General features: G+C 46.0%; 1 protein-coding gene and 1 pseudogene across 1 annotated transcript; one reads left to right on the top strand and one right to left on the bottom strand.

Moving 5' to 3' along the window:
* The first annotated feature begins 9,436 nt into the window (after positions 1-9,436).
* Positions 9,437-53,636, top strand: LOC149360292 (uncharacterized). The gene is made up of 9 exons (XM_089572256.1): positions 9,437-9,559; positions 16,539-16,740; positions 18,485-18,585; positions 20,850-21,052; positions 33,503-33,671; positions 39,109-39,384; positions 42,681-42,825; positions 52,538-52,810; positions 53,509-53,636. Exons 1-9 carry the CDS (start codon positions 9,437-9,439, stop codon positions 53,634-53,636), a joined length of 1,620 nt encoding a protein of 539 aa, XP_089428382.1.
* Positions 48,562-50,372, bottom strand: LOC149360293 (uncharacterized; annotated as a pseudogene).
* Positions 53,637-64,876: the final 11,240 nt, after the last annotated feature.

Below are 64,876 nucleotides of genomic sequence, written 5' to 3'. Positions count from 1 at the left end.
AGGTGTGGCTTTCGACGAATAAATCCAGTTGACAGTTAGCGCTTGTGCGTGTGTGTTTCGTCTCTGTTGTCCGTGTGTTTGTTTGCGCTATAACATTTCTGCTTCAAGGCTGTAGTTTGAACGCAAAAAGTCTCACTGAGATGCTAGTTTTAGAGAAAATGGTAATGTGAGAACCTCAGCCATTAATCTGGTAGAGCAGTAACTTGTTTGTCCTTCACTGAGAGAAGTAATTAAAGGAATTTAAATGGTGCTCACGTGTCATCGGTCGGGTTTCAGAGGCTTTTCTGTGCGATGCGTTCAATCATTGAGAAGATTTATTCATGGTTTGAGCCAGTTGCCTCCTCTCGGTTTGCCGCGCACGGTTTAGAGGAGATTTCGGAAGATGTCCATGAGCTGTAGCTGGCGATGAACTGAGCGTTAGGTTGCGACAGCGCCCCTTTCTGTTTGTACACGAAGCCCGAGTCTCCTGCTTCCCGCTTCTCTACCTTTCGAAATCTGGCGATTCTGTAAGCTTTCCCGTCGTGAAAACCTGGCACCGCTTAGCCCGGTGCTGCTTTTTACCAGTTCCCGTTCTCGGCGAGCTTTTTATTGCCGTTCTCCATAGCCGTCTGAGGGCTTCCGCAGTGAAATGGTTGTAGATGCTCATTGAAATTCTATTCGTTGTGCATGTTACAGCGACACAAAATTGATTTGCAACCTTGGCTGAACGCGAGGATGATAAGCTACGGAAACGACCCAGAACACTCAGTGATAACCGCTGCAGCGATCTAAAGGAAGGGCTTGTTTTCCCAACCGTAGCTAAGCCGTTGCGTAGGCCAGCACCACAACACCTTTGTGATGTACTAGCGCCTAAAGGGGCCTAAAAGGCGACTAAAAAGCGTAGAAAGCTGTGTCTGTATACTCTCTGCTTTTGAAACAGTCGGATGCGATCGAAAGCAAAAAAGACGGCCTTAGGTCTGTTCCAAAGTGTGAGGCTACTGATTTTTCCGAACAGCATTGCGTCCTCTAAAGAGATGGTGCCGATCGTTTCTGCCGGGAAAAAAACACAGGCAGGGTCCGGACTTGAGAGACATACTTTAGCAGTGAAAATTTTCTTCTTACTCCTTCGAATAGGTGCTTATCGCTGCCTGTTAATGGTTTCCGACCTGCAACATGCTTATTTGAGGGAGGCTGTCAATGAGGCCGCGTGAGTACGCCGACTTTCTCCTTCTCATCCTCCCAACAGACTCCCTCAAGTAACTCAAATTCTTAAAGTTGAGAAAAATCTTGGATAAACGAATAAGACGAAAGATCTATAAGCAATCCAAAACTCAACCGAGAGAAAATACTAGAGGGGCGCTGATGCAGCGAAGAAACAGATCGCCGGGCAAACTTTGTACTTACCTTCACAATTAAGTAACCCTTAACGTGAGCAAAATCCTCAAAAAACATTTAAACATACTTTAACAAAGCGGGTGCCTCAAAAAAATTTGGACTACTCTCCTTCACGTAGTCTACAGACGACCGAAAAACTTTCGAAACATTTTAGTACACTCAAAAACATATGACCAGCTGGGGTTGGGGTGCCAACCCTGAGGAAACATTAGATGCCAGGTCTGCAAACATAAACAACCAACAAGCTTTGCAATAAGCACAGCCTCAGGCTTTAAATGGAATACCAATGACAACTTTAACTGTGATTCCTTCAACGTTATCTGCCGCCTAGAATGTAATGTGTGCAATATGCAGTACATTGGGAAGACGGTTAACCCTCTACAAAATCGCTATAATAACCACCGCGCTCATGCCCTATCTCTGCCCAACCTCCCTTTGTTAAACACATTAATGAGAAAAAACACCCATTTGACGCATTTAAATGAACAGTGTTACAGGATGGGTTCAACAGCACTCGGCAACGGGAGCAACGCGAGTCATAGGTTATTTATAAGTTTGGAACAATTGCCCATGGCATGAACGAAAGCCTGGGCGTTTAGCCTTCCATCCGCCACTTGCAAAGTCGGTGCTGACCTCCTGAGTCTCCGCTTGACATGCCTCGGCTGTTCCTCCCCAGCCGAACCCTTTTGAAGCTTCCCCCCACGCGCACACAGATGTCTTCATCCCACACCGCACTCTTCCCTGCCCCAGTTCGACCAACTTGATCAGCGCGGCGCAAACAAAGAACCCTCGCTTAAACACTCCCGCCATTCATAAATGGCCCCACTAGACTGTTCTTCCCCAAACCCGCGTATGTTTCCACCTTTTTTTATTTTTGTGGGTGTGTGCATACGTGCGCATTTGCAGCCGACGTGTGTCTAGTAACATTCTACTGTGACCGCCTTGACTCATCTTGCCGAAGGAGTTCCACATGGTGGATTTCCTCACCCTTTCCACATTTCTTCCTTTCTATTTTGTTGACTCGTTTACGTCCGCAACACGCGACTGCATTTCAAATCTATTCTCTGTTTCGGCCACTGTATGTGTCCATACACTTTATTGCTGGCGCTTTGTTGCGACTCAAGCCGCGTCTATTCTTCCCTCCGGCTTTTTTTCCCGTTTTTTTTTCTGTCTTTCTTTTCTCCCCGCGACCATAGACATGGGCTTCGGGCGACGACGCTTATTCTCCCCGCCCTCCTTTTTCTCGTTTTTTTTTTATTTATCTTTTTTTTTCTTTTGAGCCGTTCTTCTTTCCCGCATCGTTTGCTTGTTGTTGTGGTTCATGCGTCGGACATCAATACAGATGCAAACCCCTTAAGAAAAGAAGCAAGAACCGTGTGACTTCAGTCTTGAGAGAGGACAGGCTCTTACAGACCTCTAACGACCAAACACGTTTATCTTTTGGTATATAAGAAGATCGGTCTTCCGATCGAAACGTCGAGTCGAATAAATATGTTTCCTTTAACGAAGCGTATACTTCGCTATATATATATATATATATATATATATATATATATATATATATATATATACGAGAGACACCAACAACAGCCACAGAAACCAAGGGACACAGAGGATTTTTAATTAATTTATTTATTTTGGGGTGTTGATCTATTTAGAATATTACTGAATATGTTATCGCTTAAAGCTAATTGATTAGAAAAGCTGAATAAAAAACAACCACATGCCGCCGGTGGGAATCGGAGCACCGGACGCGTAATTCGGAGGTCGGGGGTTCGGTTCCCACCGGCAGCATATATATATATATATATATATATATTGCGTTTAACCAGAGCAAAGATGAAGCTTTATTCTTGAGGAGCTTGAGGTTTAGCCAAGCTCTGTTCGTTTAGCTTCATGCGCGGTTTGTTGCCTCCGACTGGTACGAAGCTGAATCGGTATCATGGACTGTACTTAGGAAAAACTGAGTTTCGAGCTTCTGTTCACTTTTTTCTTCAATTCGTGGTGAATTAACAGAAAGCCAGCATAAACTGAGCGGAAGCTGAGTCAAACTGAATGGTATGGTACAGAATATCTGCTTTTCCTGCTCTGCACATAGAGGCTCTGGGCTTCGCTGTATGTCCCCATCAGGCAAAAAGTACTTTCTAAAAAAAAACACTAAACTATATTATGAGCAGGTCAAATTTTGCAGCGTACGCAGCGTGACAGATGCGATGAGGTTTGGTGAGAAAAGTATCATGTCAGTGCAAAGCGGCAATGCCGGCGCCAGAAACAGGTGTGGCTGGCTTCAGCAGCTGCTTGTGCAGATCGCGCATGCGCGGTGAAGCGAAGCGTCACTCCCAAAAGCAAATGTCGGAGGACAGATATATTGCGTGTAGTCTACACCATCCAGGGACCGCCACGCTGGCATCACGGTAGCATCGAAAGTCTCCATCAGCGACTGCGCACGAGGAGCAGCCATGTCGCCGCCGTATCCACTTCTTACAGTCAATGATTTGAATGATACTTCTGTGGCCAAAAACAGGGCACTTGTACTGAGAATAATGCAGAGTTGAAAAAGTGCCTGAAACAACAAATAGACGAAGAAATAACAGAAAGAACACGATGCGCTTGTCTTTGTGTACTTTCTTCGTTCGTTTGTATTTCTGTGCACTTTTCCAAATATGCATTATAACCATCTTGCCCAACTTTAGCCTTCATAGGGGCGAGTCTAGTACCGAGCACATTTGATGCGATGTTATTTTTGATGCTAACGTTATGTAATGTACGAAGTTCTGCACTCGGCATAGCACCATCAAATGAGGCCAATATGCCTCCTCTGTTTGCGATTTGTGTAGATGCTCGCGCTATGTTCTGTGGGCTGAGGATGCGCAGTTTCGTCTCTGCCAGCGCGGTCTTTTCGACTTCAAGAAGACAGCGGCCTTCGACACTTGGTATGCTCCAAAAAAGCAATTCCAGACATTGTGTCCGACCTTTCCAAGATGGCCGCGAGGTTTGAGACAACAGTAAAGCGCCCTCCTTCTTGCGTCCAGAAGTGACGCAGTCTCGACTTCCGATAAGAACGAAAACTTTGTGCACCTATTTTGATTTACTCTATCAAGAATGCTACAGACTAGAGAAAGATATCTAAGAAGTAATGCATTAGTGGGCTAAGGATCTCTGGCTCCAGACAGGCCGCCATTGAAAACTGAACCTGGCAATTGACGTTTAACGCTAGAACTTTATCGAGTGAGGCTAGCCTAGCAGCGCTGTTCCAGGAACAAGGGGGTATTAAATGGGACGTCATATGGCTTAATGAGGTTAGAAAGACAGGTGAGGCGTATACATTACTGAGAGGCGCACATACCCTGCGCTATCGTGGATTAACGGAGAGACGAGAACTAGGTGTGGGATTTCTCGACAATCAGGATTTAGCTGGCAACATAGAGCAGTTCCATAGAATCAACTAGAGGAAGGCAGCTATCGTAATTAGGCTTAATAAGAGGTATGAGCTGAAGGTGGTTTAGGCCTACGCGTCCTCATCAAGCCATGATGACCAGATCGTTGGAAGCTTCTATGAAGACGTGGAATCAGCAATGAACAAAGTAAAATCACAGTACATGCGGATATGGGAGACTTCAGTGCGAAAGTGGGTTAGAAGTAGGCCGGAAAGCAGGCGGTAGGTGACTATGGGATAGATTATAGGAATAGCAGAGCAGACTTACTAGTAGAGTTCGCAGATCGAAATAATTTACGCATCATGAATGCCTTATTCCGCAAACGAGAGAACAGGAAGTGAACACGGAAAAGCCGCAATGGCGAGACTAAAAATTAAATAGTCTTCATACTATGCGCTCACCCTGGCATCGTGAATGATACCGGCAAACGATCTCAGGAGACGAAAAATATGATTAACCAACGCCAAAGCATCAAAGCGTCTAACCCTACGGACAGAATAGAACTGTCACAGCTAGCAACGTTAACAAATTAGCGCAAGGTAGCCGACATAAGGAAGTTTAAAAAGAGAAAATCGAGCATGCTCTAAAACGGATGTAGCCTAAAAGCAGTGAAGAGAAAACTAGGCACAGGTAAAAACCAGATGTATGCGCTAAGAGAAAAAGAATGCAATGTCATTAGCAATATGGATAAGGCAGTTGAAACAGTCGAAGTGTTCTACATAAATCTACACAGTAGACAATCTAATAAGAGCGCACGGCAATGGAACCCCATGCCAGTAACGAAAGAGGAAGTAAAGAAAGCTTTTGGAGTAGTGCAAAGGGGGAAAGCAGCTGATGAGGATCAGGTAACAGGAGATCTCTTTATTTTTTATTATTTTATTTAGTACGTACTGCTAGCCTCATGCCGAGGCTGTTGCAGGATTGGGGCATATTATACAAAGGGAGAAAATAACAGTAAGAAAAGTACACTTAAATTAGTGCTATACAGTTCTAGTTGGCACAGTGGAACAAAGGAAAAAAAAGCTACAGTCAGAGATCATAAGTCACAGAAAAAATTTGCAGGAGGGCAAAAGTAACGAATGGACAACATTCTGCAGTCAGGGCACAGTTGACAGCTTTGAAATAAAACTTTCCAGGGACGGGCATTTGACCACGTCATCAGGTAAGGCATTCCATTCACGGACTGCATGGGGGAAAAATCAATACTTAAAAGTGTTGCTGTGTGCCCGGAATTCGATTAAATGCTTGGAGTGTTGTGTTCTAGTGCTGCGGTGAGCTGAGCGGGAGATGTAACTCTCACTGTTGATCTTAAAGGCTCCAGACAAGAGAAGATAGATATATTTGAGGCGTGTATGCTTGGCGCGACTACTAATAGTGCTGAGAACAGCCTGGGTGAGAAGTTCGGATGATGACTCGTAGCGGCGATATTTGTTATAGATGAACCTAACTGCCTTGCGTTGTATGTTTTCTAATTTGGTAATTAAATTATTTGTGTGTGGGAACCAGCATATTATGCTGTATTCTAAAATTGGTCGCACGAGGCATGTATAAGCGAGCAATTTTGTGTCGGGTGAGGCGAAATGAAGGCTTGAAGAATGAAGGGCGCATATTGCTATAAAAAGTAGCCACCCTCTGTACGCAAAGCTTTATGACCTCGAGTGTACCAGAAGCTTGCAGGAAGGGTTACATTATCTTAATTGACAAGAAGTGGGATGTCAAGGTCCTGAAAAATTGCAGACCGATGTGCTTACGTCTGTTGCCAATAAGGTATTTGCTAAGGTAATCGCAGATAGAATCAGGACAACATTAGACTTCAGTCAACTGATTGTTCAGGCAGGGTTTCGTGAAGGATACTCGCCAATAGATCGTATTCAGAATATCAGTCAGGTGTTAAAAAAGAAAAGAGTACAAACAACTTCTATATATAGCATTTATTTATCACGAGAATGCATTTGACTCAGTGGAAACCTCAGAAGTCATGCAGACATTGCGGAATTACGGTGTAGAAGAGTCCTGTAAGAAAATACTGAAAGACATCTGTGACGACTGCACTGGTACCATAGTCCTTCATAAAGTCTGCAAAAAAATTCCAGTAAAAAAGGGTGTAAAGCAACGAGACACGATCTCGCCAATGCTTTTCACCGCCTCTTTACTGGAGGTGTTCCGAGACCTTCATTGGGAACAGTTGGGGATAAGAGTTAACAGAGAATACCTAAGTAATTTGCGATTCGCTGATGACACTGCCTCTCTAAGTCACTCAGAAGATGAGCTGCACAGCATGATGAATGAGATAGAAAATCAGAGAAGAATGGTAGGTCTGAAAATTAACATGAAGAAAACCATAATAATGTTCAACAGTCTCGCAGGCGGAAAGGAGCTCACAATTGTTAGTGAGATAGGGAAGTGGTAAGGAAATACGTCTACTTAGGGCAGATACTGGCCGCTGATCGGGATCATAAGAGAAATAACTATAGAATAAAAAGGGGTGGAACGCATGTGGCATGTTCTCTGAGATCATGAATGGCAGTTTGCCAATATCCCTCAAGAGAAAAGTATAAGATGACCACAGCGGTGGCCCAGTGGTTGAGCATCCGCCTCGAATGCGGGACGTGCGGGGTTCGAACCCCAGTGCCGCCGGGTACCCACCGGTGATACAATGGAGACAAGCTTCCGCTGGCCCGGTGCTCGGCGTAATCAGGGTGGAACGCTTGGGAAATTGGACTTTGACCCCGCCTTCTGCAAACGAAAACACCTTGTCCTATGGCATTTTTTGGCCGCAGATGCTCTTGCGCCATAAAAATTCACTATCATCATCATCAGAAAAGTATAAGACAGATGCATCTCACCGGTTGTCACCTATGGGACAGAAACTTGGAGGCTAATGAAAAATATTGAACTTAATTTAAGGACAACGCAGCTAGCTATGGAAAGAAAAATGATAGGTGTAATCTTCAGAGACACGAAACCGGCAGAGCGTGTGAGTAAAAAGACGCGGGTTAATTTCATGATAGTTGAAATTAAGAGAAAGAAACGCACTTGTGGCAGGGCATGTAATGTGAAGGCAAGATAAATGCTCGTCTTTAAGGGTAAGAATGTGGATTCCAAGAGAAGACAAGCGTATCAGGGGGCGGCAGAAAGTTAGGTGGGCAGATGAGATTAAGTTTGCGCGGATATGGTGGCCTCAGCTATCAAAGCAGATAGGTAAAGGAGAGGCATGAGTGAGGCCTTTGTCCTGCAGAGGGCATTGTCAGGCTATTGATGATGGTGATGAAAACAAATAATTTCTTGCCTAGAAGGGGACACAGCCGGCGCTGCAGCTGTGTTTGTACACTCCAAACAGAAAGGAGAAAAAGGAATTAAGCTTTCCTCTATCGCACTGTCTTTAGTAAGAGGAAGAGCGCTAGATGACAGCTTACTCATTTTTCACTCCTATATAGGCGCATTCATGTTTAATGTGTAGAGCACTCCACGGGACACGCATCGAGGGGATTTTAGTGGGCTAGCATGGCGCAGTAAATGGTAGATTTGTTTCTGCATTTCGCACCTTTCGCAACGAGGTTGACGATGCCGGAATTTCATGCCGCGGCTTTTTGGACATTTTGGCCGATGGGTGCAAGCAATACAAGAGCGCTTGTATGCTTTCATTTGCGCAGCGGGGACGCTGCGGCTTCCGCGCCATGTACGCCTGCAAGTTGCCTCGGTAAGCTGCCTCTTCAGAAGTGCACATTGGGGGGGAGATTTTAATAGTCTTTGGGGAATACTTACTCATTTTAAACAATTACATCTCTGGGGTTTTTGCTCCACATTTTTCCCTTTGGTTGGCTTAACTTATCCTTAACTTTGTTAGTTACCTTAACTAAGAAGAGAGGGCGCCGGCGTCGCAGCGGCACGAGCGCCACGGATGGCGTGATTGCTGCGCGCGCGCGCGCGGGCGAGACGGCCTTCGTGGGCTCTGGATTTGGCCGCGTATGAAAGTGTCGACGGGGTTCCGCTCTCGCCGGCGTGCGAAACCTCGTGGGGAGGAACGGTCTGCCACATCTCGTCCCGTCCGGCCGCGGAGTATCCCCCGCCTTTGTGCGGGAGAACGTTCGCTCGTAACAGTGCTGGTAAGTCGGAAGACCTCGATTCCTTAGCGTATTTTGTTGCTAGCTGTCGTTATATTTGTTGCAGCAATAAATGCCGGTTTGTGTCAGCCATAGTGTGGTTTTTTTGTTCCCTCGGATCAAGGCCCGCAGTGGTTGGCGTGCGCTCGGTAGCGTACGCGATCACGGGGTGGGGTCCGGAGGTTTTGAACTGTGTCAGCCGCGGTTAAGCAGGAAAAACGAATTTAATCTCTCCCCCCCCCCCCACAATTAAAATACCCAACACAACAAAGAGGCAGGACCATCCTTAAGTAAGTGTGTCGCACCCTTTTACAAGTCCATAGAGCAACCCTATAACATAAGTCCTTGGGGTGTTGAAAAAGGGAGGGCATCATTTGTCAGCTTTAAAATTTGTTTGTCACTTACTTTACTGTACTGTATATTTTTCAGAATTGTTCGCCATTTCTGCTAAGAAAACCCCATACAACCGGAATTCTGGCACGAAACCTGCCTCACACTGCACATAGACGCCCTTCAGCTGAAATGTGGGCCAAGATCGAAGGCCGTGTCGTGTACTCACCGTTTCCCAAGATCGAGATACCTTGCTGCTCGTTCTACCACGCCGCAAATGAGGCGCTACTCAAGGATCCGGATAAGCCGGCACTGGTGGGTGCTTTTATGGAAGCTTTTTAATATAAAAAATCTTGAATATATCAACATTGAATGGTCACTGTGAGAGAAATGATGTTCGCTTGCATCAATAGATGAACACGTTTCATTGACAAGTAGGATGTTTTCTTTGATATGTGGAGCTTTTGTAGGCAAGAAAAACTCCGGTAGTCAAATACAGACGTCACCTTCACTCACCTATTTCGCAACAAAGCCACGATTAGGTCAACACCTGTTTTGCATCGCGGATACCTGAGGCTGTAGGCTACTGCGCTTTTCATTTCGTAGCTTTAGTCACGGATTCGTTTATGCTCATGATGTCGTGAGTTCCAAAATAAAGGCCCGGAAAATTTTTTGTATCTTTGGATTCCATTTTTGCAGCAATAAATGCCTAAACAGCTTGAACTATCACAGGCCATAAAAACAAAACACTATGTGTCGTTAACTTGATGCTTGCAGCGGAGACACCAAATGAGGGCGAAGCTAAGAAATACTTTCAGACAGTGTGTTTAATTTTGTGATATCAGGTGTGCCGCAGGTAAAAGAAGCCATGATATTGAAAAAGGCGTAGTTGTCTAAGCAAGGGAAAAAATTCAATGCTGTTGAACATCATGAGCCTAGTATGCAGCGCTTATTTCGATCTGTAGAATTAGTTAATAATTTAAGACTCGCTGCATAAGTTTTGAAATAACAGCCAGGAGAAAATGTGGTGGGCATAAAAGATTGGATCGCCTTGATTGGATCGAAATAGGAAGTACTTGCGTGTTTATATCAACGTTATCCGAAACATTCGTCTGCCACTACGAACCGCTGAAACAAGCGGCATACGCAGCAATGGATCTGGTCCATATGGCCTCATCCTCTGGGTAAAGTACCACACCTTAATGGCGGACAAGTCGTTTACCCAGATTAGTGCAAATGCGCCACCAGAACCATTGCTGCGTACTCCGCTTGTTTCGGCTCTTCGTAGCGGCAGACGATGAATATTTCTGATAACTTTGATCTAAAGATGCAAGTACTCCACTCAAACATTATATTAACAAAAAGAAACTATGAAATGCCACCTCACTCTCAAATTACAACATGAATATGCCAGCAGTGTAGCCAAACGGCACCTTTTTACAAGGTGCATTTAGCGATGCAACACCTAAGCCAGTTAAAGATTTCGCTGAGTGTACGTAAGCCGATACTCAAACGGACACAAGCTATACAAAACCAGCAGGCAGAAGCAACCAGTTCACCACAGATTTGCGCCTATAACTTGAAGCACGAAGACGGAACAGCATACTCGTACATCTGCGCGCGCTCTTAGAAACAAGCGGGTTGTAGCGCTTCCATGCCGCGCTCATTATTCAGAAAACTAATACAGCACACAGAGGCTGCAGCTGCGCCGTTTCAAAAGCAGTGGCGAGGTTGAAACAGCAAATTACTGTCACGACAAAATACCGTCTGAAATACACTTAGTTTTTCCTTCAAGTGCAGCTCCAACAGCGCAGTAAAGAGGTGTTTCTTGCATGGAGGCATCCTAACCCAACGCTGTTAGAAAAATCAGCGAAAGCATTGAACGTGCTCAAAGTAGGAAGTATTTCAATGAAACAATTAACGCCTTCAACAGGCGCAGCTATAATAACACGAGAGCTTAATTTAATTTTAGGCGCAAATAAGCGGCGAGTCACATCGGCGCTTTCGTAACGTAGCTGTCTGAAATCAGAAACACATACTTGGCCTCTCGCGCAAATGGTATTCTAGAAATCTGTGCACGCGTGAGCGGGATTCATGAACGAACCACTCGGAACGAAATGTAAGCCACCTCTTGTCGAGCCGACCTTTACCCAGCTTTCAAAATGAAGTGCCCGCAAGCCAGCGGCGGCGGCCAATGGCTCTGATGACAGACACGGACGAATCCATACGTGTGCAACGAAGGGGAGATGGGATGGAGCTCGTGGGTTCTTCGCGGTGTTTGAGCACGCCGGCCATTCGCGCCGGCAACGAATTTTATTCACCCATCACACTACAAGCATTCCTTCAGCGCCCTTGAATACAACTTTGACAAACGTCTCGCGCTCCAATCTATAGCGTTACAAGACACCTTGCTTAAACGTCGGCGTCCACGACGCGCACCGAGCGAGCGTCCATACGTAGCAAGTAATGCACACCTCAAAAAGAACAACACTCCATGGTCCAGACAGGCGATAACACAAAGATAAGAAAATAAATGTAATCCACCACTGAACGAGACTGTATGTAAGTACGTTTTCGGAGGTGCAAAGTAAATTGAGCTCACACGGCGCTAACTAACACACAGTTCCATTTCGGCCGTTATTCACAGGCTAAACGACATTCTGGCCGCGCATCTACCTTGAAACACGAACAATCTAGTAGAGACCTCGCGAAGAGCGGCTTACCATCAAGGGCATCGCACAGACTGCCTTTCCGCGCGTTAGTAAAGACAGCGGGACAGAGATAAGCGGCATTAGTCGAGAACCCGCGCCTTAGAAACGAAGATAGGACGTTTGTAACTGCGCACATAATCTGTTCTGCACACACAGCTCTGCTTAGAGTGGTTTAGGAGACCAAATTAATAAAATATAAACGTGTAGACTTACCGTAAGCGGACGATGAAGCTGGATTTTGAAGAAAACGTAATCCGCGAACAACACGCCAACGCCATTGATGCAGCCACGCACAGGGTTGTTTGCAGCCCGAAAGATTTTCCGCCGTCTCGCGGTAAAATGGGTAAAACGTGAAACAGAAACCCATTTCACGGTCGTATCTTTATCGCTCGCACTCTTGCCGTGTGCAGCTTGATCTGATATACAAGACTACAGAAGGAAATTGGTTTATAAGCTTAAATTCTTCGCTTACCCTCTAAAAATCTTATTGTTTTCGTGAAAACAGAACCGAAATCTAACTTCTTGTCGGTATACGCGCCGCATCTCCCACCGAATAGTATGTGGTACAATTCTCAAATAATAATTATAAGGTAGCATAGCATAACGTCTTTTTTGCGTGTGTTCGTGTTTAGAAAACTGATATGCGCCACATCAGCGAGTCATCGGCTCCGAAGAAACAGGTCTAAGGGTAGGAACGAAAAAATACTGGCTTTGTGATTGTTGCGTCGCAGCACTTATTCACGTGAATACAAACTGCGTAGGTAGAAATGGCAGATGTTAATCGCATAGAGGACCAGGCTCTGTGAGATTAATCTAAGATGTTTCTAAGGGATGGGCGCTTCCTTGAATTCTCACACCCGTATTTCCCCCTTTATTTTCAGGACGTTTAAAAGAGAAATGTAGAACCGTTGATGAAATGTTTCTGATTTCAGCGCGTTGGACAGTAACGATCGAAAGATGGAATGGAATTGTGTAGAGCGATTCCTTTAAGGGACAGCGTATTCGTTCGATGTAGTACAGTTTGCGGGCGCCCTTACTTCAAGAACGGCTGCCTTTCCTCGGCTTACTTGTTAGCATTAAACATCTAATTGTATTGACAATATACGTCATGGTATAACGAAAAGGAGCTTGTCAATGCTCCTGAAAACAATATACAGGAGGGTGTTGTAATGGCCTTACGCAATACTTTTTAATTTCCGTAATAACGAAGGAGGTGGGGGACTCCCGACATAGTTGCGGTCACTAGATGCATCCCCTCAACATGCAGTGCAAAAATAAATTGACATTGTTCTGGACTTAGCCGAAAGTCAGTGTATCGAACATAGTTAGATAAAATTACGATTGTTATAGACTGGTCTATAGGCAGTAGGATATCTATAGTGTACAGTCTATAGACGAAAGGAAATTGAGGTAGTTGTAGACTGTAGTCTATAGAGAGTCTATAGACCGTCTATAGACGAAAGGAAATTGAAGCAGCTATAGACCTTAGTCTATAGCGAGTCTATAGACCGTCTATAGACGAAAGGAAACTGAAGCAGTTATAGACTTTAGTCTATAGATAGTCTATAGACAAAAGGAAATTGAGGCAGCTATAGACCTTAGTCTATAGCGAGTCTATAGACTGTCTATAGACGAAAGGAAATTGAAGCAATTATAGACTTTAGTCTATAGACAGTCTATAGACAAATGGAAATTGAGACGGCTATAGACCTTAGGCTATAGCGAGTCTATAGACCGTCTATAGACGAAAGGAAATGGAGGTAGTTATAGACTTCAGTCTATAGAGAGTCTATAGACCGTCTATAGACAAAAGGAAATTGAACCAGCTATAGACTTTAGTCTATAAAGTGTCTATAGACAGTCTATAGACAAAAGTAAATTGAGGCAGCTATAGACCTTAGTCTATAGAGAGTCTATAGGCAGTCTATAGACAAAAGGAAATTGAGGCAGCTATAGACCTTAGTCTATAGAGGGTCTATAGACAGTCTATAGACGAAAGGAAATTGAAGCGGCTATAGACCTTAGTCTATAGAGAGTCTATAGACCGTCTATAGACAAAAGGAAATTGAAGCAGCTATAGACTTTATTCCACAGATTTTCTATAGACGCTCTATAGACAAAATGAAAAGTCTATAGGTTGGCTATAGAGTCTATAAAAAGTCTATAGAAAGTCTATAGACCATTTTTATAAGGGTCCAGCGATTGTCACTGACGTCGGTATAACTGTCATTTTCGTTTTTCGACGATTGCGCTTGTTTGAGCGGCGGGGGCCATGACATGGGCGGAGAGCGATATTGTAAAGGAAGCAGCTGCGGTCGCTTTGCAATTAGTATACAGAAACTTTGTTACATGCCCGTTTGAATTAAGCGTGTAACGTTTGAAGCGTCTAGCGAGCTATTTGCCTCTGGGACGTGCCGGGCTCAAGTGTATTCGTTCATATTGTAGCGTGCAACGCGAAATCGAACACCGGAGTACGAAAAACTGCGGCGGTCCCTCAGTGGTCCGAGTGCGCGAGCGAGAGCCAACTAACTTCTTTCTTTTCTATAGTGCATGCACTACTTCTGTCTCTTGGAATGCATGTATCAATATCGTGGCCAATTCTGTGGTTTTGGTCACGCGCTATGTTTACACCGGTTTCCTGTAGCAGGTTTGCAATTGCTTTTCTAGCTGATGTCATGGTCAAGAAGTGCGAAAAAGGCGAAGCTCTAACTGAATTTGGAGGCCTTTTCTCACATGCGTTTATTGTGCCCATGTCCTGTGATAGTGTTATTTGTCGTAAAAAGTACGTAGTGAAATGAGGATCCGCATGTGCGCTGAATTTCATTGATGCTTGTGGTGGTTATTGTGATCAGGAAAGTAAAAACAGCGCTACATTTTACACAAACCACACAGAAAGACGGACAGCGCCCGTCCTGTCCATCTTTCTGTGTGGTTTGTGTAAAATTTATGCTGTTTTTACTTTCCTCAACATAATGTCACACCAACTAGCCCAGCAAAAGGGCCTGTGGTTATGTTGAAGAAAAATAATTTGATGCATTCATTACGTACAACAGATCGAGTTTCATTGCCTGTATGGTCGATCACACGTAAAGTGTGCTAATATGCAGTGACATTACAAGGTAGTATTTCACCAAGTAGAGAAAAGTGAAGCGTACAGCTGCAGCTCTGCACATTAAATATGAAACACAGCATTGAAATGAGGCACAACACCATGAAACTTATACTGCAGCCACTGGGGACTCCTAAACTTCTAGAAGCCTGAAAAGCCACGGTCATATATATTATGCACAATACTAGATCTGTGGATGTGAAACATATGCGATGTTGCCATGCTACAAAGGGTGGATTTACGGAGGGGCAGTCACATTTTAAACGTATATTTTCTGAAATTTTTTAATTGAGGAAAAGGTGTTCAGAATGGTTGTCCTATGTAAAATTTCAGTCTTTTGGAGAGAAGCGACGCCCCCCCCCACCCCCCATCCATAAATCCTCCCCTGCCGTCTACTATATGCACTTTGGCCCTCTCCATTTCTGTCGCCTCTATGAATGGCTTTTGGAGTTGTGAATCAAAAGTCATTGTTGGCACGGCCACCATTACAACACGTTATGATACTACATTTTGTGTTCAGGGTCAAGAACTCAAACTTATTAGTATATTTGCCCATCCTCACTGCTGTATGAGAAAGCATTCCTTGCATCGCCAGCCGCACGAAAACATGCAATGAAGATAAGTATGGTATTCGACACCAACAAAAAAATACTGCAGAATTTTTCTAATCCTCACTGCTGCAACAGAAGCCATTGTTGACACTGCCAGCTTCCAAAACATACAGAATGGAGGCAGATTGCAACATTCATCGACAAGAGCTGCAATAAAAGGCAGGTTGAACTCTAAGGTGGGGTGTGGTCATGCATGGCAGCATTGTACGACGCAGTACGAAGCAGTAACTGGAAGTAGCCGCCTGTCTGACACGGGTATTTCCGCTTTATTAACTTTTCCGCTGACGAACACCCACATAGGGCACCCTAAACCGGCAAGCAGCCAAGCGCCACTCGCGCGGGGGCCTGCGCCCATGCGGTAGCACGCTCCTTCGTTGGCTTTGAAACGCGCGCGCAATCGGCACGGCGGCGAAATGTAAACAGAAGCCCGTCGGAGTAAGATGGCGCCGAGCTTGTTTCCGGCTTCACAAAATGTCACGTGACGGCCTCTCCTCTTTTTTTCCTTCCTCCATGGCCCCAACAAATAGCGCGCGATGGCCGCACCTCCCGCTCGTTTCGGCCATGGCTCGTTTCGGCTCGTTTCCACGGCCATGGAATATCCAAGCAATGTACCAACTACAAGAAATTCCCGTGGGGATTTAGAGCGTTCAGAACCACGGGGAGCAGCGGATGCCGTGCAAACTAAAAGCATTTCTCCAGATTTCCTCAGTTAGAGGTTGGGAGTAGTCTATCAATCTGCTTTTGCATCGACACAGAACTTTAAAAATCACCTTCATAAAATGAGAAACGTCGCATCTGCATTGTCCTTGTTCGTTAAATACAGAAATATTCTCTCGAATGCAAGGAGGACAAATTCAATGCAGGCTGATGGCGCCGTCTTGGTAACGCGCAAAGAGCTCCTTGTGCGCATAAAGCGCTACGCAGCGGGATTCCAAAAGCATGGCCTCGAACCTGGTCACAGAGTCTGCGTCCACTTAGAAAACGGTGTCGAGAACTTTGCTGCCATGTGGGGCTGCGTGTTTGCAGGAGCAAGCGTCGTCCTGGCGAGAGCATCGCTCACTGAACGTAAGTGGGCAGCGTGAACAATATAAATAGCCTTTTTTTTCTTTTTCATTTATCTACAATGCTGCACTAATAATCATTTTGTGAGCTTTGATATTACGGTCACATTAACCTCTTAACCGTCTAACTAATTTTGGAATAACTCCTCACAATCGCGACATTTTTTAGTTGATTCATGCGGAAAATAACTGTTGTCAAAATTAAAACATGGCTAAAACGGCAAAACGCGTTTCGTGGACGACTACCTCCATCTAATGTTGAAATTTGCAACCAATACAATTGTTGACTGTAACTCGTGTTTGGCAGTGCGAGCAAACCAACATCAGGATGGACGAGTGTGGCTGGTCATTGGCCATATTGTTACAAAATTCCTATGACGAGTACTGCCAAGGGTTGGTGTTTGAATTTTTAAAAGTAATCATTTCTAAGCTACTTCCAGCCTTCACATTCTATCTTGGAGCTATGCGCCGATACATTTTCAGAAACAGAGAAATATTCCAAAAATGTAACCCGAATCTCGCTTCGAGCCTGTTTGTGACGAACCGGGTGCTAAGCTACCCCTGTCGATAAATAGCAAGCATACGGCAAATAGTGTGTAGAACAGAGAACATCGTTTCCGCTTAATTGGATATTCAGACCCAAGTACAAAAGAGACGTGCTAAATACCAGTGAGTGTTTTCCTCGTAGGGCTGTCGTGTGTGGCCCCAAATGTCCCTGAAAAATGAAGCTTGTAGCCTAGGATAGAATACCGTCACATCTTGGAACGAGAGTGTCATAGCCTTTTCTTATCTCCTGGGGGGTTGAGACATGCTTTAGAATTGTGGGAACCTGTTAAACAGTAGCCTGGCAATTTACAATTAAAAAAAAAACACTGGGGATGCATAAGGCCCTTCAAATTTCTCTTAAATTCGGTAATTGCTTCTTGGTGCACCGCAGAGGCGCTGGAAGTTTAAGATAGATGCTCGATTCCTCTTACTTTAAGGCGCCACAGATAACTAAAAGCAAAGCGTTTCCAATATAAGCTCACCTTACTTACTTCGGAACGCTTAACTAACAACACACGGATGAGTCAAGAGCATACAATCGGTGACTTGCGCTTTACTGACTGAAAATTTCCACTGGATCTCAAGCGACCGACGACATCGACTTCTGTTTTAAGGCGTTAAGCCTAACATTACAATTCAGAACAGCGAGTTATGCAGGAATGCCATATAGCTGAAAAAATATTTTAAAATCAGATTATCTGTGCCGTGCGTTTGTTTGGAAGAGCGGAGATCAGCATCTATGGCATTCTTCGAATCTAGCTAGTCGACGTTCACAGACGCCGTTTGAAGTCCTTTTATCAATTGCTGCATCCCCGCAATGCTACATCTTTCATAGAGCGATAGCTCTAATCAGTGCAGACACTCAGTTTTAGTTGATATGCAGATCTGACATTGAAGTGACGTTTGGACTTAGCGATTTCATAAAAGCCTTAAGCCAGACGCCGAAGCATGCTTTGACTATGGCCAATGTGATGGTGTCCCCAAATTTGGCCCTGGTCACTACTATCATTTGCCCTACCCATCTCCCAGTTTTGCCCACTCCCAACCTTGAAATTAGACCTTTTTGGATTTGAACCAAAATCGATATACAATCTAAGTTGAATGTGCCCAATAATATGGTGACTTCCAAATTTAAAACGGACGTAGTGCATGGAAGCGAGTACACTACTGATTACTGCATCTTGTTTTGTTTGTGTGCCAAGGCGAATTGTGCTATCAGCTATCCGACAGTGACAGCACACACGTTCTGACGGAGCCAGCTTTAACAAAGACTGCTCAGGCGGCGGCATCTCTAGACATTAAGGTGAGATAGCGCTGTTAATTCACACTCACTCGTTGTGTTAAAAAGTCCTTTTTATAAATTATTGCACGCCAGCCTAACATTAAATTTTGCTTTCCCTAAATAGCTCGGGTTTCTTGTTGCATGTATATAAAGCAATTAAGCAAAAACAGCAAACAAGTTTCGAAATTTAAGTATATTCCTTACTAGTGAGCTACACAGAAGTGCCAAAATTGATTGTGAGCAGTAACCCAATAAATTCTCTCTAATTATTACTGCGATATTATGCAACCAGAAATTATTGGATCTCATTTGGTTGAGGCCTGTGAGACCTCTGCTCCTCGCTCTTTGTCAGTTTTCGGTTAGATACTTGATGATTTTCACACCCTCGTCGCCAGTGTTGTGTAGGCAAGGAGGGAACGGCGCGGGTTTAAATAGACAACATGGGGATTTCACCCGCGGCTTGAAATTTCCGTTCGAGGCCGCAGGACCCAGGTGCATGAGCACAACCTTCGTCGTCGTCACTAGGTGAGAAGAATGCCACCTGGCGGGGTATAACAGGCCTCCCAGTAATGGATCGTGTCACCCTTCCAAGACAATGCGGCAGCATTGTCACTGAAGACGCAGCCAGCAATTATTGCTGTCTTGTTCGGTTTGGTGACCGGGTTTCGTAGAGGGAAGTAGGTGCGACATGTTCGCCCTCTTTAACCGTGAACATGTTAGGAGTGGTACATTCAGGAGGCTCTGCGAACAACTCTCAACGGCATTATTTGATCATCATTTTAAATACAGGTTTATATGCATTTGTTGTGATAAAATATGCCGCGCTACTTAGTCAACAACACAAGGGTTATCTTTCTGCAAAGCACCACATATATGGAAGGCGCTTCTTTGCGACCACACTTCGAATTTTCTGTTCTAGGCGCTACTGGTATTTACTTTATTTATTTATTTACAAGTACTGCGGTCTCAAGGAGACCAAGCAGGTGGGCATGTGTACAACATTTTCATTTCATTAACATCAAGTGATAAATTATTCTCTTGTGTTTGACATGAAAGGGAGCAGCAAAAAGTGACAAAAATTAACAAGTTCGCATTTCAATTTTGCACAGTAACGACCTGCGCATAATCAGAAAATAATGCACTTGCATGCGCTACTGCGCAGAAAAACACATAAAGAACAGAACTGAATGAAAAGACGGGAAAATGGCACAGAAAGAATATTACGTTACAAAATACATAAGTAGCGCGTGGCCGCCGCGGTGGCTCAGCGGCTAGGGTGCTCGGCTGCTGACCCAAAAGACGCGGGTTCGATCCCGGCCGCGGCGGCTAGAATTTCTTTGGAGGAGAAATTCTAGAGGCCCGTGTACTGTGCGAGGTCATTGCACGTTAAAGAACCCCAGGTGGTCGAAATTTCCGGAGCCCTCCACTACGGCGTCTCTCATAGCCTTAGTCGCTTTGGGACGTTAAACCCCATAAACTAAACTAACTAAGTAGCGCGTGGTCAAAATTGTCAGTGGAAAAAATTTCAGCCGGCAGATCGTTCCACTGACTAACTGTACGAGGAAAAAAGGAATTTTTAAATAAATTAGTGCGTGCGTGGAAAGGCAGCAAATTGTGAGCGTGACGGTGTCTTGATGCGCGTGGCAGGTATGGTTGAATGTACGGCCGTCCGTTGAATTTCAGTGACTTATGATACATCGTGAAAAGAAATTTAAGTCGTGCTATAGATCTTCGTGACTCTAAGGTAGGTATGTGGTTGACAGCCATGAGTTGTGAAGGGGAATCTGTGGACCTGAACTTGTTGAAGATGAACGTGACTGCTCGTCTCTGAACCATTTCAAGTTTTCGTTTGTCCTTTAAGTGAAAGGGATCCCATACTATTGCTGCGTATTCTAATTTTGGCAATATGTAAGTTCTGTAGGCTACGGTTATTCTGCACTGCACAGACCGGTATCGAAGTGGTGTAATCTGCGGTGTAATCTACCAGCCATAGAGGCCACTAAAAATGGCTGTTACGTACCTCGTTTTACGGCTGTTACGTACGTAGCCACATAAATTCACCAAGCTAAAGAAATTACGCTATCTTGTAGCATCTGAGCGTTCAACCATTGCCCCTAAATCCAAAAGGCCAAAACAAGACAAACAGTTCCGAATGATTTCTCAGCAGTTTTCTCAGGGACTAAGCGTAAGGATCATATAGAAGAGTCAGAGGTGAAGTGCGCATTGGCCCGACACAATTTTCGCTTTTTTTTAGAGCTACCGAGTTTATTTGATTCAATTCGCAGGGATTCTTCTGCATGGGTCCAGCGGAAGGGTTCGTGTCGACGGCTGAGTTCAGGGACTTGGACGATGCCTCCTTCAGAGAGGTTGCCATCCATGACCCTCAAGAGTGCGTCCTTGCTATATGCTACACGTCAGGCACCACGGGCCTCCCCAAGGGGGCTGTGACCACACACTACGGCTTCTTGGCCAACATGGCAACTGCAGCGTGAGCGTTGAACCCTTTCAGTCTTGGGGGCTGAAGAGAAAAGTCTACCGCAACAAACTCTGCAGCTGTGCAATCCAGAAGAGAAATTACTGGACGCGAAAATTGGTTGATATGCAAAATCAGTGTAATTCACCTTCCTACAAGAAAATACATGGTCAAAACAGCAAAAGATTGAATAATTAGGTAGTCAGAAAGGCAGCAGGCACCAGTTGCGAAATCCAAACTTACAGCATGCTGTAGAATATCTGCGTGCCTGTAAAAGGTCAGCTACGCAGTGAGCTACGGAAAGAAAAATGAAAGGTGTTACGTTAAGAGATCGAAAGCGGGCGGAGTGGGTAAGGGAACAAACGCGGTTTAATGACATGCTAGTCGAAATCATGACGAAGAAATGGGCTTGGCCAGGGCATGTAATGCGAAGGCAAGATAATCGCTGGTAATTAAGGGTAACAGAATTGATTCCAAGAGATGGCAAGAGCAGCAGTGGGCGACAGAAAATTAGGTGGACGGATGACATTAAGAAGTTTGCGGGGATAGGGGGCCGCAATTGGCAAAGGACAGGCTTAATTGGAGGGACATGGGAGAGGCCTTTGCTCTGCAATAGACGTAGTCAAGCTGATGATGATGATGAAAAGTTGAGCACAAAAAAGGCATCGCAGCCACACTTTTGTCTCTTTGCCTTGATTGCAAAACAAACATGGCACCTATCGGACTGCCTCGAGAAGGTACTAGCCCCATTCGCTGGCAGAACACCGACACACGTGCGAAACTTCCCTGGAAGCTGACAATTGAGAACGACGAGATCTTGGTGACTGTGGATGTAGTGATGTTACCCGCCATTCTCCCGCTGTCGCTGGTAATGTCTTTTGGGCGCAGTGCACTACAGAACGACCAACCTCTGCTCTAGCGAACATCACTGAGCATCAAGGATGTATGCCCCCTCTGTGACTTACTTGACTTTTTAATAAATACTTCACTTTTTAAGGACAATTTTTAGGCACTCAGCCGGAACTTCTATGGGGCAGTTAATTTCTATACCAATGGCTAATGAAAATACGTATTTAGGACATCGAGAGGCGGGCGCTTCGTGCATTCATTTCCCTGAAAAATTTGTTCCTTCGTTAAGGGGACAATTCAATTCAATTCAATTCAGTGTTTATTTTTCAACTCTAGGTTGGGGGGCACCTCAGCGAAAAAGCAGTTTCTCACTGCTTGAGAGTGCCGAGGGCCCTCGCATACATCAGCAGGTGACAGTTCTAGCAGGAAGCTGCTTTACATGGAACATATTAGAGGCATAAACACAGGCATAAACACGGGGATAAACACAGGTATAAACGCAATATAAACGCAGCATAAACGCAGGTATAAGCAAAGGTATAAAGAATATATATGTGGTTACCGAAATAACAGTGCAATCTCATGGTATTACCAGAGGGATGCAATCAAAGCATCAAAAGGATAGTTTCAACGTTTCACGAAATACTCGCGAACTTGTCTCCGAGTAAAAGTAGTGAAATCAGCACGCAGTTTTTCATGTTTACTCAGCACAAAGGTAACCTGGTATGTAAGTGATTGCTGTAAGTATCCAGTGCGACGATGCGGTAGAAACCACATGTCTGAAGCACACGTTCGGGGATCACTTCTTTGACTAGTCAAGCAAGAAGAAGCGGTTAAAAATGCTTTAAAATCTTCACTTAAAAAGAACAACGAGTAGACTAAGAGGAATTCAAAGACAGTCATCACATTGATAATGCCAAAATCTGTAAATAACTGGCCGGTTGCATGTAGTCGTGGCAGATTGCTAATGTAGCGCAAAGCTTTCTTTTGCAAACGATGAAGAATGCACACATTCTTAAGGCTCTTTGTAGCCCACACAAGTGTGGAGTAATTAATTCGAGAAGCAAAAAGAGCGTGGTTAGCTTGGAGTTTGGCTTTCACTGGTAGGAGCTGCCAATTTCTTCTGCATGATAAAAATTTCTCAGATGGAAAACTTTCAGTCATATACAAGTAACACTGACCCAGCCATACAGTTTGCCGTCGAACATGAACAGTATAAAAGCCTTCTATTCTCGATGTTCGACTGACAAGGAACGAAAAGGCTTGCGCTCCTAACAATACAGGAATCCGACCCACATGGGACCCCACCTTCAACTGGAGTCCAATCATCCCCAGAAGGCGTTTGTCGTAACACCTTTACTGAAGATAGCGGACACCATATGTTCCCCTCCAGAAGAAAGAAAAAACGAAATAACTCAGTCAGCCCTGTGCTTCAAAAAAATGGTTTGGATTTATGGGGCTTAATCTCGAAAAGTGATAGGCTATGGGGACGCTATAGTGGAGGAGGGCTCCGGATAATTTCGACCACCCGGGGGTCTTTGACGTGCACTGACATCGCACATTTCGAGCCTGTAGCTAGCATTTCGACTCCATCGTGGGATCGAACATGGGATTGCCGTGGGATTGAATTGAATTTGAATTTCTTTTTCCAGAACAACTGGAACCATTTCCAGGCAAAAAGCTGCTTTCGCAGCTTGACTGCGCCCGGAAAACCGTTACATACAGTGGCTTAGGCATTTATCGGGATCGCATCCACGTGGGATCGAACCCACGTCTTATAAGCTAGAAGCCCGGCAACATGATGACTGAGCCTCCACGGCTGCTGCCAAACAAATGGATAACCCAGCCCCTCCGTTCCACACGCCTCTATAAGCCAGAAAAGAAGCAACAAAAGCAATTCCACGTCTGACCCATCTACACGCCATCGGCGAAAACGCGTATGCATTCCGTAAGTAAAGCGCATCAGCTAAAGCTTTTCTCGCATTCTCGAAAAGTAGAGGTGGAAACAAAACACAAGCTCACTTCTACCATCACTCGCCTCCTCCTCCGACGAAAAGACTGTCATAATGATGAAAATGCCTAAGGCGTAGTAATAAAAAAATTACCGACGATTACGTTACTTCCTAATGCGAAATTTGAGCGCAGCAAATAAGCTGTTTCACCTTTTCGATAGATTGAGGCAAAGAAATCGAGCAACACATGTATGCGCTATCACAGAATTTTTTTTTTATTTTTCACACGTATTCCTTTAACAAAGACTCCACTAACAGTTCTTGACAGTCATGAAGGAAGCTTTGTGGTCGGAGAAATAGACTGATATATGTTCGACTTGGTACACCAATGCTTGATTCTCAAAGACGAGATCTATACAAGTGCCTCGCGAGGTTGCCACAGCCGTGGGACGCGTTACGAGCGAGAGGAACGGGATGTTCTCCCGCATAAGTGTTAGGAAATTGCTGTTTGTCTTTATGTCAACATTAAAGTCCCCCACTACTAACATCGGTGTGGATCGATGGACGGTTAATGCGAGTTGCAGGAAGTGCACGACGTCTTTCGTGAGTGCGGTAGGGGCGAAGTAGGCAGCTACTACCAGCAAGCCGTTGGACAACTTCGCGGCGCACAGTTCGCCAACTTCATGTGACGTGCCAAACATTTCGACTGGTATTGCAGAGAGACCTGTGCGCAAGTAGATAGCGACTCCCGCCGCTCTGTTGTGGTCTCTGCGAGCACCACAGCAGTATAGGAAATCTATGATTTCGAGAGGCTCTTCGGGATCCATCCAGGTTTCAGCAAAGCAAAGTACAGAGGAATGGCGCAGAATGTGATCGTGGTGTACGTCCTTGGCATGTGCGGCAAGGGAGCGTACGTTAAGAATGTGGTTGTGAATGATGAATCAAGTGCTGCCAGCGAATGACGCGTCCATTGGCTGTCTGCGTGTGTTACTGATGTGTGGTTAACATGTTAAGCTTCGCCTGTAAGAGTGGAACGCGACAGCGTCTTGCAACGCTGCCAGGGAGTCCACAGAACGCCATCGCCAATTCGGCTGTACGCCTTGCTGGACGGTAAATTTATTTTTTGAGGAAAGGAAATGTATCTCTCTCGCATATATGGGTGGACACCTGCACCTCGCCGTAAGGGAAAGGGGGAAGATGGGAGTGAACGAAGACGCCGTATTAGCTAGACGCGCCTTTGTTCATTCCAAACCATTCAGCTGGCATTACGGAGTGGCTAGCGTGCTCGTATCGCACTCGGGAGACCCTGGTTCGATTCCCCAACTCGACCAATTTCGTTCTCGGTTTTATTGATTTATGCGGTCTAACTAGAAAGGTTAATTAGGCTATTTCATATTTATATTATTGTATTTCTATCCATCGTGTTCTGTCATTAACCTGTCAATTGTTGGAACTGTCTATGATGTTCGACACAACGTATATGAAACGAGCAACGTCTTACTGAGTGAAAACTCGAGGATCTGATCTCGCTGCGGCGAGCGCGGCTAGCGCGGCTTCGGCCGCTTATCTGTTTTTTTGAGCCGCGTCCGCTCCGGCGGACGCAGTTGTTGCTGCGACGCGCGTCTTTCCTTTCCTTTCCTCTCTCGCCTTCCTCTGATCTTTTAACTCTTCTCTATCTGCACGTGGCAGCGGTGGTGGCTTGGCTCGAGCCAGTAGCAGGCCCGTGCAATTTCCTTTTCATCCTTCTTTCAGTCACAACAACAACAACAACAACTTACTGAGTGGGGAAGTGCGTGGTGGTGGAGGGAACGCGGCTTCGTACTTATCTGGTTTTTTCAGCAGCGTCTCCTTCCGCAGACGCTGTTGTCGCTGCGGCGCGCGTCTTTCTTTTCTTTTCTTCTGACCTCTTCATTCTCCTCTATATTAATTAGGCTAATTGATTAATTAAGCAATTAACTAAACTCAGTCCAACTTAGTTGCAGCATCACTATACGATCCCTTTGATTGGTTGCATGGTTACTAGCCAAAGTACAATTGGCCCCATTTGAAATTCGCGCACTGTGACGTCACGAGCATTTCGACCAATTGAAAAGCGTGACATTGGGGGCGGAGCTGGTTACGACGCCGACGCCGACGACGACGCGAAACCCAGGAACGGACGCCAAAGAGCTGCGCTCTAAAATGTCTGCCTCTCCCGTAACCGAGAGTACAGTAAGATGAAATGTTTACGGGCATAGCACGAAGCGTACGCGGACACGACAATACGCAGGCCTGACAAGAATGTATATGCAGCGCGTTCGAAACTGTCTAAAGTGCGTAGAGGCGAAAGCGTTTTCCGCACCACTTTGCCTATGTGACACTGGTGACGTCACTACTGGATTACGCCGCACATTTGATGACGAAGTAATGACCAATTACTAATTAGTGTCTAATTACTGATTAACGTCTAAATACTATTTAACTGCTAATTAATGACGCGTAAGCTTCGCCTTTAGGAGTGGAACGCGACAGAGTGTTGTAGCGCTGCCAGGCAGTCCACGGAACGCCACCACGCGTTCGGCGCGATGCCTTGCCCTTTAACGCGACGCTTTTTGAGGAAAGGAAATGGCGCAGTAACTCTGTCATCTCGGTGGACACCCGAACCGCACCCTACACGAAGTGAGGAACGCCACCACCCGTTCGGCACGAAGCCACCGGCGCTTGTATGCCGTTCCTGTAGGAGGACAGAGAGTCTCGTTAAATCTCGTTAAATTTCGCACGGTGCCCGGATGTTCTCGTTTCAGTGCCCGGATGAGTGGAATTCAGTGCCCGTATGTTGGCTTTCGGTCTCGGCGTGACGTCACCACACTGCCGACAACGGGAGCTAAAAGAATTTCATGCTTAAAAATATCCTCTGATGGAAATGTTTGGCGCCGTATGTTGGCGGTACCACGAATTTCTCCAAAGGAATGAAGTAGCGCAAAGCTGATGTCAGAAAAATGAACAGGGATTGAAGAGTGGTGGCCGAAGAGTGTAAAGCATGTGTACTCAAGATTGACTTCAGAACAACTGTGCTGAAGATGAAGCCATGCACCATCAACAAACTCATACCTGAGTCAGGGCACATTCAAGAGATTCGAATAATGTTGACCGCTCCCTCGGAACACTTCTAACTTCTATATCCGTGGTTTAGGTTCAGTGATCCGGTAGCTGACCATGCGAGGGCTTAAAATCCAAGCTACAAGTCACCCGCAGCCAACAGTGATAAAAGAACCTACTAGTTTCCAAAACATCGTGTTATGTGAATTTTGGTCGGAGTTATTTTCTCACTTAAATTAAATTTGCTTCCCTAACCAAACAGCCTTCATTTGAATACTTTGTTTTCACCCTTGGCATTATGTTATATTGTTCCGTGGTGGCAAAGGTACTATTAAGCGATGTAAGGGGCCGAAGACCTGAGACTGCGGAACTGCTCACAAAATATTGTGATGGACTAGAAGATGATGACCTGTGCAGTGGCACAGGCAGGAGGGCTTGCGCCGGGCCGTCCGTCATTAAATCATCCTCTAACCATCTGCCACCTCGTCTCATCCATCGACTTGCCGTCACGCAACATTTGGTGGAGGTGCTAGGACCGTCATCACCATGCCGGTCCCGGAGCTTAGGCATCCTGCGTCCACCGTGGTACCTGGTTCACACCAGCCGGCTGTGAACAGCCCTCCAGACCAGAACGCACCCCACCGCTCACCCAGCTCCGTCCTCTGGCCTGACGCGAAGACACGAAGAAATTACGACGCTGCCGCTACAAGACCCTATGACCTCACCGACCCGAAGAGCCGCATACAAAAACACAGTCCCCCCACCTTTGCCGTTCGTTGCATCCATGGACCTCGGCCGAGGGTTCCTGGTGGACGTGCTAGCTAGAAGCTTCGTGGGCCAGCGCTCATCAGCCGATCGTGTCCTCCACCGTGGTGGCAAACCCTTGACCTCTTTCTCTATTCAGCAATTTTTCACGCCCATCACCCTTCATCTTCACTTCCGATCTTCTTGTTTACGATCGGGACAATCACTCGGTGGCCCTGAGCAGTCTCACGGACTAGAAGACGATGAACTGTGCGGTGGCGCGGGAAGGAATGCTCGCGCCAGGCGGTGCGTCATTAAATCATGCTGTAACCGCCTGTCACCTTGTCTCATTCATCGGCTTGCCGTCACATAACAATATTACAGGAGCGTACCCCAGTGTCGTCGTCGTTCTGAAAACAATTCATCGTCCTCCAAACGTACGTAGAACTACCTCCACTCCCACCGCGGTAAACGCACAGTCCAGTGTATAGTAGATGGGCAAGGCACCGTTCGAGCAGTAAGGCTTGAGGCGGGTGATATGGACAATGTCGATGTGGGGTGGAGCGGGCGGGGACTGTGGGTGCAAAGGTGTGATCTCGTATGTCACCGATGCCTCGGCACTTACGATCCGGTAAGGGCCCGTATAGCGAGGCAGAAGTTTTTCACAGAGGCCCACATGGCGGGACGGGACCCAGAGCAAGACAAGGGAGTATAGAGGGTAGGTGACGGCGACAGTCATGACGGCGTTTCTGCGAGTCTTGGGACGCGGACAACCTTTGGTGAGCTACAGACGGGCGGCGTCGCCACGGGCGATGGTGTTCCAAGCATAAGTAGTAGTGAGCCGGTGGCGGGCAGTGCACCGTCGAAGGACAGCAGAGGATCGCGGCCAAACAGAAGATAAAAAAGGGAGCAACTGCTATACTGTGACGTGTGGAATTATATGCGAAGGTCATAAATGGGAGGTTAATATTCCAGTCACTGGGATGGTCAGAGACGTACATAGCAATCTTCTCGGTCAAGATACGGTTCATCAGTTTGGTCAGGCCGTTCGTCTGTGGGTGGTAAGCCGTGGCGAAATTGTAATGGACGGAGCCCGAGCTTAGATGCGACAACTTGAAATACAAAGAAGTGGCCGCGATCTGTTTGCAGCTGACGGGGAGCATCGGGATACAGGATGACATCGTGCAAGAGGAAGTCAGCAACAGCAGTAGCGCAGCTGGTTGGGACCGCTCGTGTGATAGCTTAGCGCGTTGAGTAGTAGTCCGTCGCGGCGTTGATCCATTTGTTCGCCATAGCAGACACCGGAAAATAGCCGAGCAGCTTAAGGCCGGCCGGGCAAAGCGAATCTATCAGGATGGCAATCAGCTGAAGGTGGCCGGGAGGCACAACTGAGGGCTTTCTGCGGCGCACGTAGAGCTCGCAAGCGGCTACATTGTGCCGGACAGAGCGGTAGACACCAGGCCAAAACAAGCGGTGGTGCACACTGTCGTACGTGCGGGATACGACAAGATGACCTGCCGTGGGGGCATCATGGAGTTGTTCAAGGACGCTGGAACGCAGGTGTTGAAGTACCACGAGCAAGAGCTCAGCAGCATCAGACCGCGTATTTTGCCGGTAGAGGATGTTCTCCTGGAGGACAAATGTGGCGAGGGAAGCATCAGAGCGGTTGGTGGAGAGACGGGCGAAGAGACAGCACAGCGAGCAATCTAAGCGCTGTTCTCGAGCAATGTCGCGTAAGTCTGATATAGACAAAACGCAGGCGTTCGTCTCACATCCACTCGAGAAAGGCGGGTCGACAGGGTAACGGGACAAGCACCCAGTGTCTTGGAACAAGGGGCCGCATTCATGGACGAAAGACGATGTATATTCTTGAAGGCGAAGAAGAGCCTAGCGCCAAAGCCGGTACGAAGAGCAGTTGAACGAAGATGGCCAGCACAATTCGTGATGATCCGTTATCACAGAGAAGAGGTGGCCGAACAAGTACAGGCGGAATTGGCTAATTGCGCAAACGAGGGCGAGGCTTTTCTTCTCATTTATAGAATAGTTGCGCTCAGGCTGGGAAAGGAGACGGCTAGCACACGCAATCACGCGGATCTGACCGCGTTGGCGGTGAGCAAGTAATGCACTAATGTGATGGCCACTCGCGTCATGCCGAAGTTCTGTAATTGAGTACTGAAGGATCAAAATGATCCAAGACAGGTAGAGTGTTGAGGGCACTGATAAAGTGTTCTGAAGGCGGCAGCTTGGTCGGGCCCCCAAGAGAACAGGACGTCCTTTTGACGAGCGTGGTAAAAGGGCGAGCAATTTCCGCGAAAAAAAAAAGCCGAGCCCGAGGAAGCTGTGCACCTCGCTGGAGGAACGCGGAGTAGGAAAGGAACTCACGGCGCTAACTTTATAAAGGTCTGGTCGCAAATCCATAGAATCGACCAAGTTATTACCAAGGACCTTGAGCTGATGGGGGCTGAAGATGCATTTCTTTGAGTTCAGCTCGACCGGCATGGCGGAAGACGACAAGGATCGCTGCAAGGCGGTTCAGGTGGCTTTTGAAAGTTGACGAAAAAATGATCACATCACCGAAGTAGCAGGATCGAGTAATCACTAAAATCCAGCATTCCAGCAGCGCTGTCAATTACAATACTAACTAATCTTGAATGAGCATAAAAAACATGAAAAGCCGCTCTGGTTCCTGGAGCTATCATAGTCTGGAAGTTGATACTCAACGTTTTAGGGAAGTAGATTCATGGCAGAATGTAATGCCTTTTATTTAGAAATTCACGAGTTGCGTTACTCAATGAGCAACGTCGAAGTAAAGGTGAGCTGCTTGTGTACGCTACAGAAAAAAAAGATGGTAGGAAAAAAATTTAAAAGTGACTGACAGAAGCTTGAAGAACTATGTTGCTCAGGCCACCCATACAAACTTTATCTGCAATGTAACCAACCAACCTAGCTGCATGCATCCGATTACCAACTATCTCAGTCCCATTTTATGTGGCTTAGAAGCTAGCCACTGAATTGTACTTGAGAGGAAAACTCTTCTCCCCTACCAACAATCCACTTATAGTCCTTCGCACCACACCTCAAGTCCCTGTAATTTCAGTAACTGAACAGACACCCGCTCATCTTATAAACATGTTCTCAATTTTCCATGTACCCGAAATGGCTGATGTCTCCGCAGTCGTACATTATGATAACTCAGATTTAATTGCAAAGTATTAAGTGAGATGAGCAACATGGAGGAGCCATTTACTGAAGCTTTCTCGTGGATTCGTTATTGAAACAAACAATCTCATCGTCAATTTCGGATTGATAGCTCATGCTGCTAACGAAACGGGAAACCTGTCGCATCAGCATAAAGCCCGCATAAATAAAATAGGCACGAGCCGTGAAAGCCATGTAACCATTGACCTCTTGCTTCGAATAAAGTTTCGGAGAAATTTCGTGCATGAGCCGGACACGGACCCGAGAAGCCTATTATCGCAGTCATCCATGGTATTCACTCACCCCGAGTTAAAGTAACGGAGGAAGCCCCCGTGTTAAACGGATGTGGGTCCTTGTGCCTGCTTTCTCTTCCGTAGACTGCAAGTACACCTGAAAGAGCATCTCCTCAAAGTGCAACACTTCAAAGGGCATCATGAAGCGGGCTGTAGCCTGCAAGCTTAAGGGCATTCTGGTTTAGGCGTCCCAGCACTGGAATGCAGGAAGGAAACAACGTCTGATGCGCTCTATCCCTTCCCACGGGGAATATCTCGAAAAACACAGAGTTGATTTCCAATATATTCATAGATTATACTGCATACGAAGCAAGTTTGATCTTTTTTGGCTACATATTTCATGCTTCTAAAGATTTTTGCGCTTGCAAGAGATATGGCGAGCCGTCCCCATAGACATCACTGCAGATGCCGCAATTTGAGTCTGCAGTTAAAAAGTGAATCTGAATTATCGGGTATATTACAGAGCAGATGCATCCAATGGACCAATGTTCGTCGGTTCGAGCAGAATTATTCGGTCATCGTCTTGGTATTGGAAGAAAAAAGGTCACAGGCGATCAGTGTGATTCATACGACAAAGTATGCTCTAGCCCTAATGTTAGCCCCTGATGATGGCAGATGGCATGATCCAATGCATCAATCGCCGCTCTACCCGATTCCTATTCAGCATTCACAGTGTGCCACGTTGTACCGTCTCGCCCCCAAACAACTCGCCCTCTCTCCCTTTGTCCGCTTCTTCCTTGTCCTTTCTTTCTGCCGCCCTCATTTCACTCTTCCCCGTGTTCTCGCCAATTCCTCTTTCCATCCGCTGCCTTTTATAAAATAAATAAAATATTATCTATGTTTCCTGTTTCGGATCTACACACGATATTTCCAAGGTAGGGGTTCCCTTGCTTCTGAGCTACGAAGCGTATGTTTTGAGGAAGCCCAAGTATCTCAAATGAAAACAAAGATCTCTCCTGGTGCGACGGGCTTGTTGGTAATGCGTTCTTCTGCGTGGCTTATGCTAGTACGTAGAATACCATTCATCCAAATCTCGTCCTCAAAGACTTGACGGTGTGGGTGACATGTCTCCCATGGCTAGAGTGGCGGCGTCACCTCCCATTGCAACAAATATAGACCATAGAGTTGCAGTTGAAAGTCCCCTCTACGGCTGCGCCAGTTTACATCCTGTTTTGACTGCGCCAGTTGATATCTCCACTCTGGATCATGTAGAGGGGAATTGGGTTGAAGATAATTGTTGGAGGATGCTTCACGTCTTGCAGATTCGAATTGCTGAGTCACATTGCTAGAGGACACTTCTGGAGAGGTCAGCTTTTTATAACAATTAAAAGCAGAGAGCAAGATACAAGCAAGGAGAAAACATATTTACACGTGACTGGCTCGTAGTTCTACGTGACGAAACCAGCCCTCCGTCCTGCCGAAACAGCTGGTTTTAAATCCTATGTCCCCGCCCTCGGTGGGGAGAATAACCAATCAGGTAACTGCAGAAACATCCACCCAATAAATTATTGGGTAAAGGAAAACATCGCCAATCAAGAATTCGAAAATGACAACAGAACCAATCAATGTTTGGGGAAAGAAGGTAACTCATCGCGACAAACACTGTGCACATATGTACACTTTCTACCATCACGATTTTGGAGAAATATGCCTTCCTGCTGCGAGCTTCGCGATCACTCTCACTTTCCCAACGTCCGGTTGACCAAAGTTCAAGGAAAGTCACTTCAACCCATCTGTTCAGCATCGTCGCTCCTCATGCCAGCAGCTAGCTTGGCAATATCCTGTTGACAGCGCTTCAAGCTGTCAACGCACGATGGGACAAAAGCCACGCACTGTGACGCGGGTCCGCCTCGCTGCAAGCACGTGCACACAGGACGCGACCTAATGAATCCGTCCCTGAAGAGAGTTTGACCTTTGCCGTAATCCTCCGCTATCCGGCGCCCCTTATACCGCTGGGTAGCGAGTGATTCACCCCATTTTCTGCAGTTGTACGGAGGGCACAAGAGAAAGAACGTAATGGGGATTCCACTAACGCGAACCGGATGCGGCAAAGCAATGTACAGCACCGCGAACTTCACTGTTGCCAATAGATTTTCTAAATTTTAAGAGAAAAAATAAAATGATATGCACTATTTACACATTGGTAAATAGCGTTGCAGACAGACAAGAAGAAAATCATGATTTCCTTGATTCCTCGTTGTTAAGCGGGCTCATTTCAAGAGTTTTATTAACATTACTTCCGCACAAGCGTTGTGCCGCTGTATAGTCAGCCAGCGTTTGCTTTTCAGACAGGTTGTACGTTTCCCCCAAGCATCTGCACTCTTCATTGATTCCTTCCTTCGCTTTCGCAGGCATTGCTTTACGTGGGACGAGAATGACGTCGTGCTCTTCGCGACTCCCGTCATGCATGGTTCGGGCTTCGTCTGCGTCACAATTAGCATTCTTTTGGGTGCTACTGTTGTGATGGCGTCACTCAGCACCAGGCTAGAACGAGTCATTGACCTCATCACTAATCACAAGGTACTGTGTGAACCTTACTGTTTTAATGACCTACCGGACATATTTTTTTTTTGTTTTGTTGACCGGTATACTTTTGTTAGTGCAGTTGGTTATCAACAGTGCTAATTTGGACGTTTATTCAGTTTGCTTTTCTGGGTTCTCCTTTCTCTCCAACTGTTCACTTCGGGTTATAAATCGCTTGCATTTTGTAAAAAAAGAACCTATACTGTGGGGTTAAACGACCCGAAGCGACACATCGGCTATGAGGGAGGCCATGGCCATGGGCTCCGGATTAATTTTTACCACCTCGGGTTCCTTAACATGTGCTGTCATCGCACAGCAAGTTACTGTTACTTGCATTTAGCCTCCATCGAAGTACGGTTGCCGTGGGTCGGATCAAATGCGCGATTTTCTGGTGAGAAGATGAGTACCCAAACCAGTGAGCCACCGCGGCGGGTCTCTTTCATTCTCTGTTTACAGCAGTCAATAGTGATCCTCACTTTGCGTGCCTCTATATTTACTAAAACATCACAATATTAGAGATTTAATCAGATGCAAGGATCATCTTTTCAGTAAAGCCAATTAGTTCTCCTAATTCAGAGCATAAAAATTAGGTTACCTCTTTCATTATTGGTATCAAACTTACATTACTTATCGGTATCATAAAAGGCCTCAATTAGGGTGCTTACTTGAAGTGGATGGCGAGTGTTGGCCAGAAGGAAGTTGTCTGAGTGACACATCTGTAGGGAAAGGTGTTGGTGCTGTGGACAGCTTCGGGCTTGAGGTTATTGCCTAAGAGCAAATTACTTTTGATATGCTGCGAGTTTTGCGGTAAGAGGACAGGCTGCCTTATTGCGGGGTAGGAACGCAAAAGGCTCAAGCTATCCGTAATACTCTCAGCGACTAGCAGGAAACCTTACTAAAGGGGCATGATGCAAAGTTCTGACGTATACCCCTTACCTACATCGATGCTTCATACCTGCTCCTTTTTTTACCCTTTAGCTCAAGCGACAAGATTTGCTGCATAGCAGACAATACATCCCTTAATAAAAATTGGAGGGGCACTTAATCTCCACCTTAAGAATATGACGTGATAGCGTTATGGGTTATTTCCCATATACGCAGAATGTCATTCTCTACATTCATAGGTACCTGCAAGTCCTCATACCCTTCCTGGAGCAGTGGTGGAGCGATTAATCGATGTGCCACGGTCCTGCAGATGGCAGATTCTCCCAGCAGTGGGCCTTCTGCCATCCAGGTTGATCTTCCCGAGCGATCAATCACTAGTTTAGCTGCTAGCTACCACATCCATCAGGTTGGGGCAACCTAAAAGGAAAAAAGGATAATAAGCCCATGCCTGCACCACACACATACCACAGGCTTAACCCAATTGAAAAACAAAAGAAAAGGCCCGTGGGCAAATGAAAAATGTACCACCCGTAGGTGGGAAAAGAGAAAAAATGAGGCGTGGTTTAGCTCTGGCTAAGCCAGGTCAGTTGCGTTAGCTGCGATGATTTTCGAGTCATGCAGCGCGTTCTTCTCCTGTCTCTCGAACGCGTTGCCTCTTGGTCCTGTCTCCGTTGCTTCTCTTTAGCGCTCCCCATAACAAAAAGATTCCACTGAGGCGAAGCGCGCATATCCCCCGCGAAGCGCCACCTCCTCAACCTCTACCTCGCCAGAGAGCACGCATCTGACGGTAGCAAGCGACTACGCTCGAGGCAGCGGGGCAGTGCCGACGACGGCGACGCCACCGGGCGGAGCTCGGCTGCAACGGTTTCTAGGCAACGTCTGTTCAAGGCCATTCATGCCTGCTGGCCACCGGCTAAGCGACGAGGCGAAAACCTGGCGTAGTGTTGCTAAGGCAACACAAATCAGGGGTAAGCTACTGTAGCGACCCACAGCCAAGGGAGCGGGCACGGGGAGACTCCCCTGGTCTCCTCTCGTTTCCCTTGCGAAGTAGCGGAAAGGATAGATAAAAAAATTGGTTGTCGCTCAGCTAACGTTAAGGATGGATATCTCGAAGCGAAAAGCTCTCGCTACTTTTCAGCCAACTCCCAAGCTACCACTTCTGGATCGGTGTTTCTGCGCCGTCCGACTGTTGCTTCTTCTCCTTCCATGGCGCGTGTCTGCGCCTGTTCTATGGTCAAGCGCGCCTTATATACCCCTCCTTTCAAATGCGCACAGCGCACGGCTGCGGCGAAAGGTCAAACGGTGGCGAGGAGGAGAAGCGGCGGCGCACATGCGTAGTAGCGCGCGGCGGCGGCGAAAAGTCAGGCGATGGAGTCAACGGTGGCGGCGGCGGCCACCTGCGCCGTGCGTGACGTCGCTCGGTTTTACGCATGCGCAGGAGTGGCAAATCTGGCTTACGGCTCACGCGAAGCAGCTCAAAAGAGATGGGTTGTATTTGCGCCACGAATGGGTTATGGTATTAAGGGTGGGAGAGTTCTTTGCTCTGATCCTTCAATTTTCTCGACTCCATTTCTGGCCTGCCTGGCCAGGGCAGGGCGAGCTTCGAGATTTCCCAATGGTGTGGCCCCGCTCACGGGATGCCAGACCACCCACCGAACACAACGGGCCCCGCACGCCGGAGACAGAAGACCCTAACACGGGGTCAGCTACCTGGGGCCCCTCCACGACAGGGTTTGTTTCCGACCGGCCAGCTACTCCCTGCGAGTGCTTTTCGCGGTTTTTCAGACACCGGAAGTATGTGTGATGGATCCGGCCAGTAGGGGCTTAGGTCATCGGCCTAACGGTTACGTAGTCCTCAGCGTAATGACTTAAACCACCGGGGGGAGCTATCTGTGCTTCCAACCAACCAACCATGCGCTTATTTTCTCCCCTAACTGGCTCTTCTACTAAGGAGGCAGTGTTCAAGGACGTGCGACCGGGCCACAAACCAAGCACGTGGCTTCGGTTGAGATGACCCGGGCCTGCTCCACCGGTGCTCCACAACATCAACGGTTTTTACCGGATGCTCTGAGGTCGTTCTACGCCCTCATACCTCGGCGTCCCGCAAAGGCCATTACAGCCCTGCGGCATGCCGTGAGGTCGCTTCCCTGAGGGGTCGTTTCAGAGCCTGGCTACTGTGGAACCCCGCGCGGACCTGGTTTCTCCGTAACCAGAAACCGACGCACTCGGTAGCGAGACCTGCACGCCTGCCCGTGCTAAGGGAAGTAGCATGTATTTGAAAACCTTTTGGACTTTGTACATGCCTTCGGTGTGGGATTTCGTTTGTCCAACCTGAGTATAAACCCCGGCCTGCCTCCGCTCAGGCGTTGTACCTCACGCGCGCGACTGGCCCTCGCAGTCGCCTGGGAGTCGCTGCCACTGCCATGGGGATTTGCAACCCCAGAGGATGTGTCCCGGCGGTCCCACCCCACCGCTGGCGTTGCACCGGAACAAAGGCTAGTAGCCGAAACGACACCGGCCCGTATCCGGTGCCGGGGGAGGGGGGGAGGTCACGTACAGGGCGCACAGTCGGATTTCCTATTCTGCTAGCTACCACAAAGAATATGTTGTGGCAACCGAAAAGGAAATAAAAATATTAAGCCCCTGCCTGCACCACGTATGTACAACAGGCTTAACCCATTTCGAAAATAAAATAGGCCCGTAGGCAAATTGGAATTTCACCACCCTTGGGTGGAAAAGTAAAATAAAAGGGAAAAGCTACTATAGCGACCCACAGCCGGGCGAGCAGGCCCGGGGAGACTCCACTGATCTCCCCTGGGCAGTAGCGGAGGGGATGGGCAAATGGATGGGAAGACTGGTTGTAGGGAATAGGTTGGGACAAAGGCTGGAAATGGGGACAGCGAGGTTTTTGTTCATATCCTTCGATTGCCTCGACTCCGTTGCTGGCCTGCCTGGCCAGGGCAGGGAGAGCATCCAGATTGCCCAATGGTGCGGCCCCAATCACGGGATGCCCGACCACCCACCATACGCAACGGGCTCCGACCGTCGGAGACAGGAAAACCTAACACGGGGTCAGTAGATACCTGGGGCTCCTCCACGACACTAGGAGGCTTTTCCAACCTGCCGGCTTCTCGACGTCGAGTGCTTTTCGCAGTTTTTCAGACTCCGGAAGTATGTGTGATACTCCACAACATCGGTACTCCACAACCGGTACTCCACAACATCGACGATTTTTGCCAGACTCTTACGAGGTCGTACTAGGCCCCCATCCCCCGCCGTCCCGCAAGGCCGTTAAGCCTGCGGCCGGCCGTGAGGCCGCTTCCCCGAGGCGCCGTGTCCTCAGAACCTGGCCACTAAAAACCCCCGCGCGGACCGGGTTTCTCCGTAACCAGAAACCGACGCGTCGGTAGCCAGACTTGCACGCCCCGGCGTGCGGAGGAAGGTAGCACAGTGGGCAGTTTGCTCTTCATCCGGTGGGCAGGTTGTGATGGTGCCGCAAGGCCAGGTGACCTTGCGGCAGTCGATCTCTGATCCCGCCGAAGTCGCATTTCGATTGAGGCGAAATGCCAGAGGTCCGAAAATTGTGCGATGCCAATGCGCGTTAAAGAAGCCCGGATAGTCGAAATTATGTGGAGTCATCACTACGACGTCTCTTATTGCTTGCGACGCACTGGAACATTAAACTCGATGAAATCAAACTAAACAAAATGCTCACAAACAATGTCTGTCGCTTACAAGAACGTTTTTTCAGGCTAGTTGCTTCATTAGTGAAATAACCTTTTAGCAAGAAGCCTCTGTCCTGTCGAGTTCGTTCCTTCTTGTGCTGTCTTTATGCGCTAAAAACCAATTCCAGAAGTCTGTCACGAGGGTCTCCTTGGCCATGAAGGTTTCTGTTGGCGGTTATGACGATTCTCTAACGTCTTCGCACTTAAGCGCCTGGTGTACTCGCGCAACTTACGCATGCACATACATCTACTGCCTTATCAGACGGGGACAGAGTCTCTTCAGACGGAATGGAGAGAACATATCAAGTGCCGCTAGACGAACATCCCCGGCTTCACCATTTAAAATTGCAGAGAATGTACAGGTGCAAATGTTTGCTACTTGCAGTGCTGAAGTTTCTGGCAAGAGGCTTGTGGGCGCCATGAGACGATAAAAGTGTTAATCGCAGACGCTCAGCCCCCTCTCTGCAAACTTAGTTGCATCACCCTTTTTTGCGGGATACCAACTACAATTTTATACTTGCGGTCTCATCTAACGCAAGGACTTCATATTATTTATTAATTTCAATTGTTACGCTTTTATTTATTAAGCAATCAGCACGGATATAATCTTACGGGTTCTTACAGTGACTTTATCTATTTTCTGCTTTGACGCAAGTGGCGCGCTCTATATATTTCTAAAGAAATTTGAAACCGTTTTAAGAAAACAATTAGAATAAGTAACTTTCCTTTCTCGCTCCTCAGCCTGCATTGTTTAACATGCAATCAAAGCACTTTTATTTTCAAACTATGTGTCTTTTCAGCTTACATTTCTCTTTCAACTGCAGGTGACAGCTCTGGCAGTTCTGCCGATTTACTTGAGATTGCTAGTATCTGAAATGCAAAAGACCGGCAACCGGCTTCCAGGCATCCGTCGCATCTTTGTCGGCGGTGGAGAGTTCACGGAAGCCTACCGGAAGGTGGTGCAAGCTGCATTTGCTGACGTGGATAGCGTAGCCAACATGTATGGCATGACCGAGTCCATGGGCGTCCTTTGCTCGCCTTCCAACTACGTGGCTTCAGGCAGCGACGTCGGCTTTCCAGCTCCGCGGTCCCAGATCAAGGTAGACGAACCAGAAAAACGCAATAGCTTGCAGTTTCTTCTGTATGCGTTTGCCGATTTCCTCACTTCTCTGCTGAAAATGACCGGAGGAAGCCGCAATATTTATGTCGGTTTATTTTCTCCTCAACGACGTACGATTTCCTCCACTCACAATCTCTCCTCTCTTAACGTTCCTCGTTTCTTTTTTATATATATAATCGAGGTTTTTATACAATCTGGCAGCAGAAGCCAAATACCTGCTCTCTCCTCATGCCTCTGGCCACAAGTACTCTCTAATCCTAGTAAGCTACCACCATAAGTGCAACAAGCAGTTATGACCTCTAAAATGACTGTTACAGTGAATGTCGTTTTGGTGCTATGAATATTCTCAGAAGGGAAAAAAGTTGCACCGCCTCAAGACAGCAAATGCATGCATTAATTTGGAGAAATATGTCAAGTACCTTATAATCAGAACTCGTTTCTTCAACTGCACTACTTACGATGTACGACACGTCGTTAGTGGTAACTTATAAACAGCCCGGTGACCACCTTGTCATGCACAAAAAGAAGAATGTTCTGTTTATTTCCAGGCCACCAGCATCTGAGGCCACCTGGAAGGCCTCAATGCAAACAAAAAACAGAACGTTTGATTTTTTATTTCAAGATCCACTTGCGTCTAACGCGGCGAGCTCCTGTTCGTAGCGTGCAGCAAGCAGCTGATGAGATGTAGAAGGAGCCGGTCTGTCAATCGCCGACCCCGTTATTTTTACGCTTCGTATTTGCCTTGCGTAGTAATCCGACAGTAGGATTCTTTGGTGGCATCGTAGCATATCCCGTATTGCACGTGTTTGCTGTCCCCGTGATCACTATAACGTACAGGGCGCGTGAAAAATCCCCAGTCCACCCTGTCTACCTTTCAACAAAATGTTCTGCCAAACTTATGAAGCTAGCAATCTAATCAGAGGCGAGACTAATACCTTTCGTGCACTCTTGGGAGGTTCCGAGGACGGGGGTGCCGGTAATTACTCACTGCAAGACTCGCAAGTAGACCATGTAGAATGAGAACTTTCGACGTTCCTCGTACACATGTGTGCGTGGCTCTGAACTAGCAATGCATGATTCGTGTTAATTTTAAGCTGTTTCCCTCCTCCCCTGAGGCACTCAAAGCCAATTATTCATCCCGACTTTGCAACGTGTTTAACGGCTTTCTACGGCAAATTTTCAATACACATTTCGAAGTCAGGCTTTGGGTGTTGGCATTTTGAATATTCAGGTAAAATAGGCTGATTTGCTCATTTCTGTGTTCATTTAGCCGCTCATTCCTCTTACTATTGAAGCTTCTTCTAGGCTGTGTTTCTGAAATTTTTAAACGTTTGCGGGTGTATCATCTCTGCAAGGAACCAACATTCGTCTCGGAGTATTGACGCTTTTCCTGCCACGATGTTGTATGTCATCGGAACTTAAGTTGTTTCCCAGTGCCCACGATATTTTCAAATAATGGAGCTGCTTCGTACATTTCTATTCCTTGGTCGGCGCAATTCCACCAGCAAGTGCGCGTGCGTGCTACTAATAAGAAGGCTCACCCACACCATTAGTGTGTCGCGAGGTGGAGCAAGAATAAAAACCAATGGGTTGTAAATTAAAGCGACAATGTGCCGAAAAGTAAATATTAAAAATTTAAAGCGTAAAACAGGTTGAGGTGTAAGGGGTTAAAAGAGAAAAGAAATGAAAAAAACATTTCTTCGTCATGAAAAATTCTGCAATCCGGAGAACAGGCCGGATCTCTTAGGCATTTATAAAAAGAAATTCCCTTTGTTATTGCCTTCTATCCTACTGCCTCCTCACGACAATTTTCTTGTGGTCTGTAGAATAGTTATCGGTGTATTGAGCACAGAAAATGTTCTTGGCAGCCAGATCCCCCTGGTATCCAAGAGAACGGTGATATGACATTTACTACAAGGTCCATTCGTTTGATGAAAAATAAAGATATTAGTTGTGTGCACTATACATGTTGCAAGTGGCATGCATGGATCCGGAATTAAGGCAAAATTACTATGCTTGCTTGAGTTTACTGGGATTCTGAGATTGTTGGTAGTCGGATCATTTGGCATGGCCATCTCAGACATTTTCGAAGTGCCAGTCTTCTGTTATTGTGTCGCATCGAACAGCAGGTATGTAGGGAAAATATTCTGTTGTGAAACCAGAGAAGACGACGGCAGAAGATGTGGTGAAATCGAAGCCTGCGTGCAATAATTACTTGCCAAACGGCTCGAAGGTCTGAATGAGTCTTCACCATCGCTAATGCGTTTCCTACGGCAAGGATGCTTGCTTATGCTGGCAATCAAACATCTGCACGGAGGACTAATCAAGAACAGCGGCAGTGGTTTTTTGCAGAGAGAAAAAGGAAGCTTAAGGCATTAAAAAAAACAAGTATAAACCCCCGGTTTCTTTCATAACTTTACAGTTTGATTTACAGATTGGCACTGCCAAGCCTGTAGGGCTACTTAATGCAGTCTGTTCGCCACGGAGCAGCGCGCAACGACGACAGACAAGAAAAAAGGGGCCACGCAACAAGGCGCAGGTCTACATAGTAGAAATACTTCGGAACAAAACTTCTTTTAAACATCGCTGTACTAGAAGTCAAGGGGCTACACAATACGTGGAAACCGTCGAACATTTCTTCTAAATGTCACTGTTGTACAAGTCAAGGGGTCATACAAAATGCGACATGTGTGTGCTTGTGAGGACGAAGAAGGCAGGATGGGAGGAATTTTCTTTTATAAAGGCCTAAAAGACCCGGCACATTCTCCGGCCCGCTAGTTCACAAGGCTATATTTTATTTCAAAAGACGCCAACCGCACCATTTCAAGCTATACGTATAACGTGTTCGCGTTGCTTCCTGTAAGACTTTTTCCTAGTTAATTATGATTGTCTCTTCTCCAATACGGTACGTTGTGGTGTTGGGCTTAAATATTCAGAAAGACACCGGAGCACATCAAGATAAAGAACACGCTGCCTTCTCCGTGATACAACTTAGTATTGGCCTATAGTTGGGATTTTGTTGATCTTTTGATTTTGAGCCCCCTTCCTTCCCAAATCCTCTTTGTGAAAATGTCTTTACCAATTTTCATGGACAAAGCATTTGGTTACGGAGGGCAAGAATAGCGTCACAATTTTTCAAAGCGGTTGAAAGGTCTCCCTGAAGAATTTTGACACATCGATGCGAAGATAATTTTACTCCTCGACAACCATACCATTCTTGATCGCAGTACTCGACGGGTTAGATTGAAATAGGATTCTCAACTAACTTTTTCGCAGGTTGTTGACATGAAGACACGAGAAAAACTGGGTCCGTGCGAGACAGGCGAGATATGCTTTCGCACACCAACTGCGATCAAGGAATACTACAAGCGACCGAAGGAGACTGCCGAGTTCTTTGATGAGGATGGCTGGTGCAAGTCAGGTGCGGTGCGTAATGTTGCATGATCCCGATTTTTATGCGTGCATCTCGGCGAGTGGGGATGATCGCCGTAGAATAGATGCTATGCGCCACGCTTCGTAAAATTAATGAGAGAGTAAATATTTTAGAAGTCAGTTGAATTGATGTGGAGGAAACGCGATAGCATCTCTCTTTCACTCGCCAATCTTTTTCAGATCTGCATCTTAGTCTTTTCCAATTTTATTCCAGCTGTGATTGTCTCTAAGTTTTCTATTTTTTATTCCATTTTATTCTTAATCGCTTCTTCTGTTTATTTTGCTGAATTAAACTTAGACCCCAGTCTCTCTCTTGTCTGCTATAAATGGAGGGTGTAGGAGAGGCAGAACTTTCGGAAGTAGAGAAAGAGAAATGTGCCTGAACAACACCTCCCAGCTGCGAACCGTGGCAGAGATAGGCTGCTCACAGACGCCAGCGAAGGATGCTTTCCCCCTTCATTGCCCTGCTAATGCTAACGCACTAAAAAACTCCATAACTGCGTCACTTTGGTCGGCGTGGCGAGGTGTTAAGTTTTGGTTCCTATACACGTCCAGCACTTCGCTAAAAACTCAGGCGCCTTTAGAAATGAAGAAACAGCAAAATTTCCAGTGTATACGAGGCCTCTTAGCACGAAACACAGGAATATGCATTGTGCTTCAGTGAAAGCTCATGAAATCCTCCAGAATGTGTGGCCGAAAAAGAGAAGAATCATTTAGGACGAAGGTCTCAAGTTGCGGTATACGTGATTAATTAACACTCTATTCTTGCGACAGCCATTCTTCCGCATGTACAGTGTGTTAACAAGGAAACGCGGTGCATATGTGACGAATTCAGGGCGTTGCGGCAGTTAAGTAGAAAGCAAACAGCAGTGTCTTTGCTTTAATAAGCATGGCTGGTAAAGATGTTAACCCTCATTTATTTCGTGCGTGGAGTTATTGATATTTGAACTCGGGGCAGGAAAAGTGAAGACGGCGAGAGTATACTCCGAGCTGCGCGTTTATGCGATATTGTCCTCCTCGACTGTGAAAAAGGTTTACGCTGCGTGAAAGTTTTTGGTAAAATCTCAAGCTAGTGACTTTCTTCGCGCAGTTGAAACGAAAAACGGCTACTTGTATTATACTGGAACTCGTGGTTTCGTGTAGCAGCAACTTCGTTAAGCCTGGCGCCTTTGATGTGCGGTGTCTTTACGGTCCCTGCCGGGAACGCTGTCTGTACCCCCTATCAACGACTAGTCGTGTAACTTTTCTTTGCAGATCACAGAGGCGGGCAGCATATATATATGACGCTCTCGTCTTTATTTGACAGGGGCAGTTATTTGTGCATTCAGTATGGGATTTTATGAGCCATTGACGTACACGTTCAATGGAAAATTAGAAAAAATAATACAAAGATACTCCTTGCACTGCCGCTACAGTTATGTGACACCTAGTAACTCGGGAAAGAATAGTCGGCTACTAATTCCTCTTAGCCGACACTAATGACAGGACGAAATTGTGTTTTGATAAGTCAGAACGGTGTACGTTACCTTAAAGGTGGGGCGAAGTGGATGCAAAAAATATGCGACCACACATTTGCGTACCGTGTTTCTCAAGAAATATGCGTGCATGCGCCTCCGCTTCCATGCGTGGGAGCCGACCTACAGCTGGAGCTTGTTGCCTCAAGTCTGTACAGCACGCTGCATTTTTTTTGGAGCACCACTGATAGAAATTCCGCCTTCACAAAGTAGAAAAGGTAGGCGAAGAGTGAACAAGAATAAACCTAACAGGGGGCACTGGCTGTGACGGAGGGACGCCTGTGTTTTGCCCCATTGTTGCACTCTGGGCCAACAATGGCGATGGGATCGCCCTACTCCGAGATGCCTCAACTCGCTGCATCGCGGTCAGCCACTGCTGCAGAGTTGTGATTGTCATTGCCGCGAGGGCGAGGCTCATGTCAGCGGACACACCATCAGTGAGGCTAGACACGACGTGAGAGTACTTCAATCCAACAAGCAAGCCGAATCGACTTTTTTCGCCGTAGTAGTTGTTGGCAGTGTGGTCCATGGATAAGCGGTAACGGATGAAGAAATGGAAGTAGTCTTTACCAGTTGGATCAAACCGATCCAGCATGCGACTATCGAGGTCGTTCCACGACTACAAGTTTCCAAAAATGTCTGTGAGGTTCCAGTGCAGTGTCCCTGTCGATATACTCTTGATGTTGGCCAGCATAGCGCTTTCCGCCTACGAACCAGCTGCTGCCTTACGCAAGGTGGGCGAGGACGTAGCAGCGACTCCGCAGAAACAGAAGCATCATCATAATCAGCCTGACTACACCCACTGCATTGCGAAGGCCTCTCCATTGTCTCTTGAACTAACCCTGTCCTTTGCCAGCCGCAGCCCCTGTATCCGGGCAAGGTTCTTAATCTCATGCGTCTGCCTAACATTCAGCTCTCAACTACTGCGTTTGACTCTTAGAATCTACTTCGTTACACTTACGTACCAGCGGTTATCTGGCCTTCGCATTACATGCCCTGCCCAAGCCCATTTCTTCTTCTCTGCCCGCTTCTGGTCTTTTAAAGTTACACTTTTCATTTTTCTTCTCATAGCTCGCTGCGCGGTCCTTAACTTGAACTGACCCCTTTCGTTAACCCATGCTTCTGCCCCAAATTGAGTACCGATGAGATAGAGGTGTTTTATAGTTTTCTTTCGATGAATATTGGCTCACTGCCATTCGTAATCTGAGAGAATCGGCCATATCAGTTCCACCCCAATCTTATTCTTCTAGTTATTTCCATTTCATTCATTCATTTCATTTATTTATACTGTCAGCCCAGATCACGGGCTATAACAGGAGTGGATAATGAGGTATAAAATATAGCGAAAACACAAACATTGAAACGGGAACAAAAATTCGGTACATATATCGTTCACCACTTATACAAAAAATAAAACATTGGCATATAATTCATGTAAACAATAAAACATCATGCAGCTTATCTAAAAATTGCCTAAGTGATTTTGAGGTGACAACAGAGTTTGGTAGCATATTCCATTCCTTAATGGTTCTTGGGAAAAAACTAAATTTAAAGCAATCATTCCCGACTGTGGGCATTGGTATGTACAAGGTGTGACGATGGCGTGATATTTCTCCAGTTTTAATTTCAAAGTACTTTGAATGGTTTATTTTCAAGCTGCGGTTAATAATCTCAAAAAGAAACTTGAGCCTGTCACATTTGTTTCTAAAATCGAGCGCTTCCAATTCAGCACGTTTACACAAAGATGTTGGGGAATCAGAATGTCGGTACCTATTAAATATAAACCTAGCACCGAGACGCTGAATTCTTTCCAGTTTAGAGCAATTGAATGCAGTGTGGGGGTCCCAAACAATTTTTCCATATTCGAGAATGGGCCTTATCAAGCTCTTAAAACCAGACATTTGATTGAATGGGTTGCACTATGCATATTTCGTCTGAGGCTCCAGAGTGCTTTTGAGGCCTTGGAACATAAATTATCTATGTGTGCATTCCAACGTAAGTCAGAAGTAAGTGTTAATCCAAGATATTTGTATTTATTGACCCGGGTTAGTATTCTATCATTGATACTATAACTATAATCTGAGATAGTTTTCTTTCTTGTAATGGTCATAAAAACTGTTTTATTTGGATTTAATACCATCTGCCACCTTTTGCACCATTCGTTGAGTTTTTGCACATTTATATTTAGTTCAACATGATCTTCCAGAGTACCAATTTGTTTATAAATGATGCAGTCGTCTGCATACAATCGGACAGGTACACTGAGTTTGTTAGGCAAGTCATTGATGAAAATCAAAAACAGGAGCGGGCCCAGGACGCTGCCCTAAAAAACGCCGGAGTCTACTGGACCAATGCTGGATTTATGAGCATGAACTTGAACATACTGTGCTCGACAGGAAAGATAGGACGTAAACCACTTATTTATCGTTTCATTTTTAAATATACATCTGATTTTGAGTAACAGTTTAGGGTGCGAGACTTTATCAAACGCTTTTGCGAAATCTAAAAATACTATGTCTGTTTGCATGCGGGAATTAATTGACAAGCAGAGGTCGTGTACAGTTTCAGTGAGTTGTGTGTTTGTGGAAAGTCCCTTGCGAAAGCCATGCTGATTAGCAAATAAGAAATTATTGCAGTCAAGGTAAGTTAATAAATGTTTGTAGATGATATTTTCATGTATCTTAGAGCAAGCACAAATGAGGGAAATAGATCTGTAATTCTCAACGTTCGAAGTAGGACCACTTTTAAGCATAGGCACTATTTTCGCATATTTCCAAGCAATGGGAACACAACCACTGTCGACAGACGACTGAAAAATTTTAGCTAGAAATTTGGACGTCCACTCTGCATATCTATATAAAAATTTATTCGGGATTCCATCTGGGCCTGGACTCTTTTTGGTGTCTATATTCAAGAGCAAATTCAGTACCCCTTCCTCACTGATCTCTAGGAGGACTATCCGCAGGCTGAAAACACGGCGATTCGCAATCATCACGTGTGAAAACCGATGTAAAAAAATGAATTAAATCTCTCAGCTAACTCTACGCTCCCTTCATCATTTGCCTGCTTATTTTTACCTGAGCGATTTACATACCTCCAAAACTTGCTAGGTGCCTCGGTTAAAAACCTTGTGAGAGTCTGACTGTTGAATTTGTCTTTACTTTCTTTGATGAGGCGTTTTAATTCTTGGCTCATTAGATGTATGGAGTTTTTCAGTACAGGACTTTGGTGGTCTGAGCATCTTTTACGCTTACGTTTTAGCTTTCTTTTTTGGTGAATGATATCCCTATTAATCCAAGGATTCCTTCTTCTTATTGTTTTCATGGTTTTTGGAATAAACGTACTGATTTCATGCGCTATCATGTTTGCAAAGAACTCCCACAACTCATCGGTTCCAGCTCCGTCTTCATAGAAGCTCATGAATTCATTAAACGAGTTTTCGAGGTAGTCTAATACTCCGACATCGTCAGCAGCAGCAAAATTCAAAACAACTCTTCTACAAGGTTTATGACGGATATCAGGAATCATATTGAGGGACACAACCACCATCTTATGGTCAGACAAACCTTCTTCCACATCACAACTCTGCAAAAACTCTTGTAAACCGGATGACAAGAAGACAAGATCCAATATCGAAGATGTGGTTGAACATACTCTTGTGCTGTGGTCAACAATCTGGTTCAAATCGTAGCAATATGCGAGTTCAACCAGCTGTTCACTGGTAGCTACATCAACATTGCCAGGAGAAAGAGACAACCAATCAATTTCAGGCAGATGGAAATCACCAAGTAACAAGATTTTGTCACCATAGTGAATTTTGGAGTCCAATAATCTTTTCAAGGCAACAAGCACATCAGTAGTTGAGTTTGGAGATCGGTAGAAAGCCCCAATAAGACACTGCGAGAATTCAGCCTGATTTTGACCCATGCAGTTTCTAAATCTCCAAACCCTTCCATGACAGAAAAGGCTATGTTGCTCTTTATCATTATCGCAACGCCACCACCTCTCCTTTCACGGTCTTTTCTTACTATGGAGTAGCCGGGGGGTGTAACTTCACAGTCTCCGATACCTTTGTGTAGCCAAGTCTCAGTGATTATGATAATATCAGGATCATGTTCAAGACATATACTTTCTATCGCATCTACTTTGTTAATCATGCTTCTGGCGTTCACATTTATAATCTTGAAGCAATCAGGTTTATGATCGTTCAGTCACTCATTGCTAGAATCATCCCGGCATTTAAACCGCTGCTTGGCTTCGGCGTCCCAAGCGCAGAGGGTATTATTAACTTTTAACTTATCAAAAATTAACTTTGCTTTCGCACCGTTCTTTCGTTCATTCGCACATGAGTTCCAGAGATTTTTCCTTATTTCAACAATTCGCTTAGAAAAATCCTCACTTACACTATACGCAGTGCCCTTCAGGTTGAAACAATTACTCAAGATTCTCATCTTGTCCCTAAAGTCAGTAAATTTAACAATGATCGGACGGTCACTACCTTCTTTCATCTTTCCAAGTCTGTGAATGTGTTCAATAGAGTCAACCCTTTGTTTAAGTTTCGCTCAAAAATATCCTCATTCACTTTTTTCAATAGGACCTCTGCGCTCTCTGACTCCTCTTCTTTCACACCTCTTATGATTAGATTATTGCGTCGCGAGCGATTCTCTAATTCATCAAGTTTTCGGGAAACAGTTGCCATTTCTATGCGAGATCTTTCAGCAAATGTCTCTAGTTTAGAAAGCCTGTCTCTAATCTCATCGAAGTTTATTAGCTTTTGTTAAATAGTAGACAGCCTGGATTGCACGTCAAGCATGCGTGCCTCTGAAGACGTTTGATTTTCCTGAATTTCCTTCAATTTGGTGAGGATTTCAGTTTGAGTTTCCATCACTTGCTTAATCATTTCCGCCGTCTGAGGACCACGGTTTTCCTCCACATCACCTGATAGCTTCAGCAACAGGCCTACCCTTGACATACAATCATTCAAGCAAACGATCAATGTGCGTGGACACGGCAACACGATCAGAAAAAGGTAATTGCTACGGAAGGCATATTTTCGTTCACCAACCTGCACAAACAGTGGTACATCAGCCGACATTGTCACGACGATGTTGCCGCGTCCACTGCCGATGGAAGGCCCAGACGTTCCTTTTATAGGCAAGAGCCTGGCTTGAGAGGGGGATGACGTCACTGTGCTCGATGAAGGTGCGCAGATGGTAGAATCCACGTGAAGCCACCCCAGCATATCGGAGTTCGTAAAAAATACGCCTCCCGCACCGGATGGGCGAAAAGCATCAGTAGATACCAGGCGAGGATCGAAGCCCGTGTCAGCGTACGATGCATTTCCCAAGACGATGAAAATGAATCCGGCAAGAACCTGCACAAACAATGGTACATGAGCCGACATTGTCACGACGATGTTGCCGCGTCCACTGCCGACGGAAGGCCGAGACATTCCTTTTATAGGCAAGAGCCTGGCTTGAGAGGGAGATGACGTCACTGTGCTCGATGAAGGTGCGCAGATGGTAGAATCCACGTGAAGCCACCCCAGGATATCGGAGTTCGTAAAGAATACGCCTCCCGCACCGGATGGGCGAAAAGCATCAGTAGATAGCAGGCGAGGATCGAAGCCCGTGTCAGCGTACGATGCATTTCCCAAGACGATGAAAATGAATCCGGCAAGAACCTGCACAAACAGTGGTACATCAGCCGACATTGTCACGACGATGTTGCCGCGTCCACTGCCGATGGAAGGCCCAGACGTTCCTTTTATAGGCAAGAGCCTGGCTTGAGAGGGGGATTACGTCACTGTGCTCGATGAAGGTGCGCAGATGGTAGAATCCACGTGAAGCCACCCCAGCATATCGGAGTTCGTAAAGAATACGCCTCCCGCACCGGATGGGCGAAAAGCATCAGTAGATACCAGGCGAGGATCGAAGCCCGAGTCAGCGTACGATGCATTTCCCAAGACGATGGAAATGAATCCGGCAAGAACCTGCACAAACAGTGGTACATCAGCCGACATTGTCACGACGATGTTGCCGCGTCCACTACCCTCCCATGACACAAATCAGCGGTCATCATCTGCCCTAAGTAGACGCATTCGCTTACCACTGCTAGCACCTCACAACCAAATGTGAACCGCTGTTCCCTTGCGATATCTTAGAACATTCCTTTGATTTTCTGCATCTTAAAGTTTAGACAAAGCATTCTGCTCTGCCTGCCGATCTGATTCATCATGCTTTGCTGCTCATTTCCTGAGTGATTTAGCAAGGAAATATCATAAGCGATGGATGGAAAAAACTTTACTGATGATAAATTTATAGTGTTCTTCACCCTTGCGGGTCACTGGGCGCCGTGGTTGATCCTTGGTCCAGATTGCCGCACTTGACGGCTGCCATCGTGGTTCGGCGTACAAGAAATCGTTGCGCTTCCTCGTCCTTACTGGCCAGCCAGTGTTCCCACTGCATCACACTCGGGTTGTTTATTCTTGGCTCTAGGTCTGCCTTAGGGCAGGTCCATGTGACATCCTCTAGTGTAGGTTTACTCTGACACCACGGACATTCGTCTGCATATTGTGTAGGGAAAATCTTCTGTAGTTTGTGCAGTTGTGGTTAGGTACCGGTTTGTAGTCTGCGCCAGTCTACCGCCTCCTCTTTGGTAAGCTTTTGTGTGGGGCTGAATAGCCTTTCCGCTGACCCCTGTAATGATCGAGTATATCTGAGTACGTGGGGATAACTGGGTCAAAGGTACCCGTGGTGCAAAGTGTTGAGTCTGCTCGGTTGACGTACCCTCGAGCGAACTCGTCTGCTGCCCCGTTGCCGCTCATCCCTTCACGTCCGGGAACCCACACTGTACTATGTTTAGTGTTTTTGTGGCTTCTAGTCGTATGTAGAATATGATTGGCGATGCTGTCGATCCTGCCTCTTGTGTAGTTTCTGCATGCTTGTTTGCAGTCCGTAACTATAGTGAGGTTGTGTCCTGTTGCGTTGGCGTGCGATATTGCCAGAGCAATTCTACTTCTATGTTTGGGTTGTTTATCGTTGCGCTGGTTATTTCTTTCCCTCCTTTGTCTGTTACAAAGGCGACCGTTCTGCGTTGGTATCGGCACTTTGTTGCGTCCGTGTAGACTACGCTGGGATTGTCGCTGAGTTCCCTGCTGAGTGCTCGGACTCTGGCTTGTCGTCTTTCATGGCTTATATTGCGGTCCATGTGTCAGGGTATTATCAGCGAATCGGAGGTTACTTAGGTATTCTCTGATAACTCTTATCCTCAACTGTTCCTAATCCCAATAAAAACGTTATGATGGTCCCCAGTAATCAACTGCGTCTGGTCTTCACAAGGCACATCACGAGTTTAAAGCCACAGGAGATCTATTTCTTTTAGTGGCGACGCCTTTAAACTTCAGTTGGAGCATAATCGGCGGTCATCGACGTTGTCGTCCTCTGAAGCCTGAACGTCGCGTGGACCAGTGCAAGTGTGGCGTGCTGCAAGGCGAGAGAGAGCAAAAAGGTTACAAAAGTTTCAAAGTGTTTGTCATTACTCTGTTCCCTCCTTCTTGCTTTAATAAGACTTCTTTCCGCGGGCTCTATTTCGCAGCTACCACGGTTGGTTCCTATCTTTACTTTGTTTCGATTTGATTAGTGTTTTAATAACTCACAGTCATTTGTAATGTAATACTTCTGCATTCGCCTTCAACTGCTGAGAAGGTTTCGTTCTAAAAGGCCGAATTCATCACCCATTTTACCTTTAAGGCATTATCGGAGCCCTTCACCGTCCCTTTCTCATCGGGGAAAAGAGATAGGAAACATTTAGAATTTATTTCATTTTGTCGGGAATATAAACATAGGTGCATAGAGTACAGGAGTTCTATATTTTGCAGCACACACCTGCGCCTATGGCATCCAAAACAACTTTATGCGTAGTAAAGATTGTTAAGGATGTCCCTGCAATTTTTGTTTAGTTTCTTACCATTTTTGTTCAATCCTTGCAAAACAACATGATCCGATAAGACAAAGCACAATGTAAAAAAAAGGATGACATCCCTCAGATGAGACAACAGTTGTTTCTCTGCACCGACTAATATTTTTAGAATCATTTTCAATTGCTGGCTGGCTGCGAAAGCGCTCACTTTTCGTGAACACTTTGACAGAAAGGCTCGTTTGTGGCTTATAAAAACATTCAACACAGGAGATGCTGGATACTACGATGAAGATGGCCGCATTTACGTCGTGCAGCGGCTAAAAGAAATGATCAAGTGCATGGATAAAGTTGTTGTTCCCGCGGAGCTCGAAGAACTGATTGTCCAGGAACACTCGGAGCACATATCCGAAGTGGCTGTGGTGGGTCTGCCGCACCCGGAGTACGGAGAGGCCCCGGCTGCTGCCGTCGTACTTAAGGGCCTCAGTGGCAGCCAATGCGACCCTGCACGTGTTGCCAATAAGATAGAGGCCACCATCAAAGGTAGGCAGGCAGTAGCAGGCTCTTGGGTGTCTTCATTATGAAAGAACTGAAACTTAAATTTTGACAAAAATTCACCTGAAAAGTTCTGTAAATCTCGGTTTAGTAACGCAGATAAAATGCGGTTCTCATGCAAGCCTCATTCAGCACTGTCAGCGGTGGCGCAGACTCGAAAATCGTCTTTTTCGCTGCTTTCTTTTCCAGTAAAGAACACTGAGAATTCAAAAATAGCATAATTTAAATAAAATGATTACATTACACTCTCCTTATGCTTCGGCAGGTCTACCTGTATAGTACAAAGTCTATATGCCTTTTACTCAGGGTATCGCCCCGCTGATACTTCACTAAATTTTTGCGAAGCTTGTTAGTAAACTGTCATAGCGCCTTTCTCCTTGGCCTAAGTGCTCTTAGTTCGGTATTTTCAGAAAATAATCCGTGCTTTTCTGTTTCATGACTGGCCAACTAGATTCTCAGTTTTATCGTAGGAGGGCCTTAATTGTGATATCAAAAGCCACGCTGCGCAAACATGTAAGAGTAAAGAGAAAATATTTACCGTGGTAGCATAAAGGGGCAGTATTTCAAGTGAATTCCTTCTGTTGTGCAAAAAGCCGGTCATTTTTTCATGACGCAAGAATTTCTATTATTACCTGCTTTTGAGTTTCACCTTCACTTTCTTCACACAATTCTTTTTATTTTTGCAGATAACCTGGCTGTGCATAAAAACCTCTACGGTGGTGTCTTTTTCTTCGACTCGCTGCCAAAGACACAGACAGGAAAAGTCAGCCGTACAACACTTGCAGAAGAATGCGTGGGTAGAAAGGCTTTATAAAAAAAACACGAAGTATCTTTCCCGAGAATAAACAGTATGAACATATTTTTCTGTAATACTTTATAGGTACTCATACAATGTTGTTGGCTGAGAGCAGTCACTCTGCTTGGAGGATATTTGAAAAGGTTGGTATCGCATTTTTCATCCAAGACTTGAAAAAGAAAAGCCGATGAAAGAACTATAACATCCACACGTGCTGCTTTAACGCTATACTATGGCACGACCGTCTCCACAAAATTTTTACAGACTTTTGCGGTAGTGATTACGTACAAGGAGTTGACTTTAACACATTTACGAAATAGCTCTCTGCGAGAGACATGTTATACCACCGTGAAAAAATGAAAATGCTTTGAGTGCACACTTACCATGACCGACTTTACAAAAGCATGAGGCACGGCTGAAAATGTTCAAGAGATATTCAGGATGACGTTACGGTTGCTCGTACTACTGTCATAAGGTGGCCTGTGTGACAACTAGTTCAGCATGCTCTCATAAAAGTGAAATGCTATTGCGTGTTCTGCCTTGAGAGAGTCTTGGAGTGCCTTTGTGTACAAGTGTAAAATGTCCCAATATATTCCAAGTGATCTCGGCGTGAAGCAACGGTCAACAAATTTTCCAAATTGGGTGGCAGAAAGTTTAATCCTGGGTCTCGCTAACCGGATTCGTTCTTGCTCTGCTCATAAGCTTTTGCTTACAGGTCAGCGACTGTACTCTGGCTGAGCACTATGCTTTGAAGAGGCAGCGAAGCCATATTAAAAATTTGATACTTTCCTGCGGATAAGCGATAAACAAGAATACCTTAGCATCTGCGATTATCTAGTGACTTTGCCATGCAATGCCACTTAGGGGAGTAATTATAAAGCATGATCAATTACAGCAAAGCTGAATGCTAGGTCTAAAAGTTAATATGCGGTGAACTGAAACAATGTTCAACAGCCTTGAAGGGAAACAGCAGTTTATGATTCGTAGCGAGGCGCTGAAAGTGGTAAGCGAATACATATATCTAGGTATGGTAGTGACCTGGGATCCGGACCACGATAGTGAAGCAACTAGAAAGATAAGAGTCAGTTTCCCTCAAGGGAGAAGTTTATAACAGCTGTATCTTATCGCTGCTCACCGATGCGATAGAAGCGTTGAGGGTAACGGTTTGAGCACAACGCGGCGAGCTAAGAAACGCGAAATGACACGTGTAGTGTTATGAGACAAGGAGAGAGCAGAGTGGGGTAAGGAACAAATCGGGTTAATCACATGCAAGTCGAAATTCACAGAAATGTGCTTGGATAGGGCTTATAATGTGAATGCAAGATAATCGATTGTAGTGAATGGAAACGGACAGGTCTCTAAAACCGGACAAGCGAAGCAAGGGGTGTGTTGCAATTAGGTGGACTCAAAAGGCTATTTTTAAAAACAGCGAAAACAGTACAGGTGAAACACCCGGCATGCAAGAAGTACGCGGATACTAGTCAGGCGCTTCAGGCAAATGACATTTTAGTCCTTTCTGGCAAAATATCACCGCAGATCTTTTTGAGATGCGCAGTTTGGCTATTACTCTGCGTTAATTATTTTGCGGGTAAGTTTGAAACAATTCTTAGGGATAAAAAAGCTGGCTTCCTAAACAAACTTTCACTAGGATATGCACTACCCGCCAAGCGATCTTTCAGGCACCTTTCACTGTGAGCTGCATATATCTTTCAGCATTTCTACGGTATGCTGCACACAGTCCCTTTTTGGATCTCACAAACTTCGTTTCGTGCTTTTTTGTGCACCCACCTGCATGCTAATAAATCGCTATTAGCGCATCTCAATTCTTATGCGAAAGCTTTTCGCCTCTTGTTATTATTCAAGAGATCCTGCCACTGCAGCAGTCACTTTCTTTGTTTAAATTTTTAGGAGGATCAGATTGACTGGAAGTATGATGGTTTGGTTTATGGGGTTTAACGTCCCAAAGCGACTGAGGCTATGAGAGACGCCGTAGTGAAGGGCTCCGGAAATTTCGACCACCTGGGGTTCTTTAACGTGCACTGACATCGCACAGTACACGGGCCTCTAGAATTTCTCCTCCAAAGAAATTCCAGCCGCCGCGGCCGGGATCGAACCCGCGTCTTTCGGGTCAGCAGCCAAGCACCATAACCGCTGAGCCACCGCGGCGGCGACTGGAAGTATGAGCCACGCGATAAAACTCACTGCTCTCATACCAATCAGTACGTTTCAAACCTGCAAAAGGGGACCGCATATCTGTGCTCCTCGGATGCTTTAGTATGCCAAAATCACTATATTGAAAAAAAAATTTCAATTTTGTCACCAACAGCTGTATTTCTAACATCGTTCCAAAGATACTGCTGAAGATATGACACCCACACGCGGGTCGCGATACCGAAACTAAACGCTTGTTTTTACTTTTTTTAATGCAGCACAATTTAATTTCTTTCTCAATGTATGTGTCTATTTTGGTTTCTATTAAATACCTAAAACACTCACAAGAGAGATTCACGGCATTCGTCGCACCTTGGACACTGATATCAGCCTACCAACAAAGTGTTGCTGATATGACACCATGCATCATTTCAAAAAAGGGCAAAAGAAGGAGGCTAGACTTCCTGGACCAGAAAGGCATCATATACTAGTCTGCACAAGCTGAAAGCTTGCATTACAGGATACCAATCATATATGCAATTCTCACATATCCTCAAATAAGTATACGAATCCTACAAAAAGAACTGAAAAAAATAGCTGTGGTCTAACTACTGTAGAACCTGACTAGAGAGCGAAAGCTGGGGTGTATCGGGCTGCTAGACGTGGCTTGGCGTGTGTAACCTTGAGTGCATTTCTTACAACTTCGCTGCTCACTTTACTGGAACGTCTGTAATTCACACTCTGACAATTCAATTACTGAAGAACGCCTGAGTAAATACTCCAAGATACGTTTCCAAGACATCTGAGCATTCACTAGTCGAGCGTCACCTGCTTTACCATCGCCGTATATTGCGTGTTGGGGTCTCAATGGGTGCCGCATGATGGCGCTACGAATGCACGCCACGCACAAAGAAAATTTACCGGTAGCGTACTTCGCTACTCTTTTAATTAGGATATCTGTAAGCTACATGCTCATAACTAAATTACTCATGCACGTCCAAGTACATATCTATAAGATACATTTCTTAGACATGTGCGCATTCACTAGACGCGCCTTCATTAACTTCCTGCTTGCATCGGAGTGTTTTTGTATAAATTACACCCCGAAGCTCTCCCTGTGAAACGTCGCTGCATAAGCAGAACATATTTTACCTTTTGTTACCTGCTGCCTGTGGAGTGTGCCTGAAAGTTGAATGCTTTTTATCAACTGCAAGGATGCGATTGTGCATTGTGATGTGCTGCAAAGGACGCTAAATAAGGACTTTGTTTTAAATTCCTATAGTGTACGTTACCTTGCGGTCAATCGACCTGTCTAGGAACCATATCACGTGTTTGTTTCTCATTGTACTACATACCCTATCGATAAACGCGCATGTTAGACCGCAACGGTGAACCTCTTGTTTCACCCAGAAGTCATGTCAGACGAATGATGCTTCAACACAGGGACATTTATGATGAAAGAGGCTTTTTACCGGACTGGTTTCCGTTGTTGATACGGTGTCCGTCGTTGTCGCCCTTTTAGTTGTGTTGCATTTATCGAGCTGATGGAGTGCAGGTACTACCTGATGTATTTGAAATGTAAGACAGACAGTTGAGGTTTGATGCCCAAGCGGCTAACGCCGACGGAGAGAAAGAAGGAGGGAAGACGAAGCTGACAAAACTCAGTTTTGCGCTGCATCCTGGCCAATCCCCCGCCGTAGATATGTGCCACTAAGCCTGAGGACATCATCATCATCATCGCTCACAAACGCTGGACCACTGAGCTGCAGCGTGCTAAGAAAGATTCTGGCCGTCCACATTTGTCGTTTGCTTTGCCTCTCTAATCTTGGAGGAGGTTCCGCCTGTTCCCACCCTGGAGCTACGCACTCGAACCTTACCTGCCTCCACCACGATGCCCGACACTCCGACCGAAGCTGGTAAGCCCGTTCCCACCGCTGTCACCTGTTCCGGTGCCGTCTGTCAGCGCGACGCTGCGATCTTCAGCGGCACGGACGATACCGACGTCTAAGATTGGGTCGCCTCCTATGAACGCGTGAGTGCTTATAACAAATAGGATCACGTGGTTAAGCTCACGAACGTCATCTTCCACTTGACTGACGTCGCCAACTTCTGGTTCCGTAACCACGAAACCGAATTTACTACCTGGGTGTTCCTCAAAACCAGCCTGGCCGATATCTTCGGCCGCCCCGCTGTCCGAGAACTTCGCGCCGAACAACGGTTGCGCAGCCGTGCCCAGCAGAACGGCAAGAACTTCACAAGCTATATCGAGGAGGTCGTTGATTTGGGCAAGAGGCTCAATCGATCCATGAACGAGGCTGACAAAATCAAACACATTCTTAAAGGGATAGAGGACGACGCGTTTCTAATCTTAGTGTCTAAAACCGTCTCCAACGTCGTCACTTTGTGTCAGAGCTACGACGAGCTCCACAAACAGCATCATGTCACCCGCCGTACCATTTGCCCGGACGACATCCTTTAGAGATTGTCTGCAGGCGGTCCTGCTCACGATCAGCCGACTCTTCTTCAGCACATCCAGCAGTTTGTGCCATCGCTGTCGCCTTCTAATCAGCGTGTCATCCAGGAGCAGTTAGCTCAGGTCCTGCCTCTGGTCACTGCTCCGCTGACATATGCTGAAGCTGTCGTCCGGCAACGGCCTCAGTCGGTTGTTCCTGCTTCTGCGCCACCTCGCACCGTGTTCCCTCAGCCGCAGCTCGCCCCTGCACTGCCACTCGCTCATTATCTTCTGCCCTGAACCGGTCCGTGGCCTATAAATCCATGGAGCACCCCAGATAACCACCTGATTTGCTATGCCTGCGGTCGCGCTGTTCATGTGGCCCGCTGGTCCCGCACGCGCGGATCCCGTACTCATGACAACGGGCGCTCACCGACGTACGACGTTTCATTGCACTACACACCTGTCTCTTCTTCTGTGCCTCAGACTCCCTCTACGTCTCTCTCCGATTCCTACAACCGAAACCACCGGTCGCCGTCTCCTCGACGCCGTTCGCTCTCTCCTAGGCGCAGCCGGTCACCACCTGCCAGCCGCAAGGCATCTTTGCACTCATTGACCGCACTCGTACACGTGCAGAAGCAGCGCGGCAACTCCAACATGCGACTAAAAATTTTCCCGGTACTGCAACACAACTGGTCCGAACACTGTGTGACAGATATCTCTGTACCACGGTGGACCCTCGTGTTTCTTGGTCAAACAAATCTGGAGCTGGGCACCGCTTTCCAGCTCCATAATCTGATAGACGCCTTGGCCAAAATGAAACGCGGTACCGCACTAGGCTGGGACAAGGCTACCGTCAAACTTCTGGCGAACCTTCCAGATGCAGCCTAGCATACCCTCCTTGAATTCACCAACCAAATCTGGCTTGGAGCGATTCCTCTCCCCCAGGATTGGAAAACAGCCTTAGTGACGTTTATTCCTAAGGCAGACAAGCCAACCGACGTGAAGTATCTGCGCCCTATCTCCGTCACTTCTTTTGTCGGCAAATTGATGGAGACTATGGTGCGAGACAGGCTGTCCGTTTGCCTTGAAACACATCGCACTTTTGCGGACACTATGTTTGGTTTCCGACCAGGGAAATGCGCACAAGACCTCATTCTACAATTTCATCATGACATACTTGAGCCCAAAGAACGCCCTCACAATGACAAGGTTGCCCTGGCTATTGGAGAGACATGGGAGAGGCCTTTGCCCTGCTGTGGCGTAGTCAGGCTGATGATGATGATGATGATGAATTTGATAGGAGCCTTTTAACCACCGCGGCAGGTACTCCCAATTTACCTAGCCTAAAAAGTCAATATCTGTGTACAAGCATAACAAGGCTGGCTTAACTTTGAAAACATACAAAGATTTTGCTGCCTGATGTTGTGCGGCAGTTTATGCTGGGGGTCGACATCAGGTGTGCTTTTAGTATTAACAGGCGCCATTCCCTTTCCATGTCCCAGAGAGACAGGTTGCAGATGTCGAATGTAGCTGTAGCTGATTTCGCAAACGCTGCTACATAAGTTTCTGACCTAGCCGCTGTGGCCAATTTAGTGCGCGATTCAGTAATTGAGCCGTCACGAAACCAACACTGAATTCCACTGCAACTGGTATGTTATTGCATTCCGGAGACGTCAAAAGGACAGCAGAGCAGGTGTCTCCTCTGGCACACTTTAATTCATTGGCGCTCGGCTAGACAGCAAGAGAAAACACTAAAGGCGTTTTAGAAGGCATTTTTACCGAAACTGGATGAGAAAGAGACCATCGCGCCGAACGCGCTCATTAACGTTGAATCGAACGCTGAGTAGCGTTAGACCTTACGTGCTCACAATGTGATTGCAAATATTTTTGAACTCCCTTGCTTCATCGTGGCTAGCTACACGTGCGGAGAACACGAGCGCTTACGTTCCCAGTCTTAATTCTCCCTTTCTTCACGCTCTTTTCGAGATAAATTTACGAAACAAAACCCAAGTTTTAACGCTAGTGCCTTTGAACTTCTCCTGCACAGGGCCTTTTTTTTTTCACCTGTGTTGTATTGGAATCTACCCGTTTGACAGAAAATTCTAAAAATATTTTTGATCTCATTAATGAATCATTCACACTGTTAGCAAAAAAATCCCAAAAGGAAGTAAACGGCTTGTCCTCTAACGCGCACCCAAAAGGACGTTTTTTAACTTCATATGTATGGTGTTTTTATTTGCTCCCTTTATATAAGGAAGTTATTAAGGAGTGAAAAGGGAGTCAATTTTTTACTCTCTTATAGAAATTGAGCCAGAAAATGGCGTGGTGTTTATAGTTTATTTATCCTCATTCAGGCTCATTCCTACAGTGAAAGCGGTGGAAACGGGCAGTAGCTCTGAAGCCGGCGGCAACCCAACTTGGGAACTGTGCTGCCCTAATGTAACTCCGCGTCCCACATTTTATTCGCCGCCTGCAAGCCCAGCGGCGGCGTAGGCGGCAGGAGTCGTCTGCTTGTCGTCTCCCTTTGCTGTACGAGCTCGTTTGGTTAGCCGTGTTTGTAGATAAAGGGGTCTAACATTATAATCAAAAGTTCAAAACTGAGGAGGAGTCGCTGAGTAGTTTTCACGGTCATGCAGCACGCTATATTTCACTAAAAACCAGAGCAGAAAAGTTGAAAACACCTATGATGGTAGTTTAGAATGGCAGTGTTTGCTTCCATATTCACTTCATTAAGGCTTGGCTTTTCAATATGACTGAGGAAAAATGTAGCCTCATGAGCTCAATCAAGAGCTCAGGGTTGACACTATGTTCTATCACAGTTCCATGTTCATGAAACACATATCTGCTGCAATACATTGCGAGGACCACACTGAAAAAAGCCAGTTAGAATTAGGCCTAAGCGGGGGCTGTAACGGGGGGGGGGCGACACAAACAAAGGAAAATTAGGTATGGTTAGAGCACTGGAGGCTTCACAGGGGCAATTCAATTATGTACCGTACTGTAGCGGAAAACGGCGCAAGCCGATATCTTGTAACGCGGCAGGCGCCCGTGAAGGAGCAGAAGTGAACGGAGATCCAGCGACGATGGTAACCAAGCGGTCGTCACTCACCGCCATTATCACACGACTAACCAGAAGCAGACGAGACGCTAGGTGGCGGGTCGGATTCCACAAAATGGTGTTTTTTTTACTGCATTTAGGCACTGGTGGAGTATTGGGCGCAATTAACTCCCTTTCTAGACTGCTGGTAAATCCTCACTTTAACTCCATTATTCCCCATGGGGAGTAAAATGGAGGACACTCCACCTGTTTACTCCCCACTCACGGAGTAAATGTTTTCACAAATGGAGTAAAAAGGGTGGCCGCCACCATTTGTACTCCCTTTTGGGTATATTTTTGTTTACAGTGAAGGCAGTGTTCATCCCAGTGCCTGAAAGGCATTGACAAAAACCGTTCTGACACCAATCTGATGCCCAAATTACAATAAAACGTAGTTCTTTACGAGAAAGAAAATTATGGCACGACAAGCAATGATCTTAATACGTGTTTTCAAGCTTTCGCGTCAGGTTTAAATTCCCAGAAGAATTCAAGAATCTTTGTGGGTATGAAAAATAAACCACAAATATTATCGATATCTTCATTCCCCAAGCTCGTTTTCGCGTACACCCGCAGTTCCAATTTAAGGGAACTACCAACACTTGCAAGGGAACGAAAAAGTGGCGCGCGCTTAAGGGTATGACGCAACGGCGAATGGGTTAAAGCGAATGTGTGCATGCAGAATTGGTCATTCTCTACTTAACATTCATAGATCCCTGGGAGCCCACATACCACTCTTGGTGCAGTGGTGCAGCGGTTAAGTGATGTGTCACTGCCCTGGGATGGAAGGTGCTGCCACCGGTGGGACTTTGGCAGTCCTTTTTGCTTTTCCCTTGGAAGCTCGCCCGACCAATAATTAAACTGCCACCTGCCACACTTCCCAGTTTTCTCATAATCCGGAGAGCAGCTTGTGATGAAGCCTCAAGGTTACGTGAAGTAGGTAACCCAGCTGCCTCCTAGCTTTCTTCTTTGGTGATTTTTCACGAATTTTTTACGAAAAAGAGATTTTAGCATACTTATCCTCTGATTCAATATTGGTAAAACGAGGCGTCGTGACAGCAGCCCTAAAAATGCCATTTCCAGGTCATGTTCTCATCAAATGTAATCTAGCTTCTGATGCCAGATTTTGAGGCTGGAAAAGGCCGCCTTTTCAGACCACATCCTGCGCGCAGTAGCGGAGAAGATTCTCGCCGAATTGAGGACAAAAAAAACAACGAGTTCCCTTGTTGCAGAAAACCGAAAATTCGCGGAGATACCTTATGTGCACAAGGTGTCACAAAGTCTGAAAAGAATTGCGGGAAAAGCTGGCGTCAGAGTCCTCTTTTCTGCCCCTAACAAAGCTGGTGTCAGAGTCCTCTTTCCTGCCCCTAACAAACTGAAACGCTTGTTTAAAACCGTCAGTCGTGAAGAACCTACATATGCTGAATGTGAAAAAAATCCCAAATCATCCTTTGTGCAGTGCCAGAAGGATAGAGCTTTCCTGTGGGCGGTGTTATATTGGTCAAACAGGGCGTTGCCTCAATGATCGCCCAAATGAGCATAAACTCTCCCTACCCCCCCCCCCCCCCCCCCCCCAAAGCAATTTGGCTCTGCATTGGCTTTCTTGCAAATGCACTCCTTTTTTCAGCCATACTACAACAGTGTATGAACATAAGGACCAACGTAATCAGGAAATCGTTGAAGCTCTTTTAATTCACCGGGGACTTTACAATTGCGTCAGCAAACCTTCCGTCGTGCTAACATAAAAAGAAATCGACTATCTTAACACTTGACTACGCTAAATCTAGGGGGCGATTATGCGCTTTTGTTTGTTGTGTTTTTTGACAATTATCACTGATGCTGTTGTATGAGCTGACTGTGTTCCTTTTCGCCTATATAATGCGCGCGAGCAATAAAGCTTTTTAGGCACAAGTCAGCGCAGTGTTTTTCTCTGCCTTGTCCAGTCCTTCGTGCGCTGTGCATTCAGTTTGAACCATGCACCGACTAGCCCAGAAAAATATTCTACTGCAATCATAATTCTGTGGTGCACCAATCATTCGCATACATTGTTGGATTTTAAGCCTCTTACACTTTGCTCATTTTTAGGCTCTCGAAAAGTGCTTCAACACAGAATTCTTCAGCTTCTTATGCTCGAATTCAGCCGTCTCGGCGATGATCCATTGAGTTTTAAACATATTTTCTAGCAGTATCCATTCAATTACGTCTCCCCAGATATTTATTTAACCACATTTACTTCTCACATTCATTAATAACTTGACTACTATGGGTTCTGACTCTTTTTTAAAGGGTTCCAATGGTGTAGTCTATCGTAAATTACAGTTTGCTTCTGATGTTACGTCCATTTGGAATTACTCCAAAATATCGCTGCGTGGCGCTCTCTTTGGGACATGGAGCTAGAAGGTCCTAAATGCAAAACCACGCATCGAATGTTGAGAGGGACAAGCAAAAGAAAACGAGGTAGCAGTTTGCGCTTTCCTTTGGGTGAGTGTAATATAGTGCTCATTCCTGTGCTAGCATTGAAAGTCAGCGCCACATGCTGCGAGCCCATTCCTTCCCTAAAGAACGGAAACCTCCGAGTGAATAATCGAATGTGTGCGAACATTTTGGACATTTCTACTCCGAATCTTGAAGTCTTGAAGCTGGCTAATATTGCGACGTTGTGAACGGGAGAATCAAAGCTGCAGATGTGAAACTGCAAACTACTGAAACGCGATTAGAGGGAAGAATGCGTTACAGGGTATATTCTAACTGCGCTTCTGTTGTTCGCCGTTTGACAATTGTAAACGACAGAAACGCGATTAGGATGAACCCTGCAACGCCTGTTGCCCTCTTCTGCTAACGCGAGTAACCGCGGCATCGTTGTTGACTTCAGACCTTTCATCTAACTGAACCAGATATGCTATGCATTGAGTCGTTTCGGAGGCTTGTGAAGTGTTGATGTCTGCCGAAAGATGGCTGTTATCTGTCCTTTACGTAAATTCCCTCATGCTAGCAACCAACTCAAATCGTTCCACTTTACAGTTACCACTCATATTTTCACACGCTACCAACTTCTACACTTTAAAGGTCTACCTGCCGTTTAAAGTGATTTGAAGGATATAATTTCATGCTTAACCTGCTGGGACTTAGCTGATCTACCGCGGTTCATTTTCACAAGGGTGCTGCAAGGGAAACGATATTAACCGTCATGTTTGTTGCTAAGTGGCCATCAAGCCAGAAAACAATCGGTTTGCTCCGTTTAAGCCGGAACGAACATGACTTCCTTAAAATCGCACTAGACTGGACCTGCCAAAGTAGACTGGCGTATATATATTTGCTGTTACCGAAATGTGTCACCACCGGAATCGCTTTCTAGCCACGCTAGTTGGATTCATAGATTGCCACTAGGTTTGCGACATACTTAACAACCTCCTTCAAAACTTTGAGGCCAACTGATACATAGTTCGTCCCACACGTGTTTCTTCCTTTTGATCTTTTATAATAATATTTGCTAGTAGCCGCCCGATATATTGTTTTTCCTCGCCTTGCAATCATCACATTGAGTACTGCGTATGATTA

Source organism: Amblyomma mixtum, chromosome 2 (genome assembly GCF_055824585.1).
Source record: "Amblyomma mixtum isolate Tamu chromosome 2, ASM5582458v1, whole genome shotgun sequence".
In the NCBI taxonomy this organism is placed as follows: Eukaryota; Metazoa; Arthropoda; class Arachnida; order Ixodida; family Ixodidae; genus Amblyomma; species Amblyomma mixtum.
Note: the sequence above shows the minus strand (reverse complement) of the source record. Positions and strands in the feature narration are given on the sequence as shown.

Excerpts from the sequence above, each read along its gene's own strand:
- LOC149360292 (XM_089572256.1), top strand. The coding sequence starts at position 9,437 with ATGTGGGCCAAGATCGAAGGCCGTGTCGTGTACTCACCGTTTCCCAAG. Across the intron at positions 18,586-20,849 it reads CGGCATCTCTAGACATTAAG|GGATTCTTCTGCATGGGTCC; the intron begins GTGAGATAGCGC and ends TTCAATTCGCAG. Across the intron at positions 33,672-39,108 it reads ACCTCATCACTAATCACAAG|GTGACAGCTCTGGCAGTTCT; the intron begins GTACTGTGTGAA and ends TTTCAACTGCAG.